The sequence below is a fragment of the Xenopus laevis genome, chromosome 7L, assembly GCF_017654675.1.
Source record: "Xenopus laevis strain J_2021 chromosome 7L, Xenopus_laevis_v10.1, whole genome shotgun sequence".
Classification (NCBI taxonomy): domain Eukaryota; kingdom Metazoa; phylum Chordata; class Amphibia; order Anura; family Pipidae; genus Xenopus; species Xenopus laevis.
In genome coordinates this window covers 131,914,789-131,966,648 of record NC_054383.1, presented here as the reverse complement: position 1 = coordinate 131,966,648, position 51,860 = coordinate 131,914,789, and the positions used below count along the sequence as shown (strand labels likewise).

At 39.1% G+C, this 51,860-nt stretch overlaps 1 protein-coding gene across 1 annotated transcript; it reads right to left on the bottom strand.

The window, feature by feature from the left end:
• Positions 1–13,312: 13,312 nt before the first annotated feature.
• LOC108696931 (mucin-19) lies at positions 13,313–35,197 on the bottom strand. Its single transcript, XM_018226635.2, has 12 exons — positions 35,023–35,197; positions 31,971–32,006; positions 30,399–30,458; positions 23,607–23,660; positions 22,793–22,846; positions 22,081–22,140; positions 18,290–18,349; positions 17,195–17,248; positions 16,490–16,543; positions 15,852–15,905; positions 13,618–13,665; positions 13,313–13,536 (listed from the first exon to the last, which is right to left on the bottom strand). Exons 1-12 carry the CDS (start codon positions 35,108–35,110, stop codon positions 13,448–13,450), a joined length of 711 nt encoding a protein of 236 aa, XP_018082124.2. The 5' UTR covers positions 35,111–35,197; the 3' UTR covers positions 13,313–13,447.
• Between the last annotated feature and the right edge of the window lie 16,663 nt (positions 35,198–51,860).

Below are 51,860 nucleotides of genomic sequence, written 5' to 3'. Positions count from 1 at the left end.
CGAGTTTTTAGTATTCAATTTGATGGTAGAATTTCGAAGTATTTTCCACTTCGAAATTTGACCCTTGATAAATCTGCCCCTGAGAGTTGTAGTATTTCTGGTCAGGTGATCTCTGAGGCAGCACACAGACCATCACGAAAAGGTGGCTCAAGGCAAGAGATGTAAAAGGGCAATATTTACATCTCTTCATTTTTGGGGTATAGTTTTCCTTTAAATGTCAAAAACAAAAGATAATTTATTATTTTGCCTTAGTTTTAAGCCTAAATTCACAATACTTCAAATCCCCATCCAGAACACCTACCTTAACATTTAAGGAAAAAAATCCAATAAAACCTGTAGTTAACAGTTTACCTTGGGGTAATGTATCTCACAGAAGTAAAGCCAAGAATAGGAGTCCAAGTATGAAACAGTTTTCCTATTCACTGGCTAGCCCATGTCAATCCTTACATAAAACACAAGAAATTCAAATGGATGGAATCAGCTTCTCTAACTCAAATGCAAAGGATATTTTAACTCCGTTTGGACAAAAAGGAACCTATTTTGTAAAATATGAGATTGTTCCCATGATTCAAGAAAATTACGAGTAAAAAAATGAAATAACATTTTGATTTAAATATTCCAAACATGAATTTTCAACATTGGAACAATGGGATCAAGAATTTTTGCATTTTTTTTTTTAAAAAAAAAATTAGATTCATACTTTCTCGTGAATATATGATGATGATCGAGAAAAATGATGATCAGTTAGAAAAACGTAAAATTTGAAAAATAGCGTTCTTGGAAATGAGCAAATAGTATTCCATGTGAATCTCAGTTATGACTTCAAAATACTGTACATACAGTAAAGCACCTCTAGATATGATCAACTAATCAACTGGCCATTGATGCAACCAAACATAACAACATATGTACATGGCAATTTAATGTACACACTGTTCCTGAATAAACACACACAATACAGTTTAAGTCAAACTTTTACCATAGTGCCACCAGACACAAGTGGAAAACCTCAAAGTGAAATAAAACAAGATGATATTCACATTCTTGATATTCTTGAAATACTACAAAATAGTGAGCAATGCGCATGTCTGAGACCAAAGTTGGTCATTAAATCTGTGCAAGAACACAAATTTTAAAAAACAAGGATTCTTAGTTTTGCTTCCCCAAATAATTTTGAATTTGCAGCAAAATTCGCGAAACTGTGAAAAATTCACAAAACTATGCCGTTGTCTCGTTTTTGATGTCGGCGTCCATTTTTGTGAAAGCCGGCAAATTTTCGCGGCGGCTTCGCAAATTTATTCGTCGACTACGAATCGCGTTTTATTCGCCATGAATTTGTGCCTGCCGAATAAATTAGCCCATCACTATTCTTAGTCACAGAAAAATGGTCATATTGTTCATAGATCATAGAATTCATAGAATTTCATTGCGTAATGAGGCATCTCTACCTCATAACACATTACTAGGGAAGCTCCTGACCACTGCCTGGGCCCTCCAGCTTGATTATCCTCAACTAAACTGAAATGTTTCCAGCACTAATACTTATTTTACTAACCTAAGAATTAAAAGTTACTGCTTAACAGAAGTTTGAGTTAGGTCACCTCGAAGTTCCCAAAAGATTTCTATACAGTGTCGGACAGGGAGGTCCGGGGCCCAGCGCCCTCTGGCCCCCCTCTCCGAGATGCAACATCCCCCTGGCTCTGGGGGCCAAGGAGGAAAGTCAGAAGGCTCTTATGGCCTGGGACTGGGCCAGGTATATTCCCGGTGTCCCGCTGGCCCAGTTCGAAACTGTTTCTATAAACAAATATGATTACTCAAATATCAGACTGGAGTATCCTGAAAGATTCCCAACAGATATTTTGCCAAATCTTCTGACAGTTATAAACATTTTAACAAATTGAGATGTTTATGAAAGATGATACCTACGTCTGCTTTGAGCCTTAGAATCCCATTCTATCCTATGAAGGGTTAGAGCTCTCAGACATTTATTTTCTGCAGAAATGTGAGGTGTAAAAATTACTGGAAGATGACAACATGCCCCCTATTTTTTTCTAAAGAGGTTCAATCCAGATTTACTATAACTACAAACATAAATAACATTTGAAGATGTTTTTCAGTGCAGAAAGGTAAAGATTTGAAATTTCCAACTGCAAATTTGAGTGTCTAAAACAAATAATTAATGTTACTGATTATAGCTTTACCTTTAGGGGGACACATTTCAGGCCGTGATTACTACAGATGGAAATCTTACTTATGTCATGTTTAATTATGGAGACATTGAGTGGACAACTGGCACTAGTGCTGGTGGATCGAGTGAAACAGGACTTGGGGGTACAGCTGCTTTGGTAAATATGGAAATGTGTTTTTTTAATAATATGTTGATAGATCTTTATCTATCTGAGCAGGCTTATTGTTTCTGATACTTGGCACAGGAAATTATAAATAAAACTGTAATATATATATATATAGATATAGATATATGTAGATAAATAGATGCTGGTGCACACATGGATTTAAATCCCTGTGTGCACCAGCATCTATTTATCTATATTTTGGAACTTCTGAGAGCACCAGGGTATGTAGCTGAACTACAAGTGTGCGCAGTACCCTTGTAATATAGAAAAAATTGTTTGCATATATATTGGTATATGTAGGTATATATAGGTATCTAGGTATGGGCGAATGTTTTCGCCTTTTTTCGCCGTGGAAATGATGCCCATAGACTTGTATGGCGTTGTGCGTCAAAAAAAAAAAAAAAGACGTACGTCAAACATTTTTTGGACCCCATAGACTTTGAAGGCCGAATTTTTGGCGAAACAAAACGGGTCAAATTCGCCCATCCCTACTCCCTTACAATAGCAAAGTAGCTATATGGTCTACATACTGTACAAGTGAAATGTGTTTCCTTGAAATGGGACAACTAAATTTTTGGGTCAGTTAATTTCATTATTAATCATTCTGATTGAGCCAACCATTGTTTGATTGCTATGGCCAGCTGCCCAGGTGCTGATTTGTCCCTTAGAAGACTACTAATAGGCTATTGCATTCCCAACAGGCTGGTCTTAATTGTGGCAACACCATAGCATGCTATGTAATACCCGGGTCATTGTCTCCCTCCATTATTTACGTGTCCTCCACAAGTAATGTTGGTGTTCCGGGATGCTGGGCTTTCCAAGTGAATCATCTGACTCCTGAATTTCCTAATACAACTATTGGTAAGTTAAACTCATAGGGCCACTTCAGTGATTTTCCTTGATTTTCCTGTTGTATTTCCCTAATGCATATATTATTTTAGTTTTACCTACCCGCCACTTCTATTAAGGTTTTTATTTTCATTCCTTGGTCTGGGCTCCATGGCTCATGTGCCATGGAGCTTCCACCCCTCCTATTTTGCTATAATCATTTTCTATGAAGAAGATTTGGGGAGCACATAATGTCTAAAAATGAAAATATGTAGTGAGCTCTCCCAAGAAAAGCAAACAAAAAAAATGAAAAATACAAAATAATTTATTAGAACATAAACAGGGGGCCTAACGCATTTTGTGGCTATTGAGGCAAGTATGTTACTATGTTAGTATGTTTACATAATAAAATCTATCCTTTTGTCTATTTCTTCTCCTTGTTCCCATGTGGAATATGGACCATTAAATAGGCCAAATAGTTAGGAGTCAGAGGGCCCATTGACACCTCTTATCCTGGGGCCAGCGACTCTGTATGTTCCCAGCTTCACTCTACACATTTACACTTTATTTATCACTCTGAATTGAGTAAAAAAAAAAAAGTTCAAATCCTTATAAAGGGTTGTTAAATTTTAGTAGCAACTCTACTTTTTATTAAATAGGTTTTTAATTATTTGTCTTCTTCTTCCTCTTTCCAGCTGTTAGATGGTGGCCACTACTCCCAGCAGTCCAAAACCCATTGCTCTGTGAGGTTACAATTTTGCTGGTTGCTAGGGTTAACTGGACCTTAGCAATCAGCTGCTGAAATGTCACGTGGACGGCTGCTGAGCAACACCTAAATAATTAAAAAAAAATAAAAAATGAATCCATTTGTTTACAATATATAGCAGTTTTATTACCATGACAATAATAATCCTTTCCTATAAATTTCACTACTTCATGGTTGAAAAAAAAAAGGGCAATGTATTTTTAGAAAAAAGACCAAATCAGAAAATATAACAAAAAAGAAAATACATGAAATGCTCAAAATGTAAACGTTTCATAAATATGTTTTAAATAAAATATTTTGATAATGTAGATAAAATAGGTGAATTAGATCAAAATTATATATGCTGTTACACTCCAATCATGTCCCTTGCCCCAACCCTGCCTGGGATATAAATAAAGGTACCTCCCATAAAATCCTAGTTGCCAGACTTTTATTGTTAAAGATTAACTGCATTTTTTTAGCTATTTTATGAATGTTTGAACTTTTGAAACTCAATGGATTAAAAGGGTTGTTGACCTTTAAATTAACTTTTGGTATGATGCAGAGTGATATTCTGAGACATATTACAATAAATTTTTTAATTTCTCTCATTTGTGGTTTTTGAGTTATTTAACTTTTTAAAAACTTGCGAATTTCTCGTGAAATTTGCAAAACGGCAAAAAATTTGCGAAACTCGAATTTTGAGTTCTGGCGATCGCATCAATTTTGCCACTAGCGTTAAAGTCAATGGGCGTCCAATTAATGTTGATGCACAATGGTTTTGACAGCAGTTTCACAAATTTTATATATAAATATGGAAATTCACCACAAATTTGTGCCTGGCGAATATATTCACCCATCACTAATAATGATAGATAAATATAAATAAATATAGGAACAAGTAAATAGAATCACATTAGATAGAGGTGCCTGCAGTAGCAGTTAAAATAAAAGTATTTTTTTTTTATTTGTACAGATTTCACAGAAATGTCAACTAAAACTCCAGCACAGAGCACTACACAATTTACTCCTCCTTGTAAGTATATTCTAATATAGATTACTATGTTCAATAGCCAAATATTCCCAACACATGGGTAAACTAAGTTACATTTAATTTAATTTAGTTGTAAATTAAATCATTTGTTTGTGAATTAAATTGTTTGTAAATGTGGAAATTATTTTATCTATGAAATTGTTGAAATGAGTCTGAACCAAAATTCAGCAAGAAATTTCTCCAAAACAATGGGCATCTCATCGTGTTTAGGTAATGAGTAGGCATGTACTGATATTTATCCCAAAGCTTTATTGAACAATCACATTGGCACACAATTTTAATCATTCCACAACTGTTTCCCTTGTGTTTGCTGTATGAGTTGGCTGTTGTTGAGTGAAAATTATCGACTGCTGTTTTTCCTGTTTGTGATAACTTTGGCTGGTATTTTGTTTTGTAAAATGTATTAATTGAAACTTTTAAACACAAAATTGCAGATTTCTGTCATACAGTTTTCCATATTGTGATTACATGTGATTAAAATACCAAGAAAGACAAGATGTTCAGCAAAACTAAAAAGTAAAACAACTCAAATTTTCTATTTTAAATAGTAAATACAATGCAAAAAGAAGAGATTAAATGATTATTCAAGCAATATATTACGATTACGTTTTTTTAAAAGTGGAGTTTGAAAAATAGTAACTTGCCCTCTCACTTTTGTTAAACTTAAAGAATAATATAATATTTCAGGTAATAGACGTCGTCTTGGCAAAAAAATGTGATCATATCAATCCAGTTTATCAAGTTAAATTTATTCAAATTTTTGTGATCGACTTTCTTAAAACTCAAGTTCGAAAAATATTAAATTGGTCTCCTCATCTTTAGTGATGCTTTTGATTAAGAATATGTTCAAATTTTAGATAATATTTAACTATAGAACATTATTGATATAAACATGGTTTGAACAATATTTGTTCATGAAGTAGATTTGGAACTGTCGCTTTTTTGCACTTCGTTCTGTTGCAAAGAATTTCATAGATTATTTATGATGGTGAAGTCATTAATAAAATATTACTTCATTTTACAAATGAAAAAACAAAAGATGACAAAAGTAATTACATGAAACCTGGTAGAAAAACAACTGAAATCTATTGAGCTTCATGACAAAAGATGATATCAGTGTATAGTGCCCTTTTCAGTTCAATAAATGCGCAACTGCTGAGACAAGCAGTTTTGCAGTAGAGGAAAACAAAGGCAGAGCTGAAGCAGACCAGAAAAACATCTCAATTATTTGGTTGCGTATCTATGGTACAATGTTCCTTCGCTTTGTGTTTTGCTGTATTAATTTTTATAATTAATGCACAGTTTTGGTCTTTTAACTCTAAAACGTTATTCAGTCGGCAGAATGTCAGCAGAATTTCAGTTCTAGGTTTGGTGCTAAAGTAATGTTGCAGAGAATTTTCATGGTGAACATGGTGATAAAAAGAGGAGTCTTTGCAAAGTTTTTGTAAGTACTCAATTTGCTTTTTTTTAAGTATGTGCTTTGTGTGGTCTGTTCTTTATCCATATGTTATTCAGACTGTGGTTTTCACCTTCCGTGGGGATTGTCCTAGCAAAGGACATGGGGCTGAGCTCCCCTACACCTTTTTTCAACAGACTGAGGAAGGACCGTGTTGTGGTTCTATTGCTCACAATTTATGAATTATACTGCAATTATGCGTACACTCTGATATTGATGGAATATCCAGATATTCAATGCAAAAGAATGCCTTTGTATCTTGGAGGAAATGCTGCACTGTATTCTTTCATACTTGACATGGTAAAAATGGAGGGGTCTCTAGTTCCTGTAAGTACTTGCATTTGCTCTTTCCATATGTACTTTGCTAAAATATGAGCTGTGTATTATGTATATGTTATTTAGCATGTGGTTTTGAGTGGTAAGACACCTGTTAAATATTGGGGATTGTTCTAACAAAGGACATGGGGATGAGCTCCCCTACAACTTTTTTCAACAGACTGAGGAAGGACCTTGACGTGGTTCTGTTGTTCACAATTTGCTAACTATAATGCAATCATGGATACGCATTGATACCGATGGAATATCCAGATATTCTATGCAAAAGAGAGCCTATGTATCTTGGAGCATATGCTGCAGAATATTATTTCACAGTTAACATGGTGAAAAAGGAGCGGCCTTTCTACTATTCATATAAGTACTTGCATTTGTTTCTTACCTATGTGCTTTGTAAATATATGGTCTATGTATTATCTATATGTTATTCAAAATGTGGTTTTGAGAGGTCATCTGTTAGCCTTGGGGATTGTCCTAGCAAAGGACATGGAGCTAAGATCCCCTACAATTTTTTCAACAGACTGAGGAAGGACCTTGTCGTGGTTCTGTTGCTCACAATTTGTGAATTACACTTCAACCAGAGACCCACATTAATACTGGTGGAATATCCAGACACTGGGCCAGAGTCAACTCAGTGAAAAAAGGGTTATCACGTGAGATGCAATTGAATTCAGAGAAACTTATCTCACAGTTTATCACATGAAAACTCTATTGAAGCCTATGAGGAAAAAAAACTGGAACTGAATTAGGAAAAAAGATTTTTCTCCTCAAATTTAATCTTAGCCATGAGTTTTCACGTGATAAACCATGAGATACATTTTTCTCACTGAATTGAAGAAGAATGTCTTTGTATCTAGGAAATGCACATTAGCCCCCATCAGACATCTATATAAATTATTAATATAGGAAATAGCTCTTCTCAACAGCTTAATCATGAAGCTTGCACTGCATCTGTGCTGGTGAATACATGTTAGACACTCAGGGGGTTATTTACTAAACTCCAAATGTATCTCATTATTTTATTTAAAACACCATGACCCACTTTAACTTTATTTGTTAATTAAAAACTTGAATTAATCGGATTAGAAAAAAACAGATAAAATCAAGCGAAAACCCAAATCGAATTTTTTTTTACTTTTTTCCCAAATCGTTCTACTTTTTGTGGGGTTTGGCCAAAAATCGAGATAGGTGCCTCTCCCATTGACTTATACAGGACCTCGATAGTTCTGAGATGGTGGGTTTTTGGATTTTGCAGCATTGGGGTATAATAAATCTCGAGTTTTTTTCCACTAAAAATTCTAGTTTTTGCCCCAAAAAGCCTAACCAGATAAATTTGAGGTTTAGTAAATAACCCCCTCAAAGTTGTCTTAATATATTTGCTCAAATATGGGAAGTAGGATAGGACGCAAAGTAACATTCTTATCACAGATACAGTTGCTCAAGGTCAGTTAAATTGCTTCTTATGTTGTCCCAATGACATGATAGTAATGGACCAATCTGACCTTTTTCGCAAATTTCGTGACAATTTTTCTTTGCACCCTATGGGCATCATTTTCACAGCAAAACTTTGCTCATCACTAATGATCACTCAAATGTAACCAATGTACTAGAGAAAAACGGATATTAGTACAAGTATAGGATCTGTTATGCAGAATGCTCAGGACCTGTGAATTTCCAGATAAGGTATCATTCCTTAAATTGGATCTCCACATTTTACTTTAGCTAAAAATCATTTAAAAATGTCATAACCCCAACGGGATTGTTTTACCTCCAATAAGGATTCATTGGATCAAGTACAAGGTGCTATTTCACTTTTACATAGAAAAGGGAATTAATTTTAAAAATTAGAATTTTTTGCTTAAAATGAAATCTAAGGTAGATAGCGGCAAATTTACTAAGTGGCGAAAATTCACCAGCGATGGCTTCACAGGCAGCTTCGCTCAGACAACGCTAATTCACTAACATGCAGAGTTGCAACCGGGGTGCCGAACGATGGCGAAGTTGCGCTAGCTCTAATTCGGCAAGCAGAGCGAAGTTGCACTTTCGTTGGCTAATTTGCATACGGCAGGATGTTAAAATTAAATGGATGCATATGTTGCAGCAAATACATTACACTACACAAGCCCAGGGAAGCTTAATAAAAGTAAATTGAGTTGTTATATTGCCCTACACATGTGCCCAGTGTATAGATTATGTGCCATATGTTAGGAAATGTAGGGGATATGATAATTTGCAGCCTATCACCCTGAAAAAAGGAAAAGACGCCAGCGTTTTTTGGGAAAATTTTTCAACTAAAGTTTGAGGAAGTCCTATCTTCTCTATTAAACTTCGCCTGGTCTGAGGTGGCGAACGCAAGTCTGGCACAAGAGGTAACATTCGGTAGAATCCGCATCTTAGTGAATTTGCACAGTTACGTCCCTTCGCCAGAGCACAACTTCGCCTGGCAATTGAGTGTGCATGAGCGCCAGCATCAGTCTCTTTCGCTAGCGAAGTTACGCCTGTGCCCGTTAGTAAATTGGCGAAGTACCGAAATGACGTCATGCTGGCGAATTTTCACCAGCATTATTCACTTCGTCCTTTAGTAAATTTGCCCCATAGTCTTCCCATAATTCTGGGATTTCTGGATAATGGGTTTCAGGATAAGAGATCCTATACTTTTAATACCAAAATAATTAAAATGTATTATCATGTAATTGGCCAGATTCAAATCAATGAGAAAAATTTATCTCACAGTTTATAACGTAAAAACACTCGGAACAAAATTCAATTTGAGGAGAAAAAACTTTTTTCCAAATTCAGTTCAGTTTTTTTTCCCCATAGACTTGAATAGAGTTTTCACGTGATAAACCATGCTATAACTTTTTCCAATTGAATTGCATCTCAAATTGAATTTTGTCCATGACTTTTTACGTGATAAATCTTTTTCTCACTGAATTGAATCCGTCCCAATGTATGTAAATGTATTGTACAATATGGCAAACAAAGAACACTATCATAGGTTTCTATTACAGTGTCTCATCAAACACTCCTCCAATGCATTTCACAGACTAGCACATACAATACTCTTCCTAACCCCTTATACTCGACTCAACACTAGACATAAAAAAATAACAGGACAAAAAAAAGAAAGTTACCAGTGTGACAGGACTGATTAGTGATTCTGTGCCCAGGCTTGAAGCTTAGCAATAGGGAGTCATCTTTGCCACAGTGAAAAAACATTTTGTTTTAGGGTAAGGTTACACATGTTTAGCCACTCAGGCACCAAGATATACTAAAATATTGGACAATATTAATATGCTCTTATACAAGATTCCTTTCACCAGGGAGAACGTCAATAAACTGGTCATTGAAACCCAACCCATTTAACATAATCAGTATGCAGGTGACAGTGCTCTTGCAGATGTCAGCATTTTGGTGCCTTCATAAACTACTACCAGGTCGAGAAGCTGAGAAAAATATTCAATTAATTTTGGAAATTAGTAGAAAAATGTAACCTTTGTATGGACTATTTATATGTTTGTGGTGTAATTCACAAGTTGTGCTAACGCTTCCTACAAACCAGGAGCAATAAAATATGACAGTTGAGGATGAAATCTGCCCTGTTTTTATTTGGAGAGTTGCACCCTGCTTTCTACTTAACCTTTCAGCCACTCAATTCACTGCTGTCCCTTGTTCACAGTTGTGTAAGGGGTTGGTAAAAAATGCTCTATAGTCTTGTGATTTCACCCAGATCACATTCATTTTATTATTCCACTAGATGATTTGAGCTCAATGCTTTTAGTATTCCAAATAAGCATTTGTTATCTCCTTTATCTTCAGTCTCCACCTTCATTCTTGTTTAGACCAGGTGCCAACAAACTTGAGTTCAATGGCTTATTCCAGGTAGACTCCTCCTTCTGCCCATTGCTGGATTATTGAAACATCTCTCCATGGTCTTGCTCAGAGTTCCAGAGTGAGTCTGTTCCTGCTTAACGCTCATCCTCCATTCCTCTGGTTTTCTGGTTTGACCCGTGGAATGATTATGGATTTGCATTCAAGTCTGCTGCTTTGATTTTGTCCAGTTATATGCACTTGTTTTTAAGTATGTTGTTTGGGCTCATCCATTTTTCTTATTGTTTTTATTTCACTCAGTAAACCATTTATTGCACATGGGCTCTTATTCCTGGTTAATAACTATCTAACATGTACACCAAGTTACCCAACACATCTTATAGAAGGCAGTGGAGTAATTGGAAGAGTTATGTTGCTGGTGTGATTTTTTTTTTTAAACAAAGCCAACAGATACACAATAAATAATATTTAAAAAACACACATCAAGTTCAGCTAAATTCAGCTGGTTCAGCCCAATCCATTTTAGATATAGCTCTGAATAACTTGTCTTACCTTCTGGCCTCCATGATGGCATTTCTTCTTCTGAAGTTCCAGGATTCACTCCAAGGTACCAGTACTATCCTGATCCCCAAGGCAGTACACTGCCCATGCAATGGGTTCAGGACATGCAGTAGGAGGCCTAAGCTGTAAAACCTATGAGGTCGGTCAAGCTGCTTGTGGGACTCTGTCCTTTAGGGCTGCTGTCTATTGCCACTATTCATTAAAGGACAACTAAAGTTTAACTAAAGAAGAAGGTAGAAATGTTTTACATGATGTTTTGGGTTTCTGTGCCAGCCCAAGGCAACCACAGCCCTTTAGCAGTAAAGATCTGTGTCTCCAAAGATGCCCCAGTAGCTCCCCATCTTCTTTTCTGCTGATTCACTGCAAATGCTCTGTGCTGCTGAGCTTAGGGACCCACTCACTATATAGAGTACAATAACTCAGAACTGGAGATTTACTACAGAAGTCAATGGGAATTGTCTTAACTTTATTTATTTGTTTATTTATCTCCACATTAAGATTTTCAGCTTCATTGAAAATCAAGATAACAATGTGATTTTTACTTGTGTACAAAAAAAAAAATCTGAAGGTGAATATTCTTGAGAAAAAAAAATGCAATGGTGGGGAAAAAATAAAATAATCACAAAATAATCAGTCAGATAATGCTTAAAATAAATGTTTCACAAGTGTAAACATTTTATTAAATCAATAAAAATTAAACTCAATTTTATTAATTTGTTTTGAATACTGATACAAACCCACTGATTTTATTGCAAATAAAATATTTATATCAAAGACTTGCATAGTTATATTGTAGATATCCAAGAAAGCAATAGATAGACTGGAGCCAATAACCACGGGATATTAGGATAAAAAAAAGTCTTTATTTCCAAGCATCTTTAAAAACACAGACAGGCATTCTCCTGAGACTGTTCAACTAAACCATAGCGTGTCTAGTCACCTAGACACGCTATTGTAGATAGCATAAAAAAGTTATATTCAATCCCATTTCCATTATGCGTTATTTACTAACTAATGCAAAGAGCAAAGAATCAATGTAAGCATAGATTTACTAAACTTTAAACTGAGGAAGAATGTACAGTAGTCTAAGGGGATTATTTATCAAAATTCTTATTTAGCAATGAAAAAACTAGAAAAAATTGGATTCGGGAAAAAACGCAACTTTTTCGGATTGTTGCATGAAAAATCCAAATTTTCATAATTTGACGCCCGAGAACCAGGTTTTAGCAGGTTTTAGATGAATTGTCAGATTCGGACTTGGAACAGCTTCAGGGTATAATAAATTACGAAAAAAATCGCATCTTTTTTTACTGCAACTTTTTGGGGTTTTAACCATAAAAACAGAGGCCATGAAAAAATTGTGTCAGGTAAGTTTACAATAAACTGACAAATATTTCAGTATAGATCAGTGTGTGATCAATGCTATAAGAAGTCAGTCAGAATATTTTCAGTGGCGTTTTAGAGCTCAGTGTCAGTTTCCCAAAATCCATCTGCAATGTAATGACACACCTTGGGAAATCTGGTTTAAATTTCATTTTTGGTTTATTCATTAATTATAGGCGTTTTTGTTCTATGATGTATGTGTAACTGTTGTGTATTTTGCTTTTACTAATTAATATGATTTGGATTTACATAATTTCTTACATTTGTTCTGTAGGAATTCATTACCATTTGAGTGTTGAGTTTTGCATCCTGTATAAAGGTACCCAGCCTGTGGCCTATAGCCTATATATGGAACCCTTCGGGGGTTCCTAGGGTTTATTTACTAAGCCCTGAATGCAAAAATCATGAAAAATTTGTGATTTTTTTTTTATAAAATCACGAATTTTTCTAAATTTATTTAACCCCGAGGCTGGAAAACTCAGAATCTGAAATCCTGGCATCTCAGTCCTGTTGAGGTTGCATATAAGTCAATGGGAGAAGTCCCAATGATTTTATTGATGTGCGCTGGGTCTCTGGTGAAACGCCAACGTTTTTGAAGGTCTCGGGCAAAAATCATAGGTTTCGGGTGAAAATTCTTAAAAAATTGTGAAAATCAGGTGAAACCTCCCATAAAATCGTGAAAATCATAGTTTTTACCGCAAAGCAAATTTTCGGGAAAATGTAATAATAAATAAGCGTTAAATACCCGAACGGCGTAGATCGGAGTTTGTAGCAGACAATATTGAGATAAATTCGGACCTTGATACATAACCCCCCTAGTGTCTCTCTATATATATATTTGACAGCAGGTGATTCATTATCCCAACCCCAATATATTGAACTAAGTGAAATGTCAATGAAGTTTAAAGGAAAAAGTATATACACAGTAAATATAAATACACATATATTTTACAGGTAGCAAATGTTCCTTGAGTATTTCCAGTTGACGTGCCTGACATGAAAGAAACAAATATAAATACATGCACCATACAAGGACATGGGTAATTAAAAAAAATAAATATAAGGTTATTACCATTGCCGGATGTCACAGGTATATTACTTGACTTTAGAGTAGTGAATGCTGAATATAAAAGGAAAAATTATAAATACACAATGTATATTGCACAAGGACATATTAAAATGTATTAAAAGTGCATAAAGTTCCTTGAGTTGTCTCAGCAAAAGAGATTATTTCAGCATTTTAATTCTAAAATTTTTTTATTTTATGTTTTTAGAATTATCTGAGATTCTCTTTTGCAAATTTACAACTTATGACTTCAAATGCTACCTGAATCTCTGATCCAAAGCTAAAAACATATTCTTGGTCAGGAAATATTTTTATATTTTACTAATTCTATTGAGGCCATTTTCCATTCTGTCTTCCAAACCACTGGCAAATGAAGGCATTGTTTGGGTTTAAAGCTATTTTTACCAATGCTGTTACCTATTATAAAGTAGACTTTATTATTTACTGCATAAATCACCAGTTTTTATCACAAAATGTAATTTAAAAAAACATAAATGCAAGTTATACACTTAGGGGGTTATTTACTAAACTGCGAATGCAAAAATCAAATTTTTTTAAATTTTTTTTTCAAATAAAATCTAACTTTTAAAAAAGCATGAATTTTTCAAAATTTATTAAACCCTGAAGATGGAAAAGTCAAAATCTGAAAATCCGGCATCTTAGTCATGTCGAGGTTGCATATAAGTCAATGGGAGAAGTCCCAATGATTTCTTGATGTGTGCTGGGTTTTTGTGCAATACCCAGATGTTTTCAGAGTTTTCGGGTGAAAGTTAAAAAAAATTGTGAAATTTGTGAAAATCTCATGGAAAAATAAAAAAAATCATGAAAATCTGATTTTTTTCCCCCCACAAAGCAAAGTTTTGGGGAAAATGTAATAATAAATAAGCGCAAAAAAACCAGAGCGGAGTTGATCAGAGTTTATAGCAGAAAATATTAAGGTAAATTTAAAAATCTAAATGTTTTTCAGACAATCCCTAGCGAAACGAAAAATGTATCAAAAATAATCCAATAAAACCAGCGCAGTTTACATTGACCTTGGCAACTTTTACCTGGCAAATTTCTGTATTAGAAGTTTTCATGGTTTTACACATTTTGCATTTATCAAGGGTCGAATTTCAAATTCATGTGAGTTGTCCAATAAACTCCCATGAACTCGATTCTTGACCAATCAAAATTTATTATAAAAATCACATTTTTTTAAACTCGAGTGAATTAAATTTACCCGTATTTTCAAATTGAATTCAATTAGAATTTTAAAAACTCAATTCGAGTTTTTTTTCTTTTCAAAAACCTTGAATGTTAGGAAGGCTGCAAACAACTCCAAATTGATCCCTGGACATCTCCCATTAACTTAAAAAGCAATTCAGCAGGTTTTAGGAGGTCAATAGTCAAATTTAAATTCTTAAAGGGCCAGATTATGATAAATCTCAAAATTGAAGTAGATTTTGAATTTTTGAATGAATATTGAATTGGAATAACTCCTAGTCAAATTTGACAATTTTGACCATAAAAAAACTTGAAAATTCGATTTTCTGCCCCTCAGTAAATCTCAATTTTTTTTAAAAAATAAAGAAAATATTTTTAGAAATTTGTGTAAATAGTCTAAATTTGATTGTTAGTAAATCAGTCCCTCAGGGTTATTCAGTGGCTATATTCAGGATAAAAAAAACTTTGATTGCGTAAAAAGGGACATTTAATGGATGGGAACATAATTTTGAATCTTTATAGGTCCCTGCTAAATTACTTTCAGTAAGTGCTGACTCCAATATTGTGAACTCTTTAGAAGAAAGAAAACACACCTTTATTCATTTTAATTTATTATATTATAATTATATAATTTCAATTATTGTGTTTTATTTCAAATGTGTTTACATGAAATGAAGGCTTTATAAATATATGGGCGGCTAAAAAAATTTATGTTTTACAATTTTTTATGAGGACAACAATTTTTCTTGCTCAAAATGTTTTTTTCAATGTGCGTTTTTTCTTTTGGTAAGTTTTTTGTCCTACTGTATTAAAGTCAATGGGAATTTTTTCTTATGGGTGTTTTTTCTCAAATTTTTTGTCATGTCAAATTTTTGTTGCAGTTTTGAGAACAAAATAGCAGATGGCGAAATGTGGAATGTTGCTGCAAATCCATTGCTGGTGAAAAAATTCACTCATCACTATATATAAATATTAGCCATGATGTCTGAACATAAATATGTATCCTAATAATAGAGAAGTATAAAGTTAGCTACCTGTTTTTGTTGTAATGGCACTTGTAATCAAGGATGATTGTGGTATGTTGGTGCCTTAAAAAAATTAATGGTTAAAAATGTTATACTTTTACACTTCTTGGTATGTAATGAAATGTGCAGCTTGATTAACATATTTTATTACAGTGTAAATATTTATGTCAAAATCATTTTAAAGGACAAGGAAAGGCAAAAAAATAAAATCCCATTTTTATTTTCTTTAATGAAAAAGAAACCTATCTCTAATATACTTTAATTAAAAAATGTGTACAGTTTTTATAAGAAACCTGACTGTATGCAGTGAAATTCTCCCTTCATTTAGTGCTGTGGATAGGAATTGTCAGACGGTCCCTAACTGCTGAGCAGGGAAACAATCATACTTATGAACAGCAGGGGGAGCATTCTGGATAACTGATATACCAATATATAATTCTTATTCATTTATTTTTGCTTATTCTGCTGAGACCAACGTCCTTTCTATCTTCCAAAACACTATTATTTTCAGCAGTTTTGTTTTAATGCACAATATTCAGTTTTAATCTACTGCTTTTAAGCACAACAGTCACTTTCATTTCACTGCACCAAAGCACCTCATTCTTCATTGCAGACAGTATAATAAATAATAAATATAAGGATATTACCAGTGTTGGATGTCCCAGATGTTGATGTATCACTTGCCTTTAGTGTACTAAGTGCTGAACATAAAAGAAAACAAATCTAAATTCATATGTAATGAAGCATAATGGATTAAAAGTGCTGAATTCTTCCCAAAGAGACTAGACTTTAGGAGACAGATTTATTAAAGGTCGAAGTGAAAATTCGAATTTGGATTCTAATTTTCAAATTAGACTAGGGAATTGTTAAAATTCGATTTGAGTATTTTTAAAAATTGGAAATCGAAAATTTTAAATAAACAAACTATTCACCACCTTAAACCTGCCGAATTGCTGTTTTAGCCTATGAGGACATCCTGGGGTCAATTTGGAGTTGTTTGCAGCCTTCCTGAAAATCAAGTTTATTTCTGAGAAATTTTATTTAAATTTGCAGGGCGATTTTTTTAATAAATTGCAATCGGTTGAATTTTGAGTTCATATGAGTTTTAAATAACTCCCATAAACTCGAAATTCGACCCTTGATAAATCTGCCCCTAATTTTTATTTGTTGTTTTTATCTCATGTTTTGGAATTATTTGAGTTATTCTTTGGCAGATTTAAAATGTACTACTTCAAATGTTGACTGGGTCACTGATCCCAACAACCAAACACGGGGAAACAGGTAATGTTTTTTTTTTGTTATTCTACTTTTGTTATTCTATTGGAAATTAAAAATAAACATAGGGTTATTACCAGTGGCGGATGTCCCAACTGTTGACGCGGTTCCTTTTTCAGTTGTTGTAAATGCTAAACATAAAAGATCAAAATAATAAATAATGCAGTACAGGCATGGGATCTGTTATCTGGAAACTTGTTATCCAGAAACCTCAAATTATGGGAAGGCTGTCTCCCATAGACTCCATTGTAATCAAATAGTTTAAATTTTTTTGAATTATTTTCTTTTTCTCTATAATAATAAAACAGTAACTTGTACTTGATCCCAACTAAGATATAATTAATCCTTATTGGAGGTAAAACAATCATATTGGGCTTAACTAATGTTTACATTTTTAGTAGATTACGGGGCAGATTTACTAATGGTCGAATATCGAGGGTTAATTAACCCTCGATATTCGACTCTCGAAGTTAAATCCTTTGACTTCGAATTTCGAAGTCAAAGGATTTAGCGCTATTCGTTCGATCGAACGATTCGAAGGGTTTTAATCCATCGATTGAACGATTTTCCTTCAATCAAAGAAAGCTATGGGGACCTTCCCCATAGGCTAACATTGATGCTCGGTAGGTTTTAGGTGGCAAAGTAAGTGGTCGAAGTTTTTTTTAAAGAGACGGTACTTCGACTATCGAATGGTGGAATAGTCAAACAATTTTTAGTTCAAATTGCTCAATTCGAAGTCGAAGGTCGAAGTAGCCAATTCGTTGGTCGAAGTAGCCAAAAAAAACTTCGAAACAAAAATGGGAGGTTTCGGGTGAAAAAAATCTTGAAAATCGGGTGAAATCTACAAAAAAATCGTGACAATCTGAGTTTTTACCACAAAGCAAATTTTCTGGAAAATGTAATAAATGTATAAATAAGCATTAAAAATCCAAGTGGCTTAGATCGGAGTTTGTAGCAGACAATATTGAGATAAGTTTGGACCTTGATAAGTAACCCCCTAAATCTCAAATAATTTGAGTTTTTTTCTTACAAGAGTTTTGCCCAAAAAGCCCAACTAGAAAAATATGAGGTTTAATAAATAACCCCCTTCAAGTATGGAGATCTAAATTATGGAAAGATCCTTATCCAGGAAAACTCCAGGTCCCAAGCATTCTGAATAATAGGTCCTATACCTGTACCAGTGGTGAATGTCTCAGTTGTTGCTCTGTCACTTGTCTTTACAGTACTGAGTGCTGAACGTAAAAGAAAAAAATTATAAATACATACTGTATACGCACAAGAACATATGTAATGACACACAATGCATTAAAAGTGCTGAATGCTTCTCAGGTTGTCCCCTAGAGAGAGACATATTTTAGCATTTAATTCTTCGAAAAATAGAGAAATTCACCCAGAGACTTAAATCTATCCTTTTTGTTGAGGTCTGATTTGTATAAGAGCAGTAATCTATAGAATAAAGTTAAATAAAGTATAGAATAAAAGTTTTCCTTTAAAGGGATACTGTCATGGGAAAAAACATTTTTTTCAAAATGAATCAGTTAATAGTGCTGCTCCAGCAGAATTCTGCACTGAAATCCATTTCTCAAAAGAGCAAACAGATTTTTTTATATTCAATTTTGAAATCTGACATGGGGCTAGACATTTTGTCAATTACCCAGCTGCCCCAAGTCATGTGACTTGTGCTCTGATAAACTTCAATCACTCTTTACTGCTGTACTGCAAGTTGGAGTGATATCATCCCCTCCCTTCCCCCCCCCCAGCAGCCAAACAAAAGAACAATGGGAAGGTAACCAGATAGCACAGGGATCCCCAACCTTTTTAACCGGTGAGCAACATTCAGAAGTAAAAGGAGTTGGGGAGCAACACAAGCATGAAAAATGTTCTTGATGTGCCAAATAAGTGCTGTGATTGGCCATTTGGCAGCCCCTGTGTGGATTTACAGCCTACAGGAGATTCTGTTTAGCAATACTCCTGGTTTTTATACAACCAAAACTTGCCTCCAAGCCAGGAATTCAAAAATAATCACCTGATTTGAGGCCACTGGGAGCAACATCCAAGGGGTTGGAGAGCAACCTGTTGCTCACGAGCTACTGGTTGAGGACCACTGAGATAGCAGCTCCCTAACACAACATAACAGCTGCCTGGTAGATCTAAGAAAAACACTCAATAGTAAAAACCCATATCCCACTGAGACACATTCAGTTACATTGAGAAGGAAAACAGCAGCCTGCCAGAAAGCATTTCTCTCCTAAAGTGCAGGCACAAGTCACATGGGGGCAGCTGGGAAATTGACAAAATGTCTAGCCCCGTGTCAGATTTCAAAATTGAATATAAAAAAAATCTGTTTGCTCTTTTGAGGAATGGATTTCAGTGCAGAATTCTGCTGGAGTAGCACTATTAACTGATGCTTTTTGAAAAAAACATGTTTTCTGATGACAGGATCCCTTTAAAGTACCCCTCAATTCCTAACTTTCTATTCACAATTTGTTTTGCCACTAAAGTGCTCGTGCTCCAATACGCTAATCATACTGAAAAAGTGTCCCTTTTTGCGGATGACATTCTAGTATACCTGGCTAACCACGAAACCTCTCTATCCACTATCTTGAGCTCAGTTCAGGAGTTTGGCCGGTAAACTGGGAAAAATCCAAACTGTTTGGAATTTATGCCAACCTCCTCATACCTCCTCCTCCTAACATATACGAGAGAAATGGGTAACATCCTTTAAATACTCAGACCCCAGTCACTTCATACAACTCAGTCTAGCGCCCATAATCGACTCCCTAGTCCAAACTCTTAAAATTTGGGATAAACTACCAATGACCCTATGGGGACGTATCAATATCATAAAAATTGTATATTTACCCAAGCTTCTATATATTCTCCATAATGCACCAATCCAGATTCCTTGATCCTTCTTTAAAAAGCTGAATAGAATCATAATGCCCTTCATTTGGGCCAAAGAAATGTCTTGGGTCACCTGGGAACGACCCACTGCCTCTATCCCAGATGGAGGGCTAGCTCTAACATATTTAAATCTCTACTACTTGGCCACCCAAGCTTATTATCTGCAATGGGGCCTAGTCCCGAATCCCTATAACCCCAATACAGCCCTCCATGCTTCCATACTACAGTCCACTGAGGGACTAACCAGGTTCCCATATAGACACCCAACAGATATGGCCATGCTACCCAAAACAATGTTTTTTTGTGTTCACACAAAGCCTGGGATACGGCACTGAAGCTCCTAAAGGATCCCTTGCCACTCCAGTCACCATATCTCCCATTTTGGGGCAACTCACTCCTTCCCAGTCTTCGGAACTTATCCGACTTTATTTACTGGCCAAAACTGGGCATCAAATGCTGGCTGACCTAGTTCCCAATGGACAATTTCTTACCTACCGGGAGATGCAAGTCAGATGCCCAAACCAGCAGATACACATTTTTAGATACCTCCAGCTTAGGCATGCCTTTGAAGCACAATTTGGATCATTATCTCCCGCAATTAAGGAATGGGAATCGAAACCACACTTCACTCTGCCAGTCCTGTCAAACTCCTGTCTAAACTTTACAAAGACCTCCATGGTACAGTCAAACCATCCTTTGATCGAGCCCATAACCTATGGGCAGACACCATGCCTGGTTTTAACCAGGAGCAAAGGGAGGAAGACACTGCCTCGGCGTATGACTTCCTGCTCTTAATCAGAGACAGGCTTGTAAATTATAAATTCCTGGTCAAACTTAAAAACATGGCCAAGAGACAAGATGATCTATGCCCGCTGCAAATAACCAGGAGCAAACATTATACACATGGTGTGGAATTGTCCCCTGATTGTTTTGTTTTGGAGGGATCTAATGGGTATCATAGGAGGTCTGCCTGCTAGGGGTAACTGAGGATCTGATCCCTACCAACCCATCTAGAATTTCTTTCCATACGCTCATGTTTTACGCAAAGAAAATCATAATTATACACTGGATGGGCCAAACCCTCCCAAATACAGCATTCTGGAGAATACTGATCAATGGGACCCGCTCACTGATCAAATTCACCTATGAGACCTGAGGGGCAACTTATAGTTTGAAAGGCTTTGGGGGGTCTGATGTGATCAAAATTCCATAGAGCTGTGAACCTAAACATGTAGATAAGCCAAAACCCAACAATTCTACCACAACATGATATTCTGTTAACTATACCTATGTACACTGTAACACTAAACAATGTTGTTATTGTAGTTTATTGTTTGTAAAAATCAATAAAACTCACATTTAAATTAAGGGTTCGTGCTTTTTACATGCTAGTGCTATTAAGAATTCATTGTGTGCACACAAGATAAAATAATTCTGAATTCAATTAATTATCTTCAATTAATTAGTTCATCAATTCATTTAATAAATAAAAATCAATAAAATGGCTACAATTCATCAGTGTACAAACATCAATTCATTGTACATAATTAGTATAGAAAACCTTGAGATGTACTATAAATAAACTTGATTGTTCTTTTAAATATTAATGAATCCTTGAACTTGATTATGAGTGATTAAAAATTAGTAAAGTGTTAGTGCAATTCAAAAACTCATGATCAGAAACAACTAAATGAATCAATTGTGATTAGAAATTCATAAGATTAACAAGTTGGATAAGTCCCAAATAAAACAATAACATACAGTATGAAAGTGTATCTATTCTTATCAAGAGATAAAGCCTGAATATTGTTGTTGTAAGGAAGGAATTCTTCCCCCTCTGAGACAAATTGGAGAGGCTTCAAATGGGGTTTTCGCCTTCCTCTGGATCGACTGGCAGTTAGGCAGGATATATATACACTTTAATGGTTGAACTTGATGGACGTTTGTCTTTTTTCAACCTAACTTACTATGTTACTATGTAATTCAATGAATACCTATTGTTCCATGTTAAGTTATTTGGGAATATTTATTTAGTAAAGTAAGAAGAAAGATTTAATACCTGTGGTAAAGGTGACTTTAGTATCCATTGGGTTCTTTGTTGTTTGATTTGTAGTTAGAACTTAAAAGAAGAAAAAAAACAGGTTATTTTTTTACTTGGTACTTAGTGATGTCATCGGTTATAATCAGAGCTTAGTCGTCATTTCTGTCACATGACTCACTGAAACGTGTATATTATAATAAATAAAATACCCTCTGTTGCAAAATATGAGGATATTAGAAGTCACCTCAGAGTTTCATGACGTGTATACAAGCACTCTGTCTTCGGCCTCCTTTTTTATATGGTCATGGAACTCCTCAGTAACTTATAATATCCTTATATTTTACAAGAGGGGGTACTTTATTTACTATATCCAACACAGATCACAATGTCAAGAAACAACTTCAGGGACATCTGTCATTGACTTCTACATGGCCTCAACCGTTTTAGCAGCTTTGGAGTATAATATTTTTTTATTTCCTCAAAAATTTGAGTTTTCCCCCAAAAAAACTCAACCAGAAAAAAATCAAGGTTTATTAAATGGGCCCCCCATTTATTTAACATGTACCCTTTTTAAAAATGAAATTTTACACTTATTGGTATATAATGAAATATTCTTTGTCGACATATCTTACAACAATATGCATGTAAATATTTGTCGAAATAATTTCCAATTCTGTCTGTTTTATTGAACTGTACAAGGACACGGTAAATACAAAGATAAGGTTATTACCAGAGCCAGATGTTCCAGCTGTTGATGTGAATGCCTTCTCTGTTGTCGTGAGCACTGAACATAAGAGATCAAATGTAATTAATGCAATAATACAGTAGATACAGGTATGGTAACTGGAACCAGTTTCCAGAAAGGCCGTCTTCCATAGACTAATTTTATGAAAATAATCCATATTGTTAAAAATGATTTCCTTTTCCTGTGTAGTAATAAAACAGTCGCTTGTACTTGATCCCAACTAAGATATAATTAATCCTTATTGGAAGCAAAACCAGCCTATTGGGTTTATTTAAGGTTTAGATGATTTTCTAGTAGACTTAAGGCATGAGGATATACAAATTAGGGAAAGATCCGTTATGCAGAAAACCCCAGGTCCCGAGTGTTTTGGATAACAGGTCCCACACCTAAATATAATTGTTATTCCTATTTTTTGCTTATTCTTTTTGAAACCTTCCTTTCTATCTTCCAAATCGCTGGTACACATATAAATATTTATGCATAAAGTTCTTTTTTCCTGTTTTATTGCCTCTATTAAAGTGGACTTTACCATTTACACTTATTTCAAGTACAACTATCACTTTCATTTCACAGCACCTTATTCTTCTTTTCAGACACCACTGATTTCCAGGCTTTGGAGCAGAGACATTTACTAATTTCAGCCTAGAAATCAGGGAAGTAAATCTTGTGGGCTTCAGTCTTTTGTTGATCTGAGATTCTTGTGGCGGATCTGTAGGTTGCCGAGGTTTCCCATTTCCTGATGTTTTGTTTAGTATTGCTCAAGTACATTGATAATAAAAAATAAGTATAAGCCTCTTACCAGTGCCAGATGTCCCAGCTGCTGTGGTATTAATTGTCTCCAGAGTAGAGAGTGCTGAACATAAAAGAAATATTATAAATACATATTGCACAGGGTCAAATGTAATTGGAAAAAAGTGCAGAACATTCTTGTGTTGTCCCACTTGAAAATACCGATTTTAGTTTTTTAACTCATCCATTATTTTTATTTTATGTTTTTGGAATCATTTCAATTTTACAACTTCAAATGCTTTTATGAGACTCTGATCCAAGAAAGACTTATTCTTGGTTGTGGAATGTTTTCTTATTTGTTTGATGCTACTGAGATCAATTTGGGCATAATGTTGTTTTTACCAGTTTTGTTACCTACAGCATTTTAAAGCATGTTTGGAGATCTGATAGCATTACTGTCACAGATAGGTTAGGGGGCACTGTGGAGGCAGAGGTGGGAAGGGTGAGTCCTTCGGGCAGGGGCTGTAAGGGCAGGTTATGGAGAGGAAGGACAGGAGAAGGGCAAAGAGGGCAATCAGTCAGAGTTTGCTGGAACAGAATATGTATGAAGAAAGTAGAATCAGGAACAGATCAGGAGTAGGTGAATACGTGAATAAGTGCAGGACAGGATGGAGCGGGCATAGAGAGAGGGACTGGACTGGACAGGACAGAGTAGGCGTGTCAAATACTTACCGAGGGGACGACAGGGACGCCTGTCGCCCCCTCGACGGGGACGCCCGTCTCTCTCCTCCACCGCCGATGCGGCTAGGCTTCAGGCGCCGGCTCCTATGGAGCGCGCCGCGTGCATGCGCAGCAATTAAAGGGCCAGTCACGCTGGCGCGATTGCGCAGGCGCTGGCGCTGATTCGCCAGCGTCCAATGGCGCCAAATTCAAATCCTTAAATGGCCAGCAGTCCTTTTGTGCCTTGCCCAACGTAGGTTCTGTTTATTGTTCCTGGGTGTTATTATTCTAAGATACTTGTTGTGACCTTTTGCTATCCCTGACTACTGTTTGACTTCCGCCTGCCCTGATCCTTTGGCTTGTTCCTGACTACTCTTTGGATTCCGTTTTTGTACTTCGACCCTGTTAGTTGCTGACCTGGCCTGTGACCTCGACCATTCTACTGTTTACCGATTTTGTACCGCATTTCCGATTGGTTTCGACTCGGCCCGTTCCTGGACTTTGTTAAACTTACGTTTAGTTCCCTTGCTCGCCCAGAGTTCTTCCTTCAGTCTCCTCACTATTAAGTCCTGGCGGCATCCGAGTAGCGGAGGGCTCCACCCGACGTGAAAGGCGGCGGTTATAGGCCGAAGCGTGAGCCGAGCCCGGGACATTGGGGTTTACTCTGGGTTGTGGGATACCGAACGTTACATTACTTTGGGCCAATAACTAAGAAGATGGAGCCAGCTGAAGCTACTGCTTCCACCACTCCTTCGGAAGCGATTCTGGCAAATCTTCTACAGAGACTTGGTGAACAGGAGGACAAGCAAGACTACATTGTGCAATGTCTTCACGGTCTTTCTTCCAGACTTGACATGATGCAGCAACAGCCTGTTCCTGGTCCGAGTAATACTACTCCTCAGGCAAGTACTTCTCCACTTGCTGGTAGTACCTTCCATGAGCCCAAGGTTCCTTTCCCCGAGAAGTTTGCTGGGGATCGAAGTAAGTTTTTTACTTTCCAAGAGGCCTGTAAACTGCATTTCAGTTTTTTACCCTATTCCTTCCCTACTGAGGAGTCTAGGGTGAATTTTGTAGTTACGCTGTTACAGGGTGATGCCCAGCTCTGGGCATTTAGTTTGTCTCAAAGGGATCCAGCCCGTCTCTCCTTAGAGGCTTTCTTTAAAGCCATGGCTATTATTTACGATGATCCTGATCGTGCCGCCTCTGCTGACGCAGCCATACGTGCCCTTAAACAAGGCAAACGGCGGGCAGAGGATTATTGTACTGAATTCCGCCGTTGGGCGGTAGAGACGGGCTGGAATAATACGGCTCTTATGAGTCAATTCAGGGTTGGTTTGGCTCCGACTATTAAAGATAGCCTTGTAAATTTCCCTGCACAGTCTTCTCTGGATTCTCTCATGCATCTGGCTATCCAGATTGATCGAAGGCATAGAGAGAGACTCCAGGAAGAGCAGGTTTCTTATGTTACACCTCCTCCCGTAAATGTCTTTAACACCCCTCAAGTCTTTCCTAGATCTTTAGAAGAACCTATGCAGATTGGTTCTACTCGTCTCTCTTCCGAGGAGAGGGTTCGTAGGAGGAATAATGGGTTATGTCTGTATTGTGGGGATAAGGGGCACTTTCGCAACACCTGTCCCAAAAGGCCGGGAAACGACAGAACCTAAGCAGGTCTGGGGAGTCTTGCTTGGGTGATGTCGTTTCTACTCCCCAATCTTCTCAAATTTTAATTCCGGTTCTTTTGAGTTGGGACAGTGGTTGTGTGCAGAGCTCTGCTTTTTTGGATTCTGGGGCAGCGGGTAATTTTTTGGATTTTGGGTTTATTCAAAAACATGGTATTCCTTGGGAACCACAGGTTCCATCTTTCAGATTATCCGCCATTGATGGTAGATCTTTGGGTTCCGGACTAGTATCTACCCGATCTAAGATTATTCACATGTCCGTTTCTGATCATTTTGAATCTCTTTCATTTTTCATTACTGAGTGCCCACAGACTCCAGTCATTCTAGGCCTCCCCTGGTTACAAGGTCATAATCCCCAGGTTGATTGGCCCTCTGGTAAAATTTTGAAATGGAGTTCTGCATGTACGTATTCTTGTGTTAAGTCTGTCCAGACCCTGGCCGCTACTTCTTTAAAGAGTCTTCCTCCTTGTTATGCCGCTTTTTCTGATGTTTTTTGTAAAAAAGCAGCTGAATCCTTACCCCCCATAGACCCTATGACTGTGCTATTGAATTATTGTCTGGGTCTTCTCCTCCTCCCCCTATTTCTGTTGAGGGCCAATCTGAATTTTTGGTTCACAGGTTGATTGACTCTCGTATTTCTAGGGGTAAACTCCAATATCTGGTTCATTGGAAGGGTTATGGTCCTGAGGAGAGATCCTGGGTTTTTTCTTCCGATCTTAAGGCGGATAGGTTGGTGAGACAGTTTCATTCTAAATTTCCCAACAAACCTAAGGGTCCAGTGGCCCCCTCTGGAGGGGGGGGTAATGTCAAATACTTACCGAGGGGACGACAGGGACGCCTGTCGCCCCCTCGACGGGGACGCCCGTCTCTCTCCTCCGCCGCCGATGCGGCTAGGCCTCAGGCGCCGGCTCCTATGGAGCGCGCCGCGTGCATGCGCAGCAATTAAAGGGCCAGTCACGCTGGCGCGATTGCGCAGGCGCTGGCGCTGATTCGCCAGCGTCCAATGGCGCCAGATTCAAATCCTTAAATGGCCAGCAGTCCTTTTGTGCCTTGCCCAACGTAGGTTCTGTTTATTGTTCCTGGGTGTTATTATTCTAAGATACTTGTTGTGACCTTTTGCTATCCCTGACTACTGTTTGACTTCCGCCTGCCCTGATCCTTTGGCTTGTTCCTGACTACTCTTTGGATTCCGTTTTTGTACTTCGACCCTGTTAGTTGCTGACCTGGCCTGTGACCTCGACCATTCTACTGTTTACCGATTTTGTACCGCATTTCCGATTGGTTTCGACTCGGCCCGTTCCTGGACTTTGTTAAACTTACGTTTAGTTCCCTTGCTCGCCCAGAGTTCTTCCTTCAGTCTCCTCACTATTAAGTCCTGGCGGCATCCGAGTAGCGGAGGGCTCCACCCGACGTGAAAGGCGGCGGTTATAGGCCGAAGCGTGAGCCGAGCCCGGGACATTGGGGTTTACTCTGGGTTGTGGGATACCGAACGTTACAAAGCGTAGAACAAAACAAGACTGAACAGGACAGGACAGAGCAGTTGTATAACATGACGGAATGGGCGGATGTAGAATGGGCGCGTAGAACAGAATGGGAACAGGAACAGGACTGGAGCTGGAACAGGACAGCAAGGCAGACGAGGCAAGGATTAGAATGAGGTTCAGAGCAAGGTTCAGGCTAGGCAAGGAAAGGTACAAGGTACAGGCTGGAGCAGGAAACCAGAGCTGTACAAACCTCTGGAAAGCCAATGCTCAGGCACTGGTTTTGAGGAGGGCTGGCCTTACATCGGCAGGGTCAGCCCTGATTGGCTGACCCCAACCCACTAATTAAGATGCTGAGTGAAATGACTATTTCTGGGACCCAGCAGAGAAATAAATATATTTATATTTATTTAATATATGAAATACAAACTTGCTGGCTGCTCTCCTGGATTGGTGGTTAAGGAGCACAACCAGCAACCAGGAAATCCCAGGATCAAACCCCAGCAGAGCCTAACAAATACAATGATATAGGTTTAATTACACATCAGAATCCTTCAGAATCCTGATACCCAGAAAGCTCTGAATTACAGGAAGGCAATAGATCCCACATTAATCATATAATTCTATTTTTGATAACAGATTTCTTGTTCTTGATGGGAACTGAGCTGCATGAATCCATAGAGGAGGCAAAACAATCCTACAGGGTTTATTTAACGTTTACATTTTTCTAGCAGCCTTAAGGTATGGTGAATTTGTTAAAAAAAAACACCATACGAAGCATTCTGGTAATAAATGTAATACCATATCCATTAATATATAGATATTTGCAGTAAGTGCTATGATAATGTGATTTCTTTAAAAGAAAACCCCCACAACTTCATAAATATGTTTAAAGGGCCAGTCAAGCCCAAAATAAAAATGTTGCTAATAAAAGAAAACTTAACCCTAAGAAACTTTCCAATATACATTTATTAAACATTTTCAGTGCTTTTAAAGTTTTTTGTAAAAAGAGTTGCAACTGAAAGCACCATTTGCCTAACTCCTGCTTGTTACTTTTTAAACAATGGGCCAGATTCAGTTCAGTGAGTTGTGTTTTTGATGCAAATGTTTGGTGTAAAAAGGTCATGTTGGTGGATTATTTCTATCCATGTTATGCAGTTGTTTCTGACACGTTTGAGGTTAGTTTTGAAAATCCATTTTCTAAGGGCATTTCATCAGGGGCGATCCTGGCCCCTCCGCTGCCTGAGGCAGCAGCAGTTGCTGCTGCCCCCCCTCCCCTGGAAATTCGCTCTTAAAGTACCAGGAGCAGCATTTTTGCTGCCCCTGGTACCTAGTGGGGCGCTGCCGCCTGAGGCGACGGCCTCAACTTGCCTCATTGGCGAAGCACCCCTGCATTTCATTTCTACAAAGACTAGTATTAAGGGGGTTATTTATGAAGCAAATATCTGAAATCCGAAAAATTCTGATTTTTTCTGACAAAAAATAAAAAATCCCAAATCCAGCATCTCAAAGCTCTCTGGGTCCCGTATAAGTCAATGGGGAAGGTTCCAGTGTCTGTGCCGCTGTATGAACCGCTATCCGCTGATTTAGGGGATTTTTGACCGAAAAGTCCAAAAAATGTGTGGTTTTTGTGAAAAAATCTGCCTTTTCGGGCAAAGGTCCGAAGTTTTCTGATTTTTGCCCGAACCTATTTTTTTTAATGATAAATAAGATCCATTTGGGAATTCGGAGTTGCTCTTATTTTTATCTTAGAAATACTGAGATAAATTCAGAGCTTGACACTCTTAACGTGCAAATTGTTGTTGGACTAGAAAATCAAACACAGTCCACCAGAAATCAACATGTCACATTTATACCAACATCATGAAATGTTTTCCAGGTTGGTATTAATGTGGCCCTTTAATTGCTGGTGGACTGAGTTGTTAAAAATATGGAGAAAGCAAAATGGAATTGCTTTAAAGTGGGAAAAACCAGGGTGGGTGAGGATTATTATAACAGTAGGTGTGGTTTATAATTGTGGGTGGGGACTATTCACTTTTTTGAGCCCCATTCAAGCATTGGTCTGCAGTGATAGAAAAACACTGTACATCCTACTTCTTTGCAGAACCTTCATTAGTAGACAAACATTATGCAAACACAATAAAACCACATACTGTACATCAGAGAACAGAAGGCTGCCTCAGCAAGTCACAAATAGAACAATTAAAGTATCTCTAAAAGAGTTGGGGAGCAACATAACCACAAAAAATGTTCCTGGATGGTGCCAAATAAGGGCTGTGATTGGCTATTGGTAGCCCCTATGAGGACTGGCAGACTACAGGAGACTCTGATGGGCAGCACATCTGGTTTTTATACAACCAAAACTTGCCTCCAAGGCCGGAATTCAAAAATAAGCTCCTGCTTTGAAGCCACTGGGAGCAACATCCATAGGGTTGGGGAGCAACATGTTACTCACATGCTACTGGTTGGGGATCACTGCTCTAATGTATGGTTAAAAAAAGAAGAAAAATGTTGCGTGATAAAACGCCCATTGACTTCAAAGAGTTGTCGTTTCACGAGTTTTCAAAAAAACGGGTCAGATTGGCCCATCACTATTAGTATTTTGTACACAGTGGTATTCAGCTATTGAACAGGACCTAGAAAGACAGATAATAAATGGTAACAATAACAATTACATTGTTACCTCAAATGGCAACAGTTTTTTTTGTAGGTGTCAGAATTAGTGACCCACACTTCAAAGTTGGAAGCAATATTGACGAAGAAGGCAGATAATATGCAAAATGAAGAGCAAATGAAAAATTTCTTATTAGTAACATACTAAAAATTGCCGATTTATAACATACTAAAAATTGCTTATTTTATAACATACTAAAAGTTAATTTAAAGGTAAAGTACCCCTTTAAATAGGTAAGTTGATTACAATGCTATCTATATATACATTTGGTCTCTATTACAGAAAGAGAAAAATGCAACATGCTGTACCTGTATGCGTCTCTGTAGTAATGTTACTTTTAGTAAATGCTGTTGATGCTGTTGTGGTGTCTAAAAAAAAAGTTACATTTATGTGTATCTTTCATTGCACAAAAGCTTAGTTTATAATAAAGAAGAATATATATAGAATAAAGAAGATGGGAGGTAGAGAACAGAAATATTTTCTTTTTAAACATACAGTAACATTTTAAACCTTAGAAGGGGCTTTGATGTAAAAAACAGGATGGGACTCTAGACATTCTTAGATAACAATTCAAAGATTATTTTGGTGCATATACAGTTTAATATTTTGTATTTTAATATGTTATATTTGCTCTTGGGTAAACTTAAATTCACAGGTTTATAAACCCTGGGTGCAGTCCTGTTGTCATGTTCAAACTTCCAAAACTCAAACATTCAATATTTATTAAGAGTAAAACATTTGAAGCCAACAGGACTTGTATCAGCAAAACTGAAACCATTTTTCAATTCAAGTTTCAAGATTAAATTTGTCAGACTCATTGAAAATTGAAGTTAGAGTTGTTGTTGTTTTTAAACAATCAATGTGTTGAGTTTTTTTCCACAAATAAGTTTGGCAAGTTTTTTTTAATGTTTTTAAATTCGTAAAAAAAACTGTAAGATTCGAATTTTGATCTGTCCTTCAGTTACAGTAAGTGCCAGGTTAGATAAGTAATAGTTCAGTCTAGGAGTACAAGGCTGGATCAGAGGTTAATTAGTAGAGCAGCCAGAGGCTCCAACAAGGGGGTCAGTAAGCAGTCAAGTAATGAACCTCAGTGAACTTTGCCTAGTGATTGGGATTGTTCACCAAGGCAGTGAGTACTACCTCTGTGTATCGCAAACACTGTCACTGTGATTTTACTGTGCACCATTATGTCGCCAAACGAGCGGATCTCCCTCCGATATGCCCACCTTGAGGTGGGCAATATCGGGCTGATCCGATCGTGGGCCCTAGGGCCCAAAGATCGGATCCTTCACGTTCGCAAATGGGCGGTCGGATCGCGGGACCACATCAACGAACAGATGCGGCCGCGATCCGACGGGATTTTTAACCCCATCCGATCGAGATCTGGCCGACTTTCGGCCAGATATCGATCGGGGAAGCCCGTCGGGGGCCCCCATACACGGGCTGCCGACTCGGTCTGTCGGCAGCTTTTATCGGCCCGTGTATGGCCACCTTTAGTCTACTAGAAAATCATGTAAACATTAAATAAACCCAATAGGCTGGTTTTGCCTCCAATAAGGATTAATTATATCTTAGTTGGGATCAAGTACAAGTTACTGTTTTATTATTACACAGAAAAGGAAAATGGAGTCTATGGGAAATGGCCTTCTTGTATTTTGGAGCTTTCTGGATAACAAGTTTCTGGATAATGGATCCTATATCCATAGTGAAATTTATGATTCTACCTCACGAAAGCTCAAGTTTAAATTTTAGTAAATCTGCCCCGAGTACTGTATGTGGTTTCAAAAGTGGGCATGGTCTATGCACTATTTTATAGGCAAGTATCATCTAGTAATAAAGTATAATCTAGCAATAAAATTTAAAAAAAAAACCTCAAATACCATTTATTGCAGCTGCTCCTTGTAACACAATGTGAGCTGAAAAGGAGGAAAAAGAAAAGAACACACATGTGAGTGAATATGAATTTTAGAATTCTTCCTATTCCCCACTCTTACCTGCGCTCTCACTCTGTATATATTTTACGGGTTCAAAAATGAAGGAAAACACAAACATTAAAGACAGAAAAGGAACATACTGTACGTCTGTATGTATTTCTGTTTTGCCAGTGCAATGGTGCCAGTAATAAAACCTGGTACTGCAAACGGCAAGATCCAACAAGATCTTTGTTTTCTGAACCATAATAAATTTACTTAAAAGCCTAGATTTTCAGCATCTCTATAGTAATAATGATCCAGACCTTCAACGTTGTCACAGGAGTTTCCCATTTTGGATTTTGTTAGGAGTGTCGGTGGCTGGGCACATGCTCAGTGGGCTCTGATTGGCTGTTGAGAAGCTAAGCTTAGGGCTCGTCACTAATTATCCAGCTGAAAATGAGCTTCCCTGGCTCTAATATAAGCTGATGCTACAGGTTTGCTGATTATTAAATTCTGATGCTAATTGCACTGGTTTCTGAGCTGCGATATGCTAATAATCGAAATTATTTACTAATCAGCCTCTGTTGTGACATTTAAATGATATATGTTCAGTATATTGTATGTCTGTCCCTAAGTTCAGTTGATATAGAAGCCCGAAACATAATGTATAACAGTTCTGATCTACTTTTTAAGTTAAGCTTTGGTTCTTGTTCGTTTTTGTGCACATGGGGTGCAGGCTATAGAAATCTAGGGGCTAAAGGACAGGTTATTAGATTGTGTGGAAAATCAGAGGTCAGTAGCGATGGGTGAATTTCTCCTGTTACGCTTCGCAAAAAAATCGACCGAAATTAAACTTCACTTTCACAACTTAAATTGTTTAAATCTTGTTTCTTTTAGTCTTGGAATTCACAATCACAGCAAGCAGGCAGGTGCCAATTTGTAGATACCGTTATTAAAGGAGAAGCAAACCCAAAAGTTAAAAAAACCCTACCCCCCCTACCCTACATAGAATACCCCCCCCCAGTCTAAGTGTTACCCCGGGCAAATTCCCCTAACTTTTAACTTACCCCTCGGTGCAGATTCAGGCATCGGAGTTCACGGGCGCCATCTTCAGACACTTCTGTAATCTTCGGAATGAGACCGGTGATTTGGAAATTATTGTGAGTTTCGGGGCATGCGCAGTTGTTGCAAAGTAAAACATTGCTCCAACTATTCTCATTCCGAAGATTACCAAAAAGAAGAAGATGGCGCCCGTGAACTTCGCTGGACAGAATCTGCACGGAGGGGTAAGTAAGAACTTAGGGGCATTTGCCCAGGGTAACACTTAGGCTGGGGGGAGAAGGGAGGGGGGTCTATGTAGGGTAGGGTTTTTTTAACGTTTGGATTTGCTTCTCTTTTAAGGCAAGCATTGCATAATGCTCATATCTTGTTTTTTGCTCCAGAATGCTGCACCTGATGCCCAGGCACTGGCTGCACAGTTAGATGGTGGGTAGGGATGGGCGAATTTTTTCACCTTGTTTCGCCGCAAAAATGACGCCCATAGACTTGATAAAGAGCCTGGCATGCTCGTAACATTGCCTTCTTGCAAATGGGCTTTAAAAATTTTCATCTTTGAACACTACTGCAACCAGACTCCGTGTGTGGCTGGTATTTTTCTGGATATTGATTTGACCCGGTGACAGGAGTGGGTCTCACAGTACAGGACCTGGCACTACAAAAGTGTGATTTGGGGAGGTGAGTGCTCCACATAAGTGAGCCCATAGACTTGGATGGTGTCGCGCGTTTTTTGACACCCATTGACTTTAATGGGCGTCAAGACATTTCACCGGCGGCAGATTTTTGGCATAACAAAACGGGTGAAATCCGCCCATCCCTAATGGTGAGCAGAGAGGAGGAAATGAGGAGTGCACTGACATCTAGTGCAGAATAGAAAGTGAAAGAAATTAGCTGCCCTGCCTGTATGCCTAAGGCATAGAGGAGCGGCAGGCAACATATGATTGACAGCTAAGAATTTTAATCCTCACTAAATTCTTAAAAAGGTGGCAGCCATGGCTCGACTACAGATGGCCAGACCCCTCATCGCACACACCGCTTTCAATATAACTTTATAGGGGGGTCCTTTTCTCCTTTTAAAAACAACTGTTCAACCAGCGCTTTCAGTACAACCAAAATCAATGGAGATTATTCATATCTTGAAATAGATTAAATTTCAACTACCCTGGGCTTGAATGTCTAATGTTACACAATACAGTGTTGCCAATATGATTGTTTTAATTATTCTTTCTGTGTGATTTCTTAAAATTGTTACAATATGGACTTTATGACATGCCTCTTAGAGGCAACACATATAATGCAAGTAGATAATTTTGACGTAGTTAAAAATTATTTTTTTTAGGCAAAAAACATAACAGCAAAGCCTTACGCATTTCATGCCTTAGGGGCACTTAGTCATAGGCACGAAACGCGTTAGGCTTTGCTGTTATGTTTTTATCTAAATAAATACTTTTTAACTAATTTAAGGAGTGCGGTCTGGAATGTGCCAGATCTTCATTATCTACTTGCATATCATTTGCCTCCCCAAGCTGAAGGTCTGGGGCTTGAGCACCTGGACACCCCTTTCTTCTTCTGGGTAAGTTAACCCCCATCCTTACTATCCTTGACACTGAATGCTTCTCTATAAGTAGTGATGGGCAAATTTATTCACCAGGCACGAATTTGCGGCGAATTTGCGCAATTTTGCCACCGGCTAATAAATTCACGAAACTCCCGTGAAAATTCGCCGGCCTCAAATCAATTTGACGCTGGCGTCGAGAAAAAACGGACGCCAGCGTAAAAACGGACACCAGCGTCAAAAACTGATGCCGGCGTCGAAAAAGGACTCCGGCATCATAATCGAGACGCAGGCGCTGTTTCACAAATTTTACGCAGTTTTGCGAATTTCGCAGAAATTATCTATAAGCCATTAAACACTAATATTATACTGTAACTTGAAAATGTTAAAAAAATAACATAAACTCACCAAGCAGAAAAACCTTTGTAATATAACGATGGTCCATATTTCCACAGGAACAGCAAAACAAATTGACAGTGGTGATCCTGATACACATGAGGAATGATGAAAATGTTTAGGTATATCGCACAGATGCAGGTACTTTATGTATTATTATTTCTATTGTAAAAGAAATACTTTAGGAGTAAGATTGTCTGTAAAAACGTTTCACTTTGCGTGACAGATGCACATTCCATACGTAGCTCATAAGTAATTGCAAAGAAGTTGCAAAGAATATCTATAGTAGTAAGTCAGATCAACTGGACTTGCTGGTTTTTTTTTTCTCTTGAAGGTGTTTTGCTTGCCATTCGACTGGCTTTCTCAATTCAGAATGACTTGAATGAAGATGTTTCTGGAGTTAAATACCATAGAATCTTGCTCCAATTTGTTAATTATAACCAACATGGGGTTAGAGACCTCATGGTGGCAAGGTATTGATTATATTAGCATGATTGGAACTATGAGGTTTTAGTAAACCATCCAGGGAGAGCTGCCAAAACAACATTGTATAGATGTTGCAGTCCTCCCCTACCTCTATTCAAACTTGGTTTTCCCTTGTCTATGAAGGTTTTCATTGATCCAGGTCATGGTATGTCTAGTAGAAGTAAATCTAGAGCATTATAATAAAGGATGGATACAAGAAAACATATTTATCAAGTAGAAGTAAATCTAGAGCAACTGGACTTGCTGCGTAATCATTGAAGACGTTTCACTACTCGTCTGAGCAGCTTTTTAAGTTCAACTGACTGGTACGGGAAATTCTCGTCATATAAACTCTTCCAATAATCCAGTAACAATGGCGTAGTGCAACTATCCAGAGAGGTGCCGAGGACTTCCCCATATATTCGTCAGATGAAATGCAGATGCTGCAAGAGTGAGGAATGAAACATCTTCAAAGATTACCCAGCAAGTGCTCTTGATTTTCCCTTTTTAACATATACGGCTTTTTTTGACCCGTCTTTTAAACCAATCCTCCTCCCTGTCCAGAATGTGAACATGGCAGTCTTCAAACATGTCCTTTTTCTGAGCCATATGTTTGTGTAAGAGTTGTTTAGGTTTCTCCCACGTCTGAGCACACCTCACTTTACTGCACACACAAAGTTACTCTTCTATGCTTTGCTATCCTCTCTCAACACTCAGATAAAAATGCTTCAAAAAGTGTATCATGATTGGTATCTCACTCCAACAATTCAACAAATGGGTTCAGTCTTCTACTCTATGTCCAAGAGGACAACTCTGCAGATGACCAACACATGTGGTGGAGCTGTCTCACACTCTAATGAAGGGAATACATCTTTAACCTAATTAACAAAACCCTAACATTAGAACTTACTCCCAATCCTTAGCTATCATTACTGCTCGGCAAGCCAACCGATACCATGAACATAGACTCTGATTATAGTTTGTAAAGAATAGAGATTAGGAGAATAGAGGTTGAGTGAGGAGAAGAAGAATAATAGTACTGAGAGTGGTCTATGGTTCTTTGGTGGGCCCCTGGTATAAGGTTTTTGGGTGGGCCCCTGGTGTCCCAGTCCGACACTGAAACCAGATGTCATAGAAACCAAATCAGAAGAACCTCATCTTAAACTCAGGTTTTCTGAAAAATGGTCTCTTTATTTTGATCAAATTGATTCTAGACACAAATCAAAAAATTTGGAGCTGTTACAAATGTAAGTATCTTTATTTATTGAGCAGTTTTAGTGGCTCTGTGTCATTATAAAATATTTTTATTTTGTTATTCCACCATGCAAGGTTTTTTTTGTTGTTGATCTGGTTATTTAATAATACTTTTTTATTTACTGGCTCATTATCTTTAGATATTATAATTATCTTTCTCATCTTTATATAATTATTACATACTTTTGAATTGTTAGTTGCATGACATGGGCATATGTGTCATATTATCATGTTTAACACAATCTCTTAAATTGTAAATCTTTTATGCTTTATAAAAACCAATAAAAATGATGACAACAAAAAAATGGAAGAGCATACCCCTTAAGAACAGATTGTGGTGGGTCCTGGAGATGGAGAAATGTTTATGGTTATACAGACAAGGTCTTCTTCATAACATCTGAACAAGAAATGTATATGTCTCCAAGATCAACCCTCCCTTCTCTTTTGTTCCCTTGCCTCTTCCTATCTTGGTTAGTGTCTTCTATAAAACCAACCATAGCAGCTGGGTCTATAAGACATCAATGAATATTTGCTCTTTCAAATTGCCTTTATTAATTTATTTACAGCTAGCATAGTTGTTATAATATTACATCAAAGCATTACAGTTGCTGTGTATTTGATAACATTGGAATCACAGTGCAAGACTTACCAATAGCCTTACTGCTACGCGGCATCTATTTCTCACATGAATTCACTGCAGGATTGGTTTGAAATGCAGTTTGGCTTCTTATATCCTACAGTAGAGGGTGTTACTCCCCATTAGAGGGTATGGACAGAATTTGAAAAAATACCACATAGACAGATGGAATGTACTAGAAATTATAAAGCTCCTTCCCCCTCCCATGCCTCCTGGCAACTCCAGTATTTCCTTCTTTGGGTCAAACCTATGATAAGGAGAGTAAATGTTATATAGTCACCAGGAAATAAGACAAAGAGCCTGGCTATAACTTTGGTTTTTAATCTCAAAAAAAGTCACAAAATATCACAATTTTGCCAAATTTTGCCAAACTGTTGCCTTAATGCATTGGAGTCAATGGGTGTTTTTTTTCTTGAGGGCTCTAGGCACTGCAAATATAACTATCCTGCTTTGTCTCACCAGCATTAACAATGCAGTATGTTCCTTCAGCTTTGAAGAATATTTTGGTAGTATTAGTGTGATCAGTAATTTTACGTGTACCATTTTGACATAGGCAGTTATTATAATTGTCTAATGTAATTGTATTATTACAATATTAGAATTGTCTCTATATTGAAACAGATAAACCTGTGTTTAGTTTTCTTCTCACAGTGCCCACTAACTATCTACTGTATGTAATGTTGGTGAGTTTGACTTTGGCACTTGACAGGAGATACTTTATGAAGAAATCGACTTACAATTTCTGCCAATGCAAGGGTTTTCCTTTCTACAGATATGATTCTACATAGATTTGCAAATCATGGCCTCCCATACACCAAAGCAATGGCTGCATTAAAAATACCTGGGTCTAAAATTTGCCTTGTCCCATAAAGCATTTCTACCTTATATTCAATCATAATCCAAATTCCAAAGAGATTAGCGATCTGCTGCCCCTGAATTGCTTCGCTCTAGATCCCTGAAGTGTCTCTGGATAATTGTTTCAATGAGACAATAAGCAACTTGATTTTTTAGATAGAGCTCCAGCGGCATTGACCTCCCCTCAGTTCATAGCAAGGTTACAGATACATACATCTTTGCTGCAACATCTGTCTAGCTGGTTTTATTACCCACTGACATTTAGGGGCAAATTCATCAAGGGTCGAATATCGATATTCAACTGGGAATGAAAATCCTTCGACTTCGAATATCGAATGATTTTGCGCAAATACTGCGATCGAACGATTAAATCCTTCGAATCGAACGATTTGAAGGATTTTAATCCAACGATCGAAGGATTATCCTTCGACCAATAAAATTTAGCCAAGCCTATGGGGACCTTCCCCATAGGCTAACATTGGGTTCGGTAGCTTTTAGGTGGCGAACTAGGGGGTCGAAGTTTTTTCTTAAAGAGACAGTACTTCGACTATCGAATGGTCGAATAGTCGAACGATTTTTAGTTTGAAACCTTTCGATTCGAAGTCGAAGTCGTAGTCGAAGGTCGAAGTAGCCCATTCGATGGTTGAAGTAGCCAAAAAAACACTTCGAAATTCAACGTTTTTTTTTTCTTCTATTCCTTCACTCGAAGTTAATGAATTGGCCCCTTAGATTCACATCTTCAACTGAGTTATCTCCTCCTGGATGAACAGACTCCACCTCAAGGTTAACCTAACTAAAAGTCAATATAGAAGTGACAATTTCAAGAAACCAGTAAATCCACAACTTGCTGAGATCTGTCTATTGCTGTCAGGGTCAGACTGGGCTGGTGGGACACTGGAAAAAAAACACGGTGCCAGATCTGCGATCCACAGGCTCCTTCCTGCCGCGTCCGCTGGATAAAGTATTGTGCGTTCGCTCGGCAACGCAGCAGGGGGGCAGTGCACATGTGGTGGGTGGCTCCACAGAAGTTGGGGCAGGGGTTCCAGAGGGGGGCCCTGGACAGCAACCCCTGTGGGCCCCGGGCCCCCCAGTCTGGCCCTGGTTGCAGTCAAATATTTCAGTTCAAATATTAACCTGTTCTGCTTAAAAACCATTGACTCCCAAATTCATTGCAGAGTGTGTGCGAGTGTGTTCAGCTTGGAGATTGCCTATATTACTGCAAGGGACCGGCTGGAGTTAGAATACCCCCATTTTTATAGCATTACAGATGAAAGTATTTTCCAAAAGCAGAGACTATTTTGGTTATAGATATTTGTTGACCTAAATGACTGGGCACCTATTGTTGCAAGATGCTGTAAGATATCCACTCATACCTACAACTTAATGGGACTGTGGGGTAATGTTTTGGGTTCTCTGTGCATGCAATTCCAGGGTATATTTTGATCCTCAGTCCAGATCTGATTATTAAGTGTACAATAGGCAACTAATAAGTTATTGAGATGCGCTTAAGTGGCAGCTATTGGATTTTTCAATATAAAGTAAACCACATGAGCAATGGATACTCACTCAAGGTGAATTACTGGATAGTCTACATTTCATCCTCCATGGCATGGTGCTGCTGCTGCTGCTGTCTTTCTCATGGGGCTCCTTCTCAATAGGTGTGCTTGTTGGTATGGTGTCAACCTCTACTGGCTCACTCACAGGTTTACTTTCACCATATATAGTAGCTGACCTACAGCCATGGTCTATTGAGGGGGAACTGCTACCACTGATGCTGAAGAAGATGCCTTGAATTAAATCTCACTGCTTTCAAATTGCATTCGGCTTGTTGGGTTGATAGGAGTTCTCCCTCCACTGTGGTCATTTTCACTTTCAATTTTTTCATGCGTTACACAAAAAAATAAAATGTGGCACTGAAGTTTCTCAACTAGATAGCAAATAGCCTAGTGCTTATGAGTAATTGGCCTAGAAGTGATCAACCTTTGATGTTGGATCTCATGCAAGAGACTCTTGAGTCCCTGTAGCAACTCCTTGTGACCTTGGACAAGTCATTTAACCCCCTGGTGTCCCAGCATTGTCAGTCATTTCTGTAGACATAATAGTTGTCCTTCTTAAAGAAACAGCATCATAGAGAGCTGCTGTCACGGCCGGCACCCAATACCAGAACAGGTGCCAAGTACCCTGGTCTCGGCTCGGCTTCACCAGTAGTGTGACCACCGTTGGGCTTCGGGAGGAGCCCTCAGCTTACTTGGGTGCCACCTGGACTTAACGAGGGGTACAAAGCGAGATGTTCTGGCAAGCAGAGGGGCACGGCAGGTAGCAGAGTCTTTTGGGCCGAAGGTCACGGTACAAATGGAACAGGCAACAGAATCGTCAGGCAGGCTGGGTCGAGGCAGGCAGATAACAAGAATCGTCAAACAGGCAAAAGGGTCAAAACCGGGTGATCAATCAAAGGGTTAAACAGTAGAGTTGTCGTAAGCAGGCAAGGTCAGGATCCAGAATTCAGAATAGTCAAAATAGCCAGGCAGGGGTCAAAACAGGGATCAAAACAGATTCAGAATACAGCAAAAGCTCAGAAAGCACCAGGAACGAAATCCTATCACGGGCAATGCATAAAGTAAAACTGTACCTTTAAATAGCATTTGAATTTCGCGCCCTTGCGCGCTGACGTCACTACGTCAGCGCGCCTGCGCCTTTAAGAAATTCCAGAGCGCGCCGCGCGCGCCCTAGGATGCCGGCGCCTGCGGCCTACAGAGCCGCTCGTCGAGGCAGGCGTCCCTGCCGAGGGGGCGACAGGCGTCCCTGTCGTCCCCCCCCCTAGACCACCAGGTATGATCGTTACATTACCCCCCCCTCTAGGGGGGGCCACTGGACCCCCAGGCTTACCGGGAAACCTAGCATGGTATTGTTTCCTGAGGCGGTCAGCCTTGATGTCATCAACTGAGACCCAAGAGTTCTCCTCAGGACCGAAGCCCTTCCACCTGGTAAGATATTGTAACTTACCCCTCACGAGGCGGGAGTCGAGGAACTCCTGGATCTCATACTCAGGCTGACCTTCAACCAGCACTGGGGGAGGAATAGACAGATGACGAGAATTATTAGCCGGCTTCAAGAGAGAGACATGGAAGGAATTAGAAATTCTGAAATTAGGAGGTAACTGAAGACGGACAGAGGATGGATTAATTACTGCAATGATGGGGTATGGACCAATGAATCTAGGACCCAGTTTAGGAGAGGGAATCTTCAACTTGATATTCTTTGTTGACAACCATACTAAATCTCCCACCTTGTACTGGGGTGCTTCCCTACGGGATTTGTCAGCAGCTCTTTTCTGAGCTAGGGAAGCTGCGGATAAAGAATTATGAACTTGAGACCAAATTTCGGAAAATTTCAGGACCGAAGAATTGGCAGAGGGTACAGGGGAATTGGAGTTAGAAAAAGAAAATGCTTTGGGGTGCAAGCCATAGATAACAAAGAAAGGAGACTCTCCAGAGGAAGAATGGGTAGCATTATTGTATGCAAATTCCGCCCAGGGTAGCAGTTCGGACCATGTGGACTGGTTATCGGACACATAGCATCTGAGATACTGCTCAAGGGACTGGTTCACCCTTTCGGTTTGACCGTTAGTTTGAGGGTGATAGGCAGAGGAGAAAGACAATTCCGTACCCACCAAGGAACAAAAAGCAGCCCAAAATCTGGAAACAAACTGAACCCCCCTGTCAGAAACAATATTCTCAGGAAAACCATGAAACTTAAAAATATGAGTAATGAATAAGTCAGCCAGGGTTTTAGCAGAAGGGAGATGTGGAAGAGGAATAAAATGAGCCATTTTACTGAACCTATCGACCACCACCCAAATCACTGTCTTACCCTGAGAAGGAGGCAAATCCACAATAAAATCCATGGAAATGTGAGACCATGGTTTCACTGGAACGGGTAAGGGGTTTAATAGACCCTGGGTCAGATGATGAGATGACTTAGACAAGAGGCCACATACTGGGGTCAGTGCCCTTTTTTGTTAGATTAGTGATGGGGGCCACAATGAGGGAAAAATTTTTGATAAATTGACGGTAATAATTAGCAAAACCAAGAAATCTTTGGGTTGCACGTAACGAAAGGGGTTGGGTCCAATCCAGGACTGCTCTCACCTTGCCTGGATCCATTTCTAGACCCTTGCTGGAAATGTTAAACCCCAAAAACAGAACAGAAGAAACCCCAAAAGTACATTTCTCTAGTTTCGCATAAAGATTATTTCCCCTTAGCCTCCGTAAGACTTCACGAACATGATTTTGATGTTCTTTCAGGTTAGAGGAAAAAATCAGAATATCGTCTAGGTAGACCACTACGAAGCTCCCCAGCAGGTCCCGGAAGATGTCATTAACAAACTCCTGAAACACTGCGGGGGCGTTACAGAGGCCGAAAGGCATAACGAGATACTCGTAGTGGCCATCCCTGGTGTTAAATGCAGTCTTCCACTCATCACCCTCCCTAATACGGATCAGATTATAAGCCCCCCTAAGATCAAGTTTGGAAAAGATTTTAGCATCTTTGACCTGATCAAAGAGTTCAGAAATTAAAGGGAGAGGGTAGCGGTTTTTTATGGTGATCCTATTGAGCCCCCTATAATCAATACAGGGGCGTAGACCACCATCTTTTTTCCCAACAAAAAAGAAGCCCGCCCCCGCAGGGGAACTAGAAGGTCTGATGAAACCCCTTTCTAGATTTTCCTTTATATACTCTTTCATTGCCTGGGCTTCGGGCAATGAAAGAGGATAGGTTCTACCACGAGGAGGAGTAGATCCAGGAACCAGATCAATTGGGCAGTCATACTGCCGGTGTGGGGGTAAGGTTTCTGCTGCCTTTTTAGAGAAGACATCAGCGAATTCTGCATATGCAGCAGGTAACCCTTCAAGCGATGTAGTTGCTACTACAGAGGGAACACATACTCCATTACACATAGTACCCCACTGAACCACCTCCCTGGAGACCCAGTCAATCAGAGGGTTATGCCTCTGGAGCCACGGTAACCCCAAAATAAGAGGAGAGGAAGCACCCTCTATGAGGTAAAAAGCTATCTCCTCACAATGCAAATTATTAACACACAAGGAAAGAGTTACCGTCTCTTTAGAGATTACACCTGACCCTAAGGGTCTTCTGTCCACAGCCATTATTCTCATGGGGGCACTTAGAGGAACTACAGGGATACAGAATTTAGCTGCGAAAGCAGTATCCAGAAAATTACCCTCCGCCCCTGAGTCCACAAATGCGGACAGTTTAACAGAGCCCGTAGGCCAAGTTAGTTTAACTGGTAACAAAATCTTAGAGGCAGATTGGGGAGAGGAAACTCCTGCACCCAAATGGAGCTCCCCTTCTCCATTTAGGTTTCGGAGTTTCCCGGCCTCTTAGAACATTGGTTCAGAAAATGTCCCTTCTCTCCACAGTACATACAGAGACCCATGGAACGCCTGCGTGCCTTTTCCTCAGGAGTTAGGTGGGATATGCCTAATTGCATAGGCTCCTCCTGAGGCAGAGGCACAAAGAGGTTAGGAGATTTTACATTGGTCACCAAATTGGATCTTAAATTAGTAACCCCAGAGAAGTTTGTACTCCTTTCACCCCTTCTCTCCCTTTGTCTTCTATCTACCTGGATGGCGAAGGACATGAGGTCGTCCAGATTAGAAGGTAGGGGAAAATTAACCAGACTATCCTTTACAGAATCGGATAACCCCAAACGGAATTGACTCCTAAGAGCCAAATCATTCCACCCAGTTTCCACTGCCCACCGGCGGAATTCGGTGCAATACACCTCCGCATCCCTTTTCCCTTGGCGCAATTTACGAATCGCGGTATCGGCAGATGATGCACGATCCGGGTCATCGTAGAGAATGGCCATGCTGTTAAAAAAAGTGTCTAGGGAATAACGAGCAGGGTCAGAGGAAGGCAGCCTGAGAGCCCAAATTTGGGGGTCACCCAGAAGCAGGGTCATTATAAACCTTACTTTCTCCTCGTCAGATGGGAAAGAATGAGGAAAGAAACTAAGGTACAGCTTACATGCCTCTTTGAAAACAAAAAATTTAGTGCGATCCCCACTGAACCTTTCGGGGAACACAATTTTTGGTTCATGGGGTTTTGATGAGTTACCCCAATTGGCAGAGGAACTCACAGAAGGTGTTGGAACCGGAACAGACTGCTGCTGCGAAGCTTGCGTACCCTCCAGCTGTCGGGTTAGATTGTGAAAACCCTGTAGGAGGTAATTTTGCTTCTGTTCATGATCCTCCAAGCGTTGTAACAGTGTAGTAAGAAGCACTTCGGTGGAAGTTGGAGGAGCAGCAGCGGCAGCAGCTTCGTCGTGACTTTCGTCCTCCATGGCCCGTGATAATGTCACGGCCGGCACCCAATACCAGAACAGGTGCCAAGTACCCTGGTCTCGGCTCGGCTTCACCAGTAGTGTGACCACCGTTGGGCTTCGGGAGGAGCCCTCAGCTTACTTGGGTGCCACCTGGACTTAACGAGGGGTACAAAGCGAGATGTTCTGGCAAGCAGAGGGGCACGGCAGGTAGCAGAGTCTTTTGGGCCGAAGGTCACGGTACAAATGGAACAGGCAACAGAATCGTCAGGCAGGCTGGGTCGAGGCAGGCAGATAACAAGAATCGTCAAACAGGCAAAAGGGTCAAAACTGGGTGATCAATCAAAGGGTTAAACAGTAGAGTTGTCGTAAGCAGGCAAGGTCAGGATCCAGAATTCAGAATAGTCAAAATAGCCAGGCAGGGGTCAAAACAGGGATCAAAACAGATTCAGAATACAGCAAAAGCTCAGAAAGCACCAGGAACGAAATCCTATCACGGGCAATGCATAAAGTAAAACTGTACCTTTAAATAGCATTTGAATTTCGCGCCCTTGCGCGCTGACGTCACTACGTCAGCGCGCCTGCGCCTTTAAGAAATTCCAGAGTGCGCCGCGCGCGCCCTAGGATGCCGGCGCCTGCGGCCTACAGAGCCGCTCGTCGAGGCAGGCGTCCCTGCCGAGGGGGCGACAGGCGTCCCTGTCGTCCCCCCCCCTAGACCACCAGGTATGATCGTTACAGCTGCACTGGAAAAAGCAGTCTTCGGATACTGATTTTGCACCTTGCTACTGTTTGGTGTTGACTATGCTTCTGCTTCCAGATTTGGTACCCGATTTTCTGTTTGGTATTGAGCAGGCCTGTTCCACAACTACGCTGCCTGCTCCCATGTCCCTTCTATATATGTTCAGTTTCCTAACCTGTCCAGAACTCTTTCATAATCATTTTTTTTTTCCAGAGAAAACAAACCCAATCTTGACAGTCATAATTGAAGTCTTCCATCCCTCTGACCAATTTGGTTGCATGTCTCTGCATTTTCTCCAGCTCATTTATATCCCCCTTAAGGACTGGAGTCCAAAACTGCCCCCCATACTCCAGATGAGGCCTCACCAGGGACCTATAAAGCATTTTCATTAAGTTTATGCTCTTTTTTTATACAAGACAGAACTTTATTTGCATTAGTTGCCACAGAATGACACTGCCCAGAATTACAACTTGTTATCTACAAAAATCCCTAGATCATTCTTAGTTAAGGAAACTCCCAGCAAACTGCCATTTTTTTGCCATAGTGCATAACTTTGCATTTATCAACATTGAACCTCATTTTCCAGTTTGCTGCCCAGTTTTCCAGTTTAGACAAATCACTGTGCAAAGTGGCAGCATCCTGCATGGAACCTATAGTTCTGCACAATTTAGTATCATCTGCAAAAATAGAAACAGTACTTTCAATGGCCACCTCCAGGTCATTAATAAACAAGTTGAAAAGCAAGGGACCTAGTACAGAGCCCTGCGGTACTTCACTAACAACACTGGTCCAATTAGAAAATGTTCCATTTACTACCACTCTTTGTAGTCTATCTTTTAGCCAATTCTCTATCCAGGAACAAATACTTGCAGATTTGCAGTAGTGTATCCCTTAATAACCATTAGAAAAGCTTTTCTACCACTGATATCAGACTTAAGGTGGCCATACATGGATAGATCCGCTCGTTTGGCGATGTCGCCAAACGAGCGGATCTCCCTCCGATATGCCCACCTTGAGGTGGGCAATATCAGGCTGATCTGAATGTGGGCCCTAGGGCCCAACGATCGGATCATAGCGTTCGCAAATGGGCGGTCAGATCACGGGACCGCATCAACAAACAGATGCGGCCGCGATCCGACGGGATTTTTAATCCCATCGATCGAGATCTGGCAGACTTTCGGCCAGATCTCGATCGGGGAAGCCCGTCGGGGGCCCCCATACACGGGCCAATAAGCTGCCGTCACGGTCTGTCAGCAGCTTTTATCGGCCCGTGTATGGCTACCTTAACCTGCCTAGAGTTTTGAGGCTGAGAACAGGATACCTTTTTGAATAGAGGCACTATGCCAGACCTTAATGAATCCTGAAAAAATAAGTAAAAAAGTTTGACAACCACAGAGGTAAACTCATTAACCATGGGATGAATACCATCACCAGACATTTGTTTATCTTAATATGTTCTAGTCTCTTTTGAATTTCCTCAGGTGTGCACCATGCATCATTAGTTGTAATAGTAGAATTAGGACTATTAAGAAGGAAACCTTCATTAACTGGTTCCTCATTTGTGTAGACAGATTAAAATAACAGTTGAGAATCTCTGCTTTTTTCTGCTCTCATCAACCAGCTGATCCCCCTCTGATATTAAGGGTCCCACCCCTTCCTGCTTCGTTTTTTTTTTTACTATTTACATATTTAAAAAATAATTTTGGTTTATTTTTACTGCTTGCTGCAATATCCTTTTCCTTATCAATTTTAGCATGACTCATAGCTTTTATGCATGATGCATTGGCCTCTTGTACCTGATAAACATTTTGGCTGTCCCAGCTAACTTGTAAACCTTAAAAGCACGTCTTTTCTTACCCACCTCAACACCAACGCTTCTATTGAACCAAAAAGGTTTTGTTTTGCAACCACGTTTTTTGCTTAAAAGGAGAATATACTGATGTATATTTATTAAAGAAAAAGAGAAATATATATATGGAAAGCTGTATAATCAAAGTCCTTTGCAAATTAAACATGGAACCCAAATAGTTTTTTTCATTTAAACATTCATAACTGTTTAAATATGGGATCTGTCAATCAAATATTACCTGCCCTGCCTCTAGGCATAGAGGTGGGGCAGTCTATTACTTTCTCTTTCCATTCAGCACTTTCTAGATGTCACTGCGTTATTCCAATAAAAGTAAAGTTTATTTTGCTCAATTAACATGATAGAAAAGGATTTGGAGTTATTTCTTAGGGTGACAGGTCCCCTTTAAGCAGCATTTTAAAGATGTCCAGTTTTTGTTCCATGTTCAAACCTGTGAAAAAATTTCACACTTAGGGGCCGATTCATCAAGAGTCGAATATCGAGGGTTAATTAACCCTCGATATTCGACTGGGAACTAAAATCGTTCGACTTCGAATATCGAAGTCGAACGATTTTGCGCAAATCCTGCGATTAAATTAAATCGAACGATTCGAAGGATTTTAATCCAACGATCGAAGGAAAATCCTTCGATCAAAAAATCACAGGCAAGCCTATGGGGACCTTCCCCATAGGCTAACATTGACTTCGGTAGGTTTTATCTACCGAAGTAGGTGGTCGAAGTATTTTTTAAAGAGACAGTACTTCGACTATCGAATGGTCGAATAGTCGAACGATTTTTAGTTCGAATCCTTCGATTCGTAGTCGAAGTCGAAGGTCGAAGTAGCCCATTCGATGGTCGAAGTAGCCCAAAAAATGCTTCGAAATTCGAAGTTTTTTTACTTCGAATCCTTCACTCGAAGTTAATGAATCGGCCCCTTAATGTGTTGCAGAGATGCCCTTATACTGATAAAGTTTGCATGTCTAAAACTTTGTTTTTTATTTACTCCCTTATAGAATTACCACTATAACAGAATCTCAAAGGAGACCATGTTATGATCACTATTTCCTAAATGCCCCTCACCCACACAAATGCTAGAGATAAATTCAAAATTATTAGTTATTACAAGATCCAAAAGTGAATTATTCCTAGTAGGTTCTTGAATGAGCTGAAATATAAAATTGTCATTCAGGATATTTACAAACCTGCTTTTTCTGTCTTGGCAACCCCATTACCCCAGTCAATGTCTGGATAATTGAAGTCACCCATAGCAACAACTTGACCCAGCTGTGAAGCCGCTTGTATCTGCAAGAGTAGCTGGGCTTCATACTCGACACTTATACGAGGTGGTTTGTAGCATACACCAATGATAATTTTCTTTGTAACCTTTTGCCCAGTCAAAATCTCTACCCAGAGTGATTCTACACCCTCACCAGTGCCAGCTATTGTTATTTCTTTAGCGCATGGCTTTAATTCAGGCTTTACATACAAACACACTACTCCACCCTTTATAATCCCTCTGTCCCTCCTTAAAAGGGTGTAACCATTTAAATTCACAGCCCAGTCATGTTTCATCCCACCAAGTCCCAGAGATACCGATATCGTAATTTTTAGAGCATTCAATCAACTCTAGCTATCCCATTTTACCTGACAAACTTTTCCAGCATACAGCGGAAGTTACTACTTTGCCTTCTGTAACATTACCTAATGGAGAATTATAGTTTAAGTTAATATTAGCCTTTTTTCCTTGTAACAGAGGGGCCTCCTTATGACAGTCTAAGCTATTTCTCTAGTCTAACTGACCATCGTTCCCATGTCCAGGAGGTGTTATGTAGGTTAATACAAAACCAGTTGTATGCAAAACTCAACAAATGTGTCTTCTAGGTTGCATTTTCTAGGTTACATTATTTCCCACAGGGGCCTAGAGATGGAACCAACCAAGGTACAAGCTATTCTAGATTGGTCTAGAAGGTTTTTGGGGTTCGACAATTACTACTGGCATTTTATTAAAAAAAATTCCAAGCTGGTGGCTCCAATTACTGCCCTTAATGACAAGGGGCAGATCCTATTATTTGGTCTGGTGAGGCTATTGAGGCGTTTGAGCTGTTGAAAAAGTCATTCATTTCAGCTCCAGTTCTCCGGCATCCAGATTCTACTCTCCCCTTCCTGATTGAAGTGGATGCCTCCAAAATCAAAGTTGGTGCAGTTTTATCACAGCGACACCCTGTTATTAGTAATATCCACCCTTGTGCCTTTTTCTCTAAGAAGTTCAGGGAATTGTTAGCTATCAAATGGGCATTCAATGAGTGGAGACGTCTTTTAGAGGGCACTAAACATGTGGTTTCTGTGTTCACAGATCATAAGAATCTGTTATTTATTGAATCTGCTAAGAGCCCAATTCCACGACAGGCCAGGTGGGCTTTATTTTTTACTCGCTTTAACTTTATTATAACTTACAAGCCTTGGGAAAAGAATGCTAAAGCAGACATTTTTTCTAGAAGTTTTGTCTTCAGCCCTAGGGAAGATTCTGAACCTGTTTCTATTGTTTCCAAGAAAGCCTCCTTGTATGACACCCAGGTTATTTTGCCTTCTAATGTCCCTCCAGGCAAACTCTTTGTTCCCATATACCTTTGTGAGGCAGTTTTGCTTAAAACTCAAGACTAAGGTAGCCAGGCTGCAACAAAGCCTGTTCTCTTCTGTCTCTATGTTGGTAATTATATTGATTCTTGTTTAGTTGTCAATGTTCTAAACCATCCAGGTCTTTACCCCAGGGGCTGCTGCAGTCACTTTCTATTCCAGAGATACCATGGACCCATATCTCCATGGATTTCATTGTGGGATTTCCTCCCCTAATGGGTATATTGTTATTTTGGTGGTGGTGGACTGGTTTAGTAAAATGTCTCATTTCATTCCCTTTCCCATCCTCCCCTCTTCTAAGTCTCTCGCTGAACTCTTCCTATCTAATATATTTCAGTTTCATGGGGCTGCATTGACATTCGTCCACTGGGGAATCTCCGTTTCATTTTCTGGTCAGTCCTCAGATATTCCTGCTGTCAACTGATTGACCATTTTTATAAGATTTGGCAAAGGGTCCAAAACTCTTTATCTTCAGCAGTAACTGCCCAAAAGAGAGCATCTGGCATTGTATAATGTCACCCTAGTATCAGGTGGATGATAGGGTCTGCCTATCCTCTAAGAACATTGTGTTGAAAGTTTCATTCACCACGTTAGGACCCAAATTCATTGGTCCATTTTCAGTATCTGAAGTCATTAACCTCAGCTTTGGCCATTTAGAACTACCTCCTCCGGAGTTCGATCTTTGTTGAGGGTCAGCCTGAGTATTTGGTGCAGAGACTAGTGGATGTGTGAATACCTTGTGGTCCAGTGGTGTAGCGGGGATGTCTGCTGCTCCTCTTCCTTCTGCGCTGATCTGCAAATGATGCCTGCTCACCCCGCTTCTGTGTTTGACCTGAGCACTGCAGCCGACATCATTGCATTTGGCGTGAAATTAGAATATTTATAGGGACCACGGGCAATAACTCACTTAGGTCTATCTCCATAGGACCCTTGTCCTTGACCCTTGCCTGTCCCTGACTTTGCTAATTTGCTGCCTGTACTGACAACTGTCTGTTACTGAACATTCTTCGGCTCCTGATTATGTATACTGCTTGGTATTGACTATGGCCTGTGACATTGACTATGCTTCTGCTTCCTGATTTGGTACCACATTGCTTGTTTGGTATTAATGTAGCCTGTTCCACGACTACGCTGCCTGCTCCCCAATCCCTTGCCTGCCCAGAACTCTCTCCTTGGTCCTCTCACGTTAAGACCTGGTGACATCTGAGTAGCAGAGGGCTCCTTCGAAAGTGAAAGGTGCCTGTTATAGGCAGAATGTGACCATGACCTTGGTGTTACCTGTAGTTCTGGGTTTAGGATACTGTATCTTACAGTTAGCTTCCGTGATATTCTGACCCTTAGGCCAAGGGTTTTTGGCACAAGAACCCCTGAAACTCCTACGAGTTGTTCAAGTCTTCCCCCCAGTTTACTGATACATACATCTTTTCTGCACCACTTTTCTAGTTCCAATAATATATCGGACAGTAAATTATTATTCACCCTAAATCTCATTGAAAACGACTTTTAACATGTTTTTCTTCATTCCTTCATCCACCGCAGCTAACAACTGATCCGTGAAACAATATAACGACTGAAGTTATGTCAATAACTAACTAATTTAATGGATTCTGATCATTTTTGAACAAGGAAGGAATGTTTTGTTTTTCAAATCTATTGCTTAATATGAAATTGCTTTTGACAAGCCATGAATCTGATCTGAGATAACAATTTCACACAAAACCAGGAGAAAAGATTCAAATAGCACTGCATAGGCAGAATACCTTTGAGATGTGACAGTAGAGGTGTCATCTGATGCACAGAAATAAAAATTTGTATAATAATAAAAGCCCTTTAAAATTAAACATGAAACCTAAATTATTTTCTTTATTAAAACATCCATACCTGTTATAAAAGGTACTGAAGTCAAATCAGCTTTCAATCACTTATTTCCTGCCCCGCCTTTATGCCTGTGCCTTTGTGCCTCAGGCATAGAAGATGAACAGGCAATTAATTTCACTTTCATTTCTGCATTTCCTCACCTACTAATTGTGTATCCAGTGCATAGGCTTGTCCATTTAATAATTAATCTTGCCT

Excerpts from the sequence above, each read along its gene's own strand:
- LOC108696931 (XM_018226635.2), bottom strand. The coding sequence starts at position 35,110 with ATGTGTATCAGGATCACCACTGTCAATTTGTTTTGCTGTTCCTGTGGA. Across the intron at positions 22,847-23,606 it reads AGCTGGGACATCTGGCACTG|TGCTCACGACAACAGAGAAG; the intron begins GTAAGAGGCTTA and ends TCTTATGTTCAG. Across the intron at positions 22,141-22,792 it reads AGCTGGAACATCTGGCTCTG|TTCTAACTACAAATCAAACA; the intron begins GTAATAACCTTA and ends TCTTCTTTTAAG.